At 45.4% G+C, this 72,089-nt stretch overlaps 1 long non-coding RNA gene across 1 annotated transcript; it reads left to right on the top strand.

The window, feature by feature from the left end:
• The first annotated feature begins 42,025 nt into the window (after positions 1-42,025).
• LOC132379988 (uncharacterized) lies at positions 42,026-71,671 on the top strand. The gene is made up of 3 exons (XR_009507592.1): positions 42,026-42,354; positions 66,376-66,479; positions 67,596-71,671. It is a non-coding gene; the product is annotated as an uncharacterized LOC132379988 (long non-coding RNA).
• Positions 71,672-72,089: the final 418 nt, after the last annotated feature.

Raw genomic sequence — 72,089 nt, 5'->3', positions numbered from 1 at the left:
AGAACTTCTTAACTCAGAGGGTGATGTGAGTATGAACGAGCCATCATTGGAAGTTGTGGATGTAGGTTGGGTCGTTTAGATAAGAACATGGATGAGAGGGAGGGCTATGGTCCAGGTGTGGGTTGATGGGACTAGACATTGACTAGGCAGACTGAAGGGCCTGTTTTTGCGCTGCAGTGCTCTACGACAGAGGATCCCAGCCTGGGGTCCACAGGCCCCTCAGTTAATGGTAAGGGTCCATGGAACCCCCACTCTAGGAGAAGGGTATATGGCTCTGAAAGAGACTCTTGCACCACCTTCTCTGGACAGTAAGGACAAGAGGATAGACACCTGGCTTCTAACAATACCTTCTGTTCCCTCTTGTCACCAGCAAATGGAATTAAGTTCAAGTTTAATAATCATTCAACCGTACATGAATACAGCCAAATGAAACAAGCCTGGGAACTCTGGGGCAAACTGTGTGGAGGCAGTGCTTTCTCCACATGCAGTGCTCTTTTCCTTCCACAACCTAAAGATGGGATGGTTGGGGAGTTAATTGGCCACTGTGGTATAGCTGCTAGAATTTGGGAGGGGTCAATAAGAAAGGAGGGTGTGGGGTTAGAATAAAAAACGGGATTGCATTGGAGCAGCCGAGCATCAGACCAGAAGTCCCTACAAAGGACGGTGAGAACAGCTGAGAGGATCATAGGGTTCTCCCGACCATCCAACAGGGACATTTATCAGGAGCAGGGCCCTTAGTATTGTTAAGGATCCCACCCATCCATCCAGCATCCTTTTTGACTTTCTACCATCAGGCAGGAGACTCTGATGCATAAAAACAAAACCAGTCAGGATGGGAAACAGCTTCTTCCCTCAGGCCATTGGGCTTCTCAACTCCCGGCCACATTAAATTCAAAATGTCACCAGTTAATCTGTTCTGTACCTTACAATATGTAGTTTATGCACTTCAGTTTCTTATTTGTGAGTGATTCACCTCTCGGTTTCACCCTTACTTTCATTGGTTATTATGTGCCATGTGTACTTCTGTACTTTACACCGTGGTTCCCAGAAACTTCGTCTTGTTTGACGGTATACATGTATGTAGTTAAATGACAATAAACTTGACTTGATTAGAGCTTGGCAGCTGGTGCAGACTCTTTGGACTGTTTTTACGTTGTATGACTTTACCTATGATTCAAAGCAGAATTAACCCTACTCCAGACACTTCTAGTCCTATAAGGAAAATAACTGAGAGACATCAAACATGTTGGGTCATCCACTGGGACCAGACCCTCCTCCCACACAGGCTTCATCTTGCAAGGAAAGATGTCGCACAAGGTGTTGGCTAATACTCTGATGTCACTAACGTCATCTGCTTCTAGGTGGCGCGGTAGTGGAACGCTGTACAGCACCAGCGATCGGGGTTCAATTCCCGCTGCTACCTGCAAGGCGTTTGTATGCTCCCCCTGTGTGGGTTTCCCTCAGCCACCAGTTTCCTCCCACATTCCAAAGGTGTATAGGATAGGGTTAGGGTTCGTAAACTGTCAGCCGGCCCTGGAAACATAGCAACATTTGCAGGATGTGTTGGCCATTGACACAAACACATCTGCCCTCGGGGTGTGTATCTACAAAGCTATGCAGTGAGTTAAACACCTTCTCAAAAATCACCCGAGCCAGAAGCTTCCTTCAGCATTTTAGTGAGATTGTACTCATGAAAGTGCATAAAGTAAAATATGTATTGGATAAAGAATCACTGGGTATATGAATATACTAATACTGCTGATCATTCTCACAATCACATGCAACAGTACACTACTATGCTGTATAAACAAGAGTGAACTCATGGCGCAGTGATATCTTAGTAACAATAAGCAACAAACATAATACTTATTTTGGAGCGGTGTGCTACACGCAGCGCTGAAATAACGACACGTAGTCGATGAGCTGCGGTTGCAAAAGAGATTTATTCGAACTTCGCGGCCTCGCTTTAAAGCCTTCCTGTTCCCACCCTCCCCGGGCGGGAATGCTGTAGCGGGCACGTATTCACAGTCCCGTCCCTCGCGCCGGCTTTTCCCCTTGCTGGTGAAGCAGACTTGGCCCCCTTTTTGGGACCGGCCTCAATGCCGGCGCATGCCGATTTGTGAGCCGGTTCGAGTGCGCTGAGAAGTGGGTTGCCACATAACCCCCCCATCAGAACCGGCAATACACCCCCCAATGTCCACAGTCTGGGTCCAGCTCTGTTTGGGAGGTCTGCCTCTGTGCCGCGGTGCCGGAATCTCGACCGGCTGCGCCACGTCCAGATGGGCCGGTTTGAGTCGGTCCACGGTGAAAACCTCCTCTCTCCCCCCAATGTCCAGCACGAACGTGGACCCGTTGTTTCTGATCACCATAAACGGCCCCTCGTAGGGCCGCTGTAGCGGTGCCCGATGTCCACCCCGTCGTACAAAAACAAACTTACAGTTCTGCAGCTCTTTGGGTACGCAGGTCGGGTTCTGCCCGTGCTGCGAAGTGGGTATGGGGGTCAGGTTACCGAGCCTCTCACGTAGTCTGCCCAGGACTGCTGCGGGTTCTTCCTCTTGCCCCCTTGGGGCTGGTATGAACTCCCCTGGGACGACCAGGGGTGCACCGTACACCAACTTGGCCGACGAGGTGTGCAGATCTTCTTCGGGCGCCGTGCGGATTCCGAGCAGGACCCAGGGAAGCTCGTCCACCCAGTTAGGACCTCACAGGCGGGCCATGAGAGCTGACTTCAGGTGACGGTGGAAACGCTCGACCAGTCCGTTCGACTGTGGGTGGTAGGCAGTTGTGTGGTGCAGCTGTGTCCCCAAAAGGCTGGCCATAGCTGACCACAGGCTGGAGGTAATGTTACCTCTGTCGGAGGTACACCAAAGCGGGATACCCAGGTGGTGATCAGTGCCCGGGTGCAAGTTTCGGAGGTGATGTCGGTGAGCGGGACCGCCTCTGGCCATCTTGTGAACCGGTCCACGATAGTCAGGAGGTGCCGCGCTCCGCGCGACACTGGCAGGGGGCCCACGATATCCACATGAATGTGGTCAATACGCCAGTGGGTGGGGTGGAACTGCTGCGGTGGGGCTTTGGTGTGCCGCTGCACCTTGGCAGTTTGGCAGTGCATGCACGTTTTGGCCCATTCACTGACCTGGTTGCAGAGTTCGTGCCAAACGAACCTGTTGGAGACCATCCGGACGGTTGTCCTGATGGAGGGGTGTGCTAAGTTATGAATAGAGTTGAAAACGCGCCGCCGCCAGGCTGCCAGGACAACGGGGCGGGGTTGGCCAGTGGTGATGTCACAGAGTAGGGTCCTCTCACCTGGGCCTATGGGGAGGTCCTGGAGCTGCAAACCGGAGGCTGCGGTTCTGTAACTCGGGATCTCCTCATCTGCCTGCTGTGCCTCCACCAATGCTTCACAGTCTACCCCTTGGGACAGGGCATGAACGGTAGGGCAAGAGAGAGCGTCCGCCACGACATTGTCCTTTCCCGAGACCTGCTGGACATCCGTCGTGTATTCAGAGATGTAGGACAGATGTCGCTGCTGGTGGGACGACCAGGGATCGGACACCTTCGTGAATGCAAAGGTAAGCGGTTTGTGGTCCGTGAACGCGGTGAAGGGCCGACCTTCCAAGAAGTACCTGAAATGCCGGATCGCCAGGTATAGCACCAACAGCTCCCGGTCGAAAGCACTGTACTTGAGCTCAGGTGGTCGCAGGTGTTTGCTGAAAAACACCAGGGGTTGCCAGCAACCCTCGATGAGCTGTTCCAGCACCCCACCGACTGCCGTGTTAGATACGTCCACTGTGAGGGCGGTAGGGACGTCCATTCTGGGATGTACTAGCATCGCGGCGTTTGCCAAGGCTTCTTTCGTTTTAATGAAAGCGGCGGCGGACTCCTCGTCCCAGGTAATGTCCTTGCCCTTACCTGACATCAGGGCGAACAGGGGGTGCATGATTCGGGCAGCTGAAGGGAGGAAGCGGTGGTAGAAATTTACCAAACCCACGAATTCCTGAAGGCCTTTGATTGTGTTGAGTCGGGGAAAATGGCGGACTGCGTCTACCTTGGCGGGCAGAGGGGTTGCCCCGTCTTTAGTAATCCTGTGGCCCAGTAAGTCGATGGTGTCGAGCCCAAACTGACATTTGGCCTGGTTGATTGTTAGACCGTATTCACTCAGTCGGGCGTAGAGTTGACGGAGGTGGGATAGATGCTCCTGACGACTGCTGCTGGCTATGAGGATGTCGTCCAAATAGATGAAAGTGAAGTCCAGGTCGCATCCCACCATGTCCATTAACCGCTGAAACATCTGTGCAGCATTCTTTAGGCTGAACGGCATGCAGAGGAACTTGAAAAGGCCGAAAGGGGTGATGAGAGCCGTTTTGTGGACGTCGTCCGGATGCATCGGGATTTGATGGTACCCTCGGACGAGGTCTACCTTGGAGAAGATCCGTGCGTCGTGCAGGTTTGCTGCAAAATCCTGTATGTGCAGGACAGGGTAGCGGTCCGGTGTGGTAGCCTCGTTCAGCCTGCGGTAGTCGCCGCATCATCTCCAGCCCCCTGATGCTTTGGGCACCATGTGCAGGGGGGAGGCCCATGGGCTGTCGGACCGCCGGATGATCCCCAATTCCTCCATCCTCTGGAACTCCTCCTTCGCCAGTCGGAGCTTGTCCAGGGGAAGCCTTCGAGCATGGGCGTGGAGGGGTGGTCCCTGTGTCAGGATGTGGTGCTGTATGCCGTGTCTGGGCATGGCCGTTGTGAACTGCGGTGCCAGAACCGATGGGAAATCCGCCAGGACTCTGGTGAAGTCGTTGTCGGACAGCGTGATGGAGTCTAGGTGTGGGGCTGGCAACTGGGCTTCACCCAGGGAGAACGTTTCAAAGGTCTCGGCATGGACCAGTCTCTTCCTGGGCAGGTCGACCAGTAGGCTGTGAGCCTGCAAAAAATCCGCACCCAGGAGCGGTTGGGCTACGGCAGCCGGTGTGAAGTCCCACGTGAACTGGCTGGAGCTGAACTGTAGCCGCACCGTACGGGTGCTGTAGGTCCTTACTGTGCTGCCGTTCACAGCCCTCAGGGGGGGACCCGGTTCTCTGTTGCGGGTGTTGTAACTCGTCGGAGGTAAGACGCTGATTTCAGCTCCGGTGTCGACCAAAAAGCGGCGTCCCAACCGTTTGTCCCACACATACAGGAGGCTATCCCGATGGCCAGCCGCCATAGCCATCAGCGGTGGCTGGCCCTGGTGTTTCCCGGGAACTTGCAGGGTGGGCTACAACGACGGGCTTCTGCGCCCCATCGCTGGTGGTAGAAGCACCATTGTTCGTTGGTCTCCTCACCCCTGCCCCTGGGGTTAGCTGTCTCTGTGGCCGGGCCTGGTCTGGTCTGCTGCTGGGAGCGTGGCCTGGCGATCTGTGTGACGGACGCCCCACTCTCCTTCGTGGCGTTCCATCCCGGGCTGCCACTTTCTGGGGGTCACTGAAATCTGTGTCGGACAGCAGCAAGCGTATGTTCTCGGGCAGCTGCTCCAGGAATGCCTGCTCAAACATTTGGCAGGGCTTGTGTCCTCCGGCCAGGGACAGCATCTCGTTTATCAAAGCCCATGGCGGTCTGCCTCCCAAACCATCCAGGTGCAGTAAGCGGGCAGCTCGCTCACACCGTGAGAGTCTGAAAGTCCTTATGAGCAGGGCTTTGAATTCTGTGTATTTGCCGTCCTCCGGGGGTGTCTGTATGAACTCCTCAACCTGGGCCGCTGTCTCCTGGTCAAGGGAGCTCACCACTTAGTAGTAACGTGTGTCCTCCGAGGTTATCTGCCGAATGTGGAATTGGGCTTCTGCTTGCTGGAACCACAGGTGAGGTCGCAGCGTCCAGAAGCTTGGCAGTTTCAATGAAACTGCATGAACAGATGCGGCATCGTTCATCTTCGACCCAAATATCGTTTGAGCCGTCGGGGTCACCAATTGTAGCGGTGTGCTACACGCAGCGCTGAAATAACGACATGTAGTCGATGAGCTGCAGTTGCAAAAGAGATTTATTCGAACTTCGTGGCCTAGCTTTAAAGCCTTCCTGATCCCGCCAATACTGTAGGGGGCACGTATTCACAGTCCTGTCCCGCGCACGGGCTTTTCCCCTTGCTGGTGAAGCAGACTTGGCGCCCTTTTTGGGACTGGCCTCAATGCCGGCGTGCGCCGATTTGTGAGCCGGTTCGAGTGCACTGGGAAGTGGGTCGCCACAACTTCAAAATATATCTACGAAAAGTTTACCAATATTAACAGAGCTTAAGATAAACAGATATTGCTGTTTCAAGGGCAAATAAACAGAGGATGGAGATGGATGTCTTTCCACTGTGTGCTTCAAAATTAATCCCAAATTAATTCACGCTGGAAGTGATACAAAACAGCTTATGTACAGGAAGTGATGTTCATACAATACAAACATCCGATAATACAAAATACAAAAATACAATAGAGGCCGAACACAATGCATTGCATGGTATGTTTCAATGTACATGTGACAATTAAAGCCAGCCTAGAAAATCTTTAAAGAAGGACTCCTGTATTTTTTAGGTGAGATTTCTTGCCATTGCATAGAAGGGATTTTATAAGTAAAGCAAATCTATAGGAATAGAGCAAGACCTTGATGTTCTTTTATTCTTTCAGGCAATATTAACTCATACTAGCCTGCGTCCTGTTAGGTAAGAACAGCTAAAAATATCACCCAAAGACTAGCAGTGGCAAAGAAATTGGGGGTGGGGGGGGGGGGGTAGATATAAATAAACAGAGGGACGGCATGGTACGTAGTAGTTCAGATTCGGATTCAGATTCAGTTTATTGTCATTTAGAAACCACAAATGCAATGCAGTTAAAAAATGAGGCAACGTACCTCCAGAATGATATTATAGCGATGTGCTACACACAGCGCTGAAATAACGACACGCAGTTGGTAAGTCGTTTCGAGATTAGTTTATTCAAACTTCGCGGCGCTGGCAGTTAATCCCTAGCGCCCGCCCTCTCCGGGTGGAAATGACGTCAGGGGTGCATTACCAAAGTTTCTCCCCGCATGCTGGCTATTTTTGAGGCGGTTCACCTGCGCAGAAAGTGGGTCGCCACATAACCCCCCCTAGAACCAGCGATACACCCCCCAATGTCCACAGTCTGGATCAGCCTCTGTTTGGGAGGTGCCTCTGCGCTGCGGTGCCTGAACCTCGACCGGCTGTGCCAAGTCCACATGGGCCGGTTTGAGTCAGTCCACCGTGAAAACCTCCTCTCTCCCCCCAATGTCCAGAACGTACGTGGACCCGTTGTTGTTGATCACCTTGAACGGCTCCTCGTACGGCCGCTGCAGTGGTGCCCGGTGTCTGCCCCGTCGTACAAACACAAACTTACAGTTCTGCAGGTCTTTGGGTACATGGGTCGGGGTCCGTCTGTGCTGTGAAGTCGGTACGGGGGCCTGGTTGCCGAGCCTTTTGCGTAGTCTGTCCAGGACTGCTGCGGGTTCTTCCTCTTGGGGCTGTTATGATCTCTCCTGGGACGGCCAGGGGTGCGCCATATACCAACTCGGCCGATGAGGCGTGCAGATCCTCCTTGGGCGCTGTGCGAATTCCAAGCAGGACCCAGGGAAGCTCGTCCACCCAGTTAGGTCCTCTCAGGCAGGCCATGAGAGCTGACTTCAAGTGACGGTGGAAGCGTTCCACTAGTCCGTTCAACTGTGGGTGGTAGGCAGTTGTGTGGTGTAGCTGCGTTCCCAACAGGCTGGCCACAGCCGACCACAGGCTGGAGATGAACTGGGCGCCTCTGTTGGAGGTTATGTGGGCCGGTACCCCGAAGCGTGCTATCCAGGTTGCGATCAGTGCTCGGGCGCAGGAATCGGCAGATGTGTCGGTGAGCGGGACCGCCTCTGGCCACCTTGTGAACCGGTCTACCATAGTTAGAAGGTACCGCGCTCCTCGGGACACTGGTAGGGGGCCCACGATATCCACATGAATGTGGTCGAACCTCCGGTGGGTGGGTTCGAACTGCTGCGGCGGGGCTTTAGTGTGCCGCTGCACCTTGGCTGTTTGGCACTGCGCGCACATTCTGTCCCATTCACTGACCTGCTTGCGAAGTCCGTGCCACGTGAACTTGCTGGAGACCAGCTGGACGGTTGTCCTGACAGAAGGATGCGCCAAACCGTGTATGGAGTCGAAAACTTGCTGCCTCCAGGCTGCCGGGACGATGGGGCGAGGTTGACCGGTAGCCACGTCGCACAGGAGGGTCCTCTCACCTGGGCCTACGAGAAAGTCCTGCAGCTGCAAACCCGAGACTGCGGTCCTGTAGCTGGGCATCTCGTCGTCTGCCTGCTGCGCCTCCGCCAGTGCTGCATAGTCCACCCCCAGGGATAGGGCCTGGATAGCTGGTCTGGAGAGTGCGTCCGCCACGACGTTGTCCTTTCCAGAGACATGTTGGATGTCCGTCGTGTACTCGGAGATGTAGGACAGATGTCGCTGCAGGCGAGCCGACCAGGGATCTGACACCTTCATGAATATGAAGGTCAACGGTTTGTGGTTCGTGAACGCGGTGAACAGCCTGCCTCCTAAGAAGTACCTGAAATGCCGGATTGCCAGATACAGTGCCAACAGCTCCCGGTCGAAAGCACTGTACTTGAGTTCGGGTGGTCGTAGGTGCTTGCTGAAGAACGCCAGGGGTTGCCAGCGCCCCTCGATGAGCTGCTCCAGCACCCCACCGACTGCTGTGTTGGATGCGTCCACCGTGAGTGCGGTCGGAACGTCCGTTCTGGGGTGCATCAGCATCGCGGCATCTGCCAAGGCTTCCTTGGCTTTAATGAAAGCGGCCCCAACCTCCTCGTCCCAAGTAATGTCCTTGCCTTTACCCGACATCAGGGTGTACAAAGGGCGCATGATACAGGCTGCTGAGGGGAGGAAACAGTGGTAGAAGTTCACCATACCAACGAACTCCTGCTGGGCTGGGCAAAGTGGCGGATCACGTCTACCTTGGTGGGCAGAGGTGTTGCCCCGTCTTTGGTAATCCTGTGGCTCAGGAAGTCGATGGTATCGAGACCGAACTGGCATTTGGCCAGGTTGATCATGAGGCCGAAATCACTCAGGCGGGAGTAGAGCTGGCGGAGGTGGGACAGATGCTCCTGGCAAATACTGCTGGCTATAAGGATGTCGTCGAAATAGATGAATGTAAAGTCCAGGTTGCGTCCCACCACATCCATTAGCCACTGAAACGTCTATGTGGCGTTCTTCAGGCCAAACGGCATTCAGAGGAACCAAACAGGCTGAACAGGGTAATGAGTGCTGTTTTGGGGATGTCTTCAGGGTGCTCTGGGATTTGATGGTACTCCCGTACGAGGTCTACTTTGGAAAAGATTCTTGCCCCGTGCAGGTTTGCTGCAAAGTCCTGTATGTGCGGCACGGGGTAGCGGTCTGGAGTTGTAGCCTAGTTCAGTCTGCAGTAGTTGCCGCATGGTCTCCGACCCCCCGGCTGCTTTGGGCACCATGTGCAGAGGAGAGGCCCATGAGCTGTTGGACCGCCGGATGATCCCCAATTCCTCCATCCTCTTGAACTCCTCCTTCGCCAGGCAGAGCTTTTCTGGGGGGAACCTTCGTGTGCGGGCGTGGAGGGGTGGTCCCTGGGTCGGGATGTGGTGCTGTACCCAGTGTCTGGGCATGGCTGCCGTGAACTGCGGTGCCAGAATCAATGGAAAGTCCGCCAGGATTCTGGTGAATTCGTTGTCCAACAGCGTGATGGAGTCCAGGTGTGGGGCCGGCAACTTGGTTTCACCCAGGGAGAACGTCTGGAAAGTCTTGGCATGTACCAGTCTTTTCCCTTGCAAGTTGACCGGCAGGCTGTGAGCTCGCAAGAAGTCCGCCCACAGGAGTGGTTGGGCCACCGTGGCCAGTGTGAAGTCCCACGTGAACCAGCTGGCGCCGAACTGCAGCTGCACTGTGCGGGTGCCATAGGTCCGTATCGTGCTGCCGTTTGCAGCCCTCAGGGTGGGTCCTGGCTTCCTGTTGCGGGTGTCGTACCCCGTCGGAGGCAAGATGCTGATTTCCGCTCCGGTGTCGACCAAGAAGCAGCATCCCGACTGTTTGTCCCAGACGTACAAGAGGCTGTCCTGGCGGCCAGACGCCATAGTCATTAGCGGCAGCTGGCCCTGGCCCTTGCAGTGCGGGTGACAACGGCGGGTTTCTGCACCCCACCACTGGTGGTAGAAACACCACTGTTCACTGTCCTCCTCACTCCTGCCTCTGTGTTGTGTGCGCCCCCTGCCGGGCCTGGTCTGGTCTGCTGTTGGGCGCGTGGCCTGGTAATCTGACCGACGGATGCCATGCTCTCCCTCTTGGCTTTCCACAGCACATCTGCCTGGGCCGCCACCTTCCGGGGGTCGCTGAAATCTGCGTCGGCCAGCAGCAGATGTATGTCCTCAGGCAGTTGCTCTAGGAACGCGTGCTTGAACGTGAGTCAGGGCTTGTGTCCATCAGCCAGGGCCAGCATCTCATTCATACATGCTGATGGCAGTCTGTCTCCCAAACCATCCAGGTGAAGCAGGCGGGCACCCCGCTCACGCCGTGAGAGGCCAAAGGTCCCAATGAGCAGTGCTTTGAATGCTTTATATTTACCTTCTTCTGGGGGCAACTGTATGAAAAAACCTGGGCGGCCGTCTCCTGGTCAAGGGCACTCACCATGTGATAGTAACGCATGGAATCAGAGGATGTCTGCCGAATCTGGAACTGGGCTTCTGCTTGGCTAATCCACATGCGTGGTCGCAGCGTCCAGAAAGTCGGCAGTTTTAGCGAAACTGCGTGAACAGATGAAGAGTTGGTCATCTTTGGTCCAAATCCCGTTTGGACCGTCGGGGTCACCAATGTAGCGATGTGCTACACACAGCGCTGAAATAACAACACACAGTCGGTAAGTCGTTTCGAGATTAGTTTATTCAAACTTCGCGGCACTAGCATTTAATCCCTAGCACCCGCCCTCTCCGGCCGGAAATGATGTCAGAGGTGCATTACCAAAGTCTTTCCCCGCGTGTTGGTGAGCCGGTTCGCCTGCGCAGAAAGTGGGTCACCACAATATCACAAAAGCATATGACAAAACAGACTACACCAGAAAATCCACGTAACGTTTGACAATCCCCAATCCAGAGTCAGGAGAGGCGTCTGCGTATTAATATTGCGCTACTGTCTTAGCGCGTTCCCTGGAAAGGAACTCCAAATCCACCAGACAAACAAGTCCAAAGAACTAAACTAGCCAGGAATATAAAGGAGGATAGTTAAAGCTTCTTTAGGTATGTGAATAGCAAAAAAATAGTTAAGACCAAAATTGGGCCATTGAAGACAGAAAAGGGTGAATTTATTATGGGGAACAAGGAAATGGCAGACGAGTTGAACAGGTACTTTGGATCTGTCTTCACTAGGGAAGACATGGACAATCTCCCAGATGTAATAGTGGCCAAAGGAACTAGGGTAAAGGATGAACTGAAGGAAATTTATATTAGGCAAGAAACGGCGTTGGATAGACTGTTGAGTCTGAAGGCTGATAAGTCCCCGGGACCTGATGGTCTGCATCCCAGGGTACTTAAAGAGGTGGCTCCAGAAATTGTGGATGCATTGGTAATCATTTTCCAATGTTCTATAGATTCAGGAACAGTTCCTGCTGATTGGAGGGTGGCTAATATTGTCCCACTTTTCAAGAAAGGAGGGAGAAAGAAAACAGGGAATTATAGACCGGTTAGCCTGATGTCAGTGGTGGGAAAGATACTGGAGTCAATTATAAAAGAGGAAATTACGACACATTTGGATAGCAGTAGAAGGATCAGTCCGAGTTAGCATGGATTTATGAAGGGAAAATCATGCTTGACTAACCTTCTGGAGTTTTTTGAGGATGTAACTATGAAAATGGACAAGGGAGAGCCAATGGATGCAATGTACCTGGACTTCCAGAAAGGTTTTGATAAAGTCCCACATAGGAGATTAGTGGGCAAAATTAGGGCACAAGGTATTGGGGGCAGAGTACTGACATGGATTGAAAATTGGCTGGCTGACAGGAAACAAAGAGTAGCAATTAACCGGTCCCTTTTGGAATGGCAGGCTGTGACCAGTGAGGTACCGCAAGGTTCGGTGCTGGGACCGCAGCTGTTTATAATATACATTAATGATTTAGATGAAGGGAATAAAAGTAACATTAGCAAATTTGCTGATGACACAAAGCTGGGTGGCAGTGTGAAATGTCAGGAGGATGTTATTAGAATGCAGGGTGCCTTGGACAGGTTGGGTGAGTGGGCAATTGTATGGCAGATGCAGTTTAATGTAGATAAATGGGAGGTTATCCACTTTGGTGGCAAGAACAGGAAGGCAGATTACTATCTAAATGGAGTCAAGTTAGGAAAAGGGGAAGTACAACGAGATCTAGGTGTTCTTGTATATCAGTCAATGAAAGCAAGCATGCAGGTATAGCAGGCAGTGAAGAAAACTAATGGCATGCTGGCCTTTCTAACAAGAGGAATTGAGTATAGGAGTAAAGAGGTCCTTCTGCAGCTGTACAGGGCCCTGGTGAGACCCCACCTGGAGTATTGTGTGCAGTTTTGGTCTCCAAATTTGAGGAAGGACATTCTTGCTATTGAGGGAGTGCAACGTAGGTTCCCAAGGTTATTTCCCGGAATGGCGGGACTGTCATATGTTGAAAGATTGGAGCAACTGGGCTTGTATACACTGGAATTTAGAAGGATGAGAGGGGATCTGATTGAAACATATAAGATTATTAAGGGATTGGACACACTGGAGGCAGGAAGCATGTTCTCGCTGATGGGTGAGCCACAGTTTAAGAATAAGGAACATTATTATTAAGAATAAGAATAAGGCCATTGAGAACAGAGATGCGGAAAAACTTTTTCACCCAGAGAGTGGTGGATATGTGGAATGCTCTGCCCCAGAAGGCAGTGGAGGCCAGGTCTCTGGATGCATTCAAGAGAGAGTTAGATAGAGCTCTTATAGATAGCGGGGTCAAGGGATATGGGGAGAGGGCAGGAAAGGGGTACTGATTGTGTAAGATCAGCCATGATCACAGTGAATGGCGGTGCTGGCTAGAAGGGCCAAATGGCCTACTCCTGCACCTACTGTCTATTGTCTATTGTCTAAAAACTAAAGCTACAAGACCTGCACAAAACCACATAGTTACAACATATAGTTACAACAGCGCAAACAATAGCATAATTGATAAAAAACAGACCATGGGCACAGTAAAAATATTCCAAAGATGTTAAAGGACTATAAGTTCAAAAGAAATCACCACACAGTTTCCACAAGTCCCCAGGGTCCCGACAGACTCGCCATCCCATGCTGGTGGCAGAAGGGAATACTCCCGCTATGGACTTCCACGGCACCGCCCAACTCAGCCTCGCAGACACAGTGCACAACGAAAGCTCCATTGAACCCAGCCTCGCAGACGCAGCACACACCGAAAGCGACCAGACCGCAGCGGACTCCAAGTCCGTCAAACATCCGAGCCGACGACCATCCCCTCCGGCACAGCTTCTCCAAGCACCATCCTCTGCCGAACGTATTAAGACAGCCCCACCAACGACCATTGGCAACGTGACCCCGAGGACTGGGGGCCTGTTCTTCCCAGCAGAGTCCCGGACCTCACAGCAGCAGCAGCGACGAAGAAGGTCTTCCTGGAGATTTCCAGATGTTCCTCCGTGCTCCCACGTCCATTTTCAATCAAATATGATTGCACACGGCACCCCACTTCACAAATAACAGCTAATCAGCTCTGGAGTGGCCGCTGCAAGCTGCGTCGCACCGCCATCTTGGAAATTATTTAGCTATACAGTGCCAACAATTGGGGTTCAATTCCTGCCATTGTCTATAAGGAGCTGGTACGTTCTCCTATGACCACGTGGGGTTTCGACTGTACTCCATTTTGCTCCCACATCCCAAAGTCATAAGGGTTAGGAGGTTAATCGGTCCCATGGACATATTTGGGTGTTTGGGACTCTTTGGACTGGAAGGTCCTGGTACCATGTTGCGTCTCTAAATAATAAACAAATAAATAAACAAATAGATAGATAAATAGATCGCAGGAGCATCAATTAAAATCTATCAAGAAGAACTGAAAGAAACCCAATAGAAAAGACAGTAAAGTAACTCCAGGCCACAATGAACTGGCAATTTGTGCTTCAGAACTAGAAGTCTGGTACTGCAAAAATCCCTGATGATAGTGTCCAAAGAAAGAAACAGAAGATCAGCATTTACGTAATGAGTTCTGATGAAACATTAACTTGGTTTCCTTGCACAGATGTTGCTGGACTAGCTGAGTTTTCTGTTTTTATACTGCACTCTGTCTCAGAGCCTCACAAAGTCAGTCGTGGCCAGTAACCCAATTTAACTCTTTCAAAGCTGTAACTCTGTTTCTCTGTCCATGCATGCAACAAGTATGCATGAATGTCCAAGTATCTGCAACAGTCGTATTTTGTTTCAGATCTCCACCATCTGCAACTTGTTTTTGGCATAAGTCTGTATTAAGACTGTAAAACATAGAAGCAGAGTTGGGCCATTCCGCCCATCAAGTCTGCTCCACCATTCCATCATGGATGATTTACTATCCCTCTCAACCCCATTCTCCTGGCTTCTCCCATAACCTTTGCCGTCCTGACTAATCAAGAACCTATCAACCTCCACTTCAAATACACTCAATGACTTGGCTTCGATAATGATCTGTGGCAATGAATTTGACAGATTTACCATCCTTTGGCTAAAGAAATTCCTAATCAACCCTGTTCTAAATGGATGCTCTTTCATTCTGAGTTTGTGCCCTCTAAACTGCCCCACTGAATTAAACATCCTATCTCGGCCTATCAATATTTGGTAGGTTTCAATGAGATAGCACCCCCACCCCCGACACTCTTCTGAACTCCTGCATGTAGAGGCCCAGAGACATCAAACATGTTCATACTGTACGTTAACCCTTTCATTCCTGGGATCCTTCTCATGAATCTCCTCTGAACTCTCTCCTACACCAGCAGGTCCTTTCTTAGACAGGGGACCCAAAACTGCTCACAGTACTCCAAGTGTGGTCTGACCAATGCCCTAACAGGTTCAGAATTTGAATACGTACCTCAGTCATCATCATTATGTGCCGTGTCGTATGCCATTATTGTTGTGCGTGGTGTCATATGATATAGGCGGTCGCGGTCCCTTGACCATGATTGTTCTTGGCAAATTTTTTGACCGAACTGGTTTGCCATTGCCTTCTTCTGGGCAGTGTCTTTACAAGGCGGGTGACACCCAGCTATTATGAGTTCTCTTCAGAGATTGCCTGGTGTCAGTGGTCGCATAACCAGGACTTTGATACGCACCAGCTGCTCACATGACCATCTATCACCTGCTCCCATGGCTTCAAGTGACCCTGATCAGGGGCTAAGCAGGTGCTACATCTTGCCCAGGGCTAGAGGAGGGAAGGAGATCTCATACCTCCTTTGGTAGAGACATATCTCCACCCTACTTACCTCAGTAGGATCTTCAATAACCAAAAGTGCAGAGATTTAAGGGAAAAGGTGGAAGGTTTAGAGAGTGCTGCAGTCACTGTCTGAATCAGTATTACAGCCAACTCCCCTTCATCATATTTGAAAGAAACTCGGCTAAGCTCTTGGTGTTCTGTAATCTACAAGGACTTAGATTGAAGGTCGAGAAGTGGCATTCGCCTGATTAGTTACTTTATTTTTTTATCATTGAGATACAGCATGGAATAGGCCCTTCGGCCCTTCGAATCATGCCATCCCAGCAATCCCCTGCTTTAATCTGAGCCTAATCACTGGACAATTTACAGTGGCCAATTATCCTACCAACTGGTACGTCTTTAGACTGCAGGAGGAAACCAGGGCCCACGGAGGAAACTTACGCGGTCACAAAGAGAATGTACAACCACCTTACAGGCAGAAACAGAAATTGAACCCAGGGTCACTTGTACTGTGAACCCATTGTGCTAACCACTATACTACCATGCCACCCCTTTTGGACATGACTGACCAAATGGTCCCTTTCACCGTTACAAAATTTCTTTGAGGTCCTCATAAAACGTAGTCATTTTTATACCATTGAATAATTCGAGCATAGAAAGCTCCCATGCAGAAATATATAAAGAGCAATGTGGTATGGGGTGGCATGCTAGCATACTGGTTAGTGTAACTCTTCAAAGGCACCGGCGATTCGGGTTCAGTTACGCCATTGTCCGTAAGGAGTTTATACATTTTCTCTGTGGGCTTCGTCCAGGTGCTCTGGTTTCTTCTCACATTCCAAAGATGTACAAGATAGTAGGTTAATTGGCAACATGGGTGTAATTGGTCTGGGGTGGTACAGGTACCTGTTACTGTAATGTATCTCTAAATTAAAAATAAATACCTAGATCATTTCTTTTGGTGATGATTCTTAAGGGAGAATATCGAGGTAACTCCCTTTGTCCGTGGGGGTTTTTGTACCTTGGGAAGTAGATGGGACCTCAGTTCCACCACAACTCTGGATCGGCAGGATTCTTGTCCCTGGGTTGGAGGGTGAGTGTCATAGATTCCCAGAGCATAGTGAATGGCATAGCACCAAGAGCACTGCAACAGGAAAAAATAGGTCCTTTGGCCCATCTAGTCCAGGCCAGACAGGTCTTCAGCCTAGTCCCACCTACCTAACCAAACTCTCACTTTCTGCAACTCAGCCAACATCAGACCCCAGCAAACCCAGCGATGCAGAAAGACAGACACAAAATGCTAAAGGAACTCATCAGGTTAGGCAGCATCTCTGGAGAGAAGTAAAGAGCTGACACTTCAGACCAGGTGTGGAATGCACTGCCTCGGAAGACGGTGGAGGCCAATTCTCTGGATGCTTTCAAGAAGGAGCTAGATAGATATCTGATGGATAGGGGAATCAAGGGATATGGGGACAAGGCAGGGACTGGGTATTGATAGTGAATGATCAGCCATGATCTCAGAATGGCGGTGCAGACTCGAGGGGCCGAATGGTCTACTTCTGCACCTATTGTCTATTGTCTATAAAACCCTTCATCAGGACTGGAAAGGAAGAGAGAAGAAGCCAGAATAAGAAGTTAGGGAGAGGGGAAGTTCAGGTTGGGAGGTGATAAGTGAATCCATGTGAGGGGGAAGGTGGGTGGCTGGGGGAATGGGGTAAGGTGAGAAACCAGGAGGTGATAGGTGAAGCCAGGTGAGGGTGAGGGATGGGTGGCTGAGGGGGAGAGGGATGAAGTGAAAAGCCTGGAAGTGATAGGTAGAAAAGACAGAGAGCGGAAGAAGGAATCTGGTGGTAGAGGAGCGTGGACCAGGGAAGAAAAGGAAGGAGGAGGGGCAGCAGAGGGATATGACAGACAGGTGAGGAGAGAAGAAGAAAGGGGTGAGTTGGAAGCCAGGTGGGGAATGGAAAGGAGAGAAGAGAAGGAGGTAGAAAAATTGGAGAAATCCCAGGTCCCATATGGTTGGGTGATAGCTTGCTGGGATATGGGATTTGGGATCTGCTTTTGGCTGAAATGCAGAAACTGAGAGTTTGGTTAGTTTTTGGGCTCCTTATCTTAGAAAGAATGTGCTGAACTTGGGGACAGTTGGAAGGGGAATCATGAAAGTGATTCCAGGATTAAACGGCTTGCCATATGAAGAGTGTTTGATGGCTCTGGGCCTGTATACACTGGTATTTAGACGAATAAGGGATGATCTCATTGAAACCTATCAAATGGCAAAAGGCCTTGATAGAATGGATATGGAGATAACGTTTCCTGGGGTGGGACCAGCAGACACAGCCTCAAAATAGAGGGGTGTCCTTTTAGAACTGAAATGAGAAGGAATTTCTTCAGCCAGAACATGATGAATCTGTGAAATTCTTTGCCACGGGCAGCTGCGGAGGCCATGTCTTCAAGTATATTTAAGGTGGAAGTTGATAGATTCTTGATTGGTCAGGGCATGAAGAGATACAGGGAGAAGGCTGAGAAGGAAAATGGATCAGTCATGATGAAATGGCAGAGCAGACTTGATGGCCCAAATGGCCTAACTCTGCTCCTATATCTTATTGCCTAAATCAATGTTCATGCCCTCCGTTTGGTGGCTATTCAGATGAAATTATGAAGTGTTGCTCTCCCAGCCTGAGAGTGGTCTCATCATGCAGCATAGGAAACCCTGGACCAACATATGGGAATGGGAATGGGGAGTGGAATTAAAATGTTTGGCCAGCAGGAAATTCTTCCTGTTGTGGATAGAGTGAAGATGCTCAACAGAAGGTCCCCCAATCTACATAGAGAGACGGACCCCAACTGATTTGAAACATTCTTCTTAAACTTAAGGTTAAATATGCATTCAGTGGCCATTCTATTGACTACCTACTGTACCTACTAAAGCGGCCACTGAGTGCACGTTCGTGCTCCTTTGTTGCTGTAGCCCATTCACTTCAAGGTTCACACGTTGTGCGTTCAGAGATGTCCTGTACACCACTGTTGTAACGTGTGGTTATTTGAGTTACTACCGCCTTAATATCAGCTTGATCCAGTCTGGCCATCCTCCTCGGATCTCTCTCATTAACAAGGCATTTTCACCCACAGATCTACCTGCTTTTTGTTTCTCGCACCATTCCCTGTAAACTCTAGAAGTGCATGAAAATCCCGGGAGATCAGCAGTTTCAGGGATACTCAAACCACCCCACCTGGCACCAACAGTGGAATTCACTTAGATCATACATCTCCACTATAATGATGTTTGGTTTGAACAGCAACTGAACCTCTTGACCGTGCCCGCATGCTTTTCTGCATTGAGCTGCTCCCACGTGATTGGCTGATTAGACGTTTGCATCACCAAGCAGGTGTACGTGTGAACCTAATAAAGTGGCCACTGTGTGTATTTTCTTACAGAGAAATCCTATCAGACTTAATTGGGTAATAAAACTTGACATCATTTCTCAGAAAGCAATGTTCTGGTACAGAACGGTGATGAAGAGAAATAAAGCCACAGGGCATTGCAGTAAATAGAGGCAAAGAAATGGTGAGGGCAGATCAAGTGTAATAGACAATAGATTTACAGTAAGAAGCTCTACTGAGAAAGCACTGTTGGTATGGTTTACAGAGAGATGCCAGGAACAATGCTGGCTTATAAAGATCAGAAACTAGCCATGTGTAATAATTGTTACAAAGAACTTACTCACTGAAACAAGCACTTGGCTGTACCCCAAGAGGCTGCACTAGACGTGAGAGACATGTACCTCCTCACATACTACTAACTGGAGTATCTATCACAGAGAGTAGGAAAGGGCAGGGGAACAGGCCAAACTAAGCCAGGAAAATCAAAAGCAATCCTGCAGAATCTATTAATTTCAGCAATTTTTTTAAACTAAATATGAACAGCAGTGTGCCGAAGGAGGTGGAAGGCGCTCCTTCCCTCTGCTGGCCTGCAGGTCACCCTTGGGCACCTGCTTAGCCCCCTCCCCTCCCCAAGCCCCAGAATCAGGGTCACGTGAAGCCATGGCAGCAGGCGATGGACGGTCATATGAGCAGTTGGTGCATTATCACAAGTCCTGGGTATGCGAACACTGATGAGAGGCAGACCATCTCTGAAGTGTATTGATAATGGCTGGGGTCACCTGTTTTGTAAAGGTGCTGCAAAGAAGAAGGCAATGACAACCCATTTCTGTAGAAAAAATTGCCAAGACCAATCATGATCACGAGACCATGATTGCCCAATATTACGTGACATTTTGATAAGCTAAAGATCAAAGGTAGCAGCAGGATAATTCTATAGTTACAATGCATCTACAATGCTTCCTTTGAATTACATATAGTTTTTACACACCTCCTTCTTTGCACCACACTCCAGACACCCAACAAGAAGGTTAATCAGCATTGTCGGGTTTGCAATCAACTCTAGTCCACAGCTCCAGGAAAACTGTTGTTCAGGGCTGCATCTTAAGTTCAATCTGCAATCCACAGTCAGGTCTGATGATTGACATGGGTGGGTGAAGTAAATATTTTCTATATATCCCAACTCCAGAATACACCCTAACACTTCCCACAATCTCTTTGATCTACTACTGTCAGGAAGGAGGTACAGAAGCATCAGGACTAGGACTGCCAGACTGGGTAACAGCTTCTTTCTTCAGAAAAAAGAATGAATTCTCTGCCACCATTGAGGTCTCGTCACTAGGAACTAGGACAGTGTACTGTTTACCTGTTATAATTTATTAATTTACTTATAATATAATATTTTGGTTTACATGATGTGCATAATATACTGTATGCTGTGTGGGTGCACTGTAGTCCAGAGGAACGTTGTTTCATTTGATGTACTGTATATACATACAGTCAGATAGCAGTAAACCCGAACTTGAGCCATTATAGAATGTGGATCTGCTTTGATGGGCTGAATGGCCAAATTCTTCTCATATGTCTTATGGTCACATGTCTTATTGTAAGCCTCCCACACGTTAGTCTGGCAAGATCTGGCCTAAGGACAAGCATTTATAATTCTTTAACAAAATAAACTATATTCATAATAAAAAAATACTAACAAAAATTCAGCAAGACCAAAGGACTGATTGTAGACTTCAGGAGAGGGAAATCAAAAGTCCAAGAGCCAGTACTCATCAGAGGATTAGAAGCAGGGAGGGTCAGTCACTTTTCATTCCTGGGTGTCACTATCTCAGAGGACCTGTCCAGGACCCATCATATAAATGTAATTGCAAAGAAAGCACTACAGTGCCTCTACTTCCTTAGGAGTCTGTGGAGAATTGCTATGTCATCAAAAGCCTTGGCAAACTTCTATAGATGTGTGGTGGAAACTGTGCTGACTGGCTGCATTATGGCCTGGTACGGGAACACCAATTCCTTTGAGCAGAAAATCCTACAAACAGTCCAGTATATCACGGGTGAAGCCCTCCCAACTGTAGACCACATCTACATGGAACATTGTTGTAGAAAAGCATCAAAGATCCTCACCACCCAGGCCATGATCTTTTCTCTCTGCTGTCATCAGGTAGCAGGTACAAGTGCTTCATGACTTGCACCACCAGGTTCAAGAACAGTTACTACCCCTCAATTGTCAGGCTCTTGAACAAAAGGGAATAACTAAACTCATATATTTCTGGTGATCCCCACAACCAATGATCTCACTCTAAAGACTCTTTATCTTGTTATTTCATATTCTCATAACTTATTACTATTTATTTATATTTTCATTTGCACAGTTTGTTGTCTCTTATGCTCTTGCTCTTTTATTGATCCTGTTTACAGTTACTTTCGGTAGATTTGTTGAGTATGCCAGCAGGAAAAAGAATCAGAGTTTCATATGGTGATATGTGTGTATTCGATAATAAATTTTACTTTGAACATCATTTAGTGCCTTTTCATTCTTTACGTACGTAGTCAATGTTTTCCATATTCTACAATTACATTCCAGAGTCCTGAGAGAGGTTGCTGAAACCATAACAGATGTAATAGTCATGATCTCTCAAGAATCACTTCATTCTAGCATGGTTCCAGAGGACTGGAAGATTGCAAATGTCACTCCACTCTTTAAGAGGGGAGGAAAGCAAAAGAAAGGAAATTATAGGCCAGTTAGCCTAAACACAGTGGTTGGGAGTGTGTTGGAGTCTACTATTAAGGATGAGGTTTCAAGGTTTCGAGGAGACTAATGATAAAAATAAGTCAAAGTCAGCATGGTTTCTGTGAAGGGAAATCTTGTCTAACAAATCTATTAGAGTTCTTCGAGGAAGTAACAAGCAGGACAGACAAAGAAGAAGCAGTGGATGTCATTTCCTTGGATTTTCAGAAGGCGTTCGATAAGATGCCACACTGATAGAACCCTGTGGCGTTACAGGAAAGATACTGGCATGAGTAGCGGAATGGCTGGCAGGCAGGAGGCAGCGAGTGGGAACAAAGGTAGCCTTTTCTGCTTGGCTGCCAGTGACTAGTGGTGTTCCTCAGGGATCAGTATTGAGACTGCTACTTTTCACCATTGTTTTGGCAATGATTTTGATAATGGAATGGGTGGCTTTGTGGCAAACTTTGCAGATGATATGAAGATAGGTGGAGGGGTAGGTAGTGCTGAGGAAGTAATGCGATTACAGCAGGACTTAGACAAATTGGAATATTGGGGAAATAAATGGCAGATTGAATACAATGTTGGAGAATGCATGATAATGCATTTTGGTAATAGGAACAATAGTACGGACTATTATCTAAATAGCGAGAAAGTTCAAATATCAGAGGTGCAGAGGGACGTAGAAGTCCTTGCGTAAGACTCCCAGAAAGTTAATTTACAGGTTGAATCTGTGGTATAGAAGGAGAATGCAATGTTGGTACTTATTTCAAAGGGAATAGAATATAAAAGCAAGGAGATAATGCTGAGGCTTTGTAGGACACTAGTCAGGCCATACTTGGGGTATTGTCAACAGTTTTGAGCCCCATATGTCGGAAAGGATGTGTTGTCATTGGAGAGAATCCAGAGGAGGTTCATGAGGATGATTCCAGGAATTAAGGGGTTAACATATGAGGAGCAATTTGGCAGCTTTGGGCCTATACTCACTGGAATTTAGAAGAATTCAAGGGGATCGCATTGAGACCTATGGAATGTTGAAAGGATTAGATAAGGTGCATGTGGAGAGAACGTTTCCTATGGTTGGGTTCTCCAGAACTAGAGGGCACTGCCTCAAAATTGAGGGGCAACTTTTTAGAACAGAGGGAAGGAGGAAATTTTTAGCCAGAGGGTAGTGATCTCTGGAATGTTCTGCCTCAGAATGAAGTGGAGGTCAAGTCTGTGGGCATATTTAAGGCAGAAGCTGATTGTTTACTGAATGGTCAGGACATCAAAGGATATGGCGAGAAGGCAGTTGTATGGGGTTGAGTGGGATCTGAGATCAGCCACGGTGGAATTGTAGAGTAGACTCGATGGGCTGAATGGCCTAATTCTGCTCCTACGTCTTATGGTTTTATGGTCTTATTCATACACGTTAATAGCTCTGCTGCCACTCATGTAGCTCTCTGTGCTGGTAAAAGCCTTTGACAAAGTTCCACATGGAAGGTTAGTTAAGAAGGTTCAGTCGTTAGGTATTAATGCTGGAGTAATAAAATGGGTTCAACAGTGGCTAGATGGGAGATGCCAGAGAGTAGTGGTGGATAATTGTTTATCGGGATGGAGGCCGGTGACTAGCGGGGTGCCTCAGGGATCTGTTTTGGGCCCAATGTTGTTTGTAATATACATAAATGATCTGGATGATGGGGTGGTAAATTGGATTAGTAAGTATGCCGATGATACTAAGGTAGGAGGTGTTGTGGATAATGAGGTGGATTTTCAAAGCTTGCAGGGAGATTTATGCCAGTTAGAAGAATGGGCTGAACGTTGGCAGATGGAGTTTAATGCTGAGAAGTGTGAGGTTCTACATTTTGGCAGGAATAATCCAAATAGAACATACAGAGTAAATGGTAGGGCATTGAGGAATGCAGAGGAACAGAGAGATCTAGGAATAACTGTGCATAGTTCCCTGAAAGTGGAGTCTCATGTAGATAGGGTGGTGAAGAGGGCTTTTGGAACGCTGGCCTTTATAAATCAAAGCATTGAGTACAGAAGTTGGGATGTAATGCTAAAGTTGTACAAGGCATTGGTAAGGCCAAATTTGGAATATTGTGTGCAGTTCTGGTCACCGAATTATAGGAAAGATATCAATAAATTAGAGAGAGTGCAGAGACGATTTACTAGGATGTTACCTGGGTTTCAGCAATTAAGTTACAGAGAAAGGTTGAACAAGTTAGGTCTCTATTCATTGGAGCGTAGAAGGTTGAGGGGGGATTTGATCGAGGTATTTAAAATTTTGAGAGGGATAGATAGAGTTGACGTAAACAGGCTGTTTCCATTGAGAGTAGGGGAGATTTAAACTAGAGGACATGATTTGAGAGTTAGGGGGCAGAAGTTTAAGGGAAACACGAGGGGGTATTTCTTTACTCAAAGAGTGATAGCTGTGTGGAATGAGCTTCCTGTAGAAGTAGTAGAGGCCAGTTCAGTTGTGTCATTTAAGGTAAAATTGGACAGGTATATGGACAGGAAAGGAGTGGAGGGTTATGGGCTGAGTGCGGGTAGGTGGGACTAGGTGAGATTAAGGGTTCGGCACGGACTAGGAGGGCCAAGATGGCCTGTTTCCGTGCTGTGATTGTTATATGGTTAAAATATTTTTTTGCGTGTGCCATACTCTACCAGAGCCTCGGCAACCACTTATTTTTTCAAGTGTTTGTCTTAGAGGGAAGATTCTGTGAGTGGTCCACAACGTCCTTCTCACACGGCGCCGTTTTTTTTTACGAGGCCGAGTTGCGAGCTCAACACTCAACCCAGCAACCCGGCATGGATGGAAAGCATGTCTGGGAGCGGCCCGACTGGATTCGAACTCGGGAACCTTCACTCCAGAGTCCGCTGCTGATCTCACTACGCTGCCAGCCGGCCAACGACTGGTAAAAAAACTAGTACAATAATTGAAGGGCTTCTTTCCTCCCCTCCCCACCCTTTCTTCTGCATTCAGAGAATAACCCTACACCATGGGCCTTCCCCACTGAACTTTTCCGATGTCTCTCAGCACGTAATCCTGTAAACAGGAATATGCCAGCTGGCAGTGTTCCTACACGAACATCTCTTCAATTGCTGGCAGAGCAACAGGTTTCAGGCATCTTTCACTGAGCTGACGATCTGGCAGCAGCACTTTGATGTTCGACTCCTCGTGAGCCCCTGGGAATTGCCCCTAGATCAATAAGTTCCCTGCCACGCAGCTGCGCTGGGTGCAACACAGGCCCCTTTCATCTTTCTCCACGTACTCTTTGCAAACCCGCAGTCTGCAAAGAGGTGAGCTGCTGTCTCTTCGCCACTCCAGTAATCTTGTGGGCAGAGAGATGTGGGGATGATTCTCTGGGCATACAGGAAGGGTCTGACTGGGAGGGCCCTTCTTACCGCCAGGCAGGTCTCGGCGCCTGATGGCAGAACATAGTATTAACGGTAAGATTCTTGGCAGTGTGGATCGGAGGGATCTTGGGGTCCGAGTCCATTGGACACTCAAAGACGCTGCGCAAGTTGACTGTGTGGTTAAGAAGACGTACGTTGTATTGGCCCTCATCAAATCATGGAATTGAATTTCGGAGCCGAGTGGTAATATTGCAGCTACATAGGACCCTGGCCAGACCCCATTTAGAGTACTGAGCTCAGTTCTGGTCGCCTCACTACAAGAAAGATGTGGAAGCCATAGAAAGGGTACAAAGGAGATTTTCAAGGATGTTGCCAGGATTGGGGAGCATGCATTATGAGAATAGGTTGAGTGAACTTGCCTTTTCTCGTTGGAGCGAAGGAGGATGAAAGGTGACCTAATAGAGGTGTATAAGATGTTGAGAGGACTTGATCATGTGGATAGTCGGAGGCTTTTACCCAGGGCTGAAATGGTTGCCACAGGAGGACACAGCTTTAAGGTGCTGGGGAGTAGGTACAGAGAAGATGTCAGAGGTAAGTTTTTTACTCAGAGAGTGGTGAGTGCATGGACTGGGCTGTTGGCAACGGTGGTGAAGGCGGATATGATGAGGTCTTTTAAGAGACTTTTAAATAGGTACATGGAGCTTATAAAAATAGAGTGCTATGGGTAAGCCTAGTAATTTCAAAGGTAAGGATATGTTCAGCACAACTTTGTGGGCCGAAGGGCCTGTATTGTGCTGTAGGTTGTCTATGTTTCTATGAGAGCGTATTCTTTGGCGGGTAGTCCAGTTCCAGTCCAGCATTCAAAGCTGGTTCCCACATGGCTGTCACTTTTCAGATATTGTGAGTGATCTGATGATTGCTTCCTGCATTTTCTGTTTCTGATTCAATAGCTAGATCCCCCATCTGTTAGACAATGCAGCCTCTTTCAAAACTGGTTGATCTAAGCAGCTCCAGACAGGACCAGTTTGAAGCAGATCACGGAACAAAATGATTGGATTCAAATACTTACAAATTCAGTGCTCAGTGAGAAGGGTACACTATACACTTTCAGTTCAAACACTCACTTTTGCAATGTGTTTATTTTCTTTAGAGATTCCTTAGTTCAGAATTGACATTTCCAGTAAGAGAAATACAACGACTGAATTACGGGAAGACTTCTACTCATTTAAAAGTCCTATTGTTAAACAGTGCAACAATATCTAGGGCAATGATATTCTTCAACAATCATTTTCAGACTTACAATTAATGAACAAGCACTACTACTGCGTACAGAATAGAGCTGATTGAACAAGATCTATATTTTAACGTTCCCTTTATTATAACTGAAACTTTAAGTGGAAGAAAGTTCATCACCGTGGCCAGAAGCGAGTCAGGAGGCGGGGTGGGGAGGTTGGTAGGGGAGACGACAAGCCCAGGATGAAACACAGAGAGATGAGGCCCCCTCTCCCTAGCACCTTGTTACAAATGTGCAGTCGCTGGAGAACAAAAATGAGGACCTGAGGGCAGGATTGCAGTATCAGAGGGAAATGAGAGATTGCTGTGTTTTATGTTTGAGTGAAATGTGGCTTTCTTCCAGCAGCCGGATACAGAAATCAAACCTGAAGTCTTTTGCTTCAGAAAAGACAAAAATTGGGGTGTACATTTCATGATAAACTCTTAGTGGTGCTGCGATATGGTGGTTTTGTCGAACTTGTGTTCCCCCAACCTTGAACACCTCACGGTAAAATGCCGACTCCTCTATTTACCTAGGGACTTCTCCCCCATAATCCTGACCGCTGGTTACATACCACCAGCAGCTGACTGTAATCAAGTGCTTGAGATGCTGCATGTTGTCATCTCCAAACAACAAACAATCCATCCCAGCTCATTTCAAGTCATAGTCAAGAACTTCAAGCAAGTTTACTTGAAGAAAACTCTGCACAATTACCATCAGCATATATCCTGCAGCACCAGAGTCCCCACCCACTGTTATACAAAATAAGGACTGCCTATCGTTCCATGCCCAGACCACACTTCGGTAAATCTTATCCCGTGGCTGTCCTTCTCCTACCTGTACACAGGCAGAGGCTAAAGAGCAAAGCTGTAGCGATCAGTACAGCAAAGAGCTCATCGTGGGAGGCAGAGGAGCATTATAGGATGGCTTCAAGTCGGTGGATGGGCTCATCTGTAGATAAGGATGAGTACACCACCGTTGTCACAGACTTTATCAAAACAGTTGTAAGCATTAGTATCCCCACAAAATCATTCGGCGTCTTCCCAACCAGAAACCTTGAGATCCACAATCTGCTGATGGCCAGATCAGAGGCATTCATCTTTGGTGACCAAGAGAGTTACAAAAGATCCAGGTACGATCTTTGGAAAACCATCTCACCGACGAATAGAGCCTTGGTCAACAGGATGGCACTTCTGAAGGATCTGTGCAGGAGTTTCAACCTAGATTCTTAGTAAGGGTGTCAGAGGTTATGGGGAGAAGACAGGAGAATGGGAATGGCGCAGCAGACTCGATGGGCCAAATGGCCCAATTCTACCCTGCTACGGTCCTATGGTCTGAGCCTCTGGAGTTGTGCTTGAACACAAGGGTGCTGCCCAATCACCACAAAAATGTTCTACTAACTGAGAGAGATGAAAGATGAGTATTTATGAGTGCAACGTTACATACAGTACTCTCACCAGGTACGTTCAGCATTACATCCCCACAATGAAGCAAGCGTGGTTCAGCTGTATGAAACAGACAATATGCTGGTTCGCATCTGAAGTGTCTTTATCATGGAGTGTAGTTTTTACAACTCACTTTCAATTACTCTACAGCTCAAAATCTCAGTATTGATGTACGTCTGTATGCATTTGTTTATTTATTCAGTCATGAACGAATGAATAAACATGGTAGCATTGTGATTAGTGTAAAGCTTTACAGTTCAGATCCCGCCGCTGCCTGTAAGGAGTTTGTACATTCTCCCCATGACCATGTGGGTCTCCTCCAGGTGCTGTGGTTTCCTCCCACAGTCCAAAGGCATGCCGGTGGGTAGGTTAGTTGGTCATTGTAAATTTCCCTGTGATTAGGCTAGGGTTAAATAGGGGGACTGCTGGGTGGCACAGATCAAATTCCCAGAAGGGCCTATTCCGTGCTCTATCTCAATAAATAAATACACTTGGTTGTTTATCTATCTATCTATCTATCTATCTATCTATCTATCTATCTATCTATCTATCTATCTATCTATCTATTCATTTATCTGCACAGCTTTTCTTCTGCACATGGGTTGTTTGTCAGACTCTGTGTGTAGTTCTTCACTGATTTCTTTGTCCTACTGTGAATGCCTGCAAGAAAATGAAGCTCAGAAAATGAAAATGGAAAGAAAATGAAAATGAAGATGTTGCATATGGTGAAATTCATGTATTTTGATAATAAATTTACCTTGAACTTTTAAGCCTTACAGCCAACAGCTTGATCAGCGGCTGAATGTTGCCTAAAGACACAGATTTTACAAGGCAGCTAAGTTAATGTTCTAAGAAATACAGCTGCACTTGGGTACCTATGATTCTGAAAAGTCACGTGATTTACAATCTAAAGCACATTAAATCTGCACTCATATTTAGAGCTCTCACCAGGAACTTTGCAATAAACTGGAACTAATGCTTAGTAAGCTACAGCAAGCAGCCTAAGCCATCTGTGTGACTGTTCAGCCAATCAGGTCCTTCTCTTTGAAAATGTTTTTTTTCAAAGTATTTCTTCAGATTGTTATTTTTTTTTAAAATCATATAACCACAGGCTGCAGCAAGCACAGTGAAGGTAAGGGGGGTAAGCTAATACTGGGACAGTCCGGACAGTGATGTTGGGAACATAAGCTCCCCAAAGCAAAGGCTTAGTTGAAGAGTGGGGGTCAATTGAAAAGAGTTTCCAGCAATTGTATCAATGTTACTGAACTAGACTGAGTTAATTTAGAACTGTACAGCCCACAGCTTTCTGCCAGACTCATTAAATTAGTAATTAAGTGCCTAACTAAATTAATGTCCACATCTCTCCTTTCTCCGCACATTCATGTGCCTGTCTTATGTGTATTTGTCTCCACTGTCACCACAGGGCAGCACACTGCACCACTGTGTAAAAAACTATCCACCCCCTCTCCTACCCGCCCAACCGAATCCTAAATGAATGCTCTCTACTATTAGACTGAGCCAGGGAAAAAGACGCCGCTATCTATCTATGCCTCTCACAATCTTATAAACTTATCATGTGTCCCTTCAGCATCTGTTGCTCCAGAGAAAACAGTCCAGGTCTGTCCTTAGAGCACATGTCTTCCAATGCAGATAGCATCCCGGTCAACCTCCCCTACAACTTATAACATTCTAACATCACAATTATGATGTTTAAGGGGCATTAAGATGGCCAGTTAAATAGGCAACATATGGAAGGACATGGTCCTATTGTTGTCAAGTGGGATTAATACTCATGGATTAAAAGGTCAACATGGGTGTGATGGGCTGAAAGGCCTGTTTCTGTGCTATGTAATCCTATGACTCTAAAATGGACAGGGATAGCTTAGGACATTCTCTCAGATGGAGAAATAACTAACTGCAGCTGTGTGTGATTTTTCACAGGAACAATCTGGCCAAGAACATGTAGCTCATAAACGCAAGTGATTCTGCTAATGCCGGAAATCTTGAACAAAAACACACAAAATGCTGGAGGAACTCAGCAAATCAGGCAGCATTTCCAGAAAGTTCTGTTTACTCTCTCGCCTCTTCTCACCTGCCTACAAGCTCACTCCGGGTCCCCTCTTTCTTCCCTTTCTCCCATGGTCCATACTCCTCTCCTATCAGATTCCTTCTTCTTCAGCCCTTTCCACCTATCACCTTCACCTTCCAACTTCACACTTTCTTCCACCTTTCCCCTCAGTTGTTTCACCTATCATCTGCCAGGTTGTACTCTTCCCCACCCACCCATCTTTTTATTCCGTCTTCTACCCCCTTCCCTTCCAGTCCTGATGAAAAGTCTTGGCCTGAAACGTCAATTATTTATTCCACTCCATGAATGCTGCCTGACCTGCTGAGTTCCTCCAGAATTTTGTGTGTGTGTTCATTAAGAACCTGCAGTGGGCCAGATCTGCACTTGAACCAAACATCTGGCACTGACTGTGCTAACCAGCAAAGTTCACAAGAATATTTTTCCTAGTCAGGTTAGCATGCCTGAAAGGGTTGGAAAGGGTAGAAAGGATTTGCATTCTTTTAGTAGTTGAGAACAATACGTTCTCCTCTTTCCTGTTAGATCACAGAGGACAAAGCCAAGTGTCACAGGATGGACCAGGCTCATTGGAGAAGGCATGTTCATTCACATAAGGACTGTTGTTCTTCACACCAGTCCATTGACAGGCTGAATCAAAATCCACCGAGAACCTTGAGGAGAAAGTGCTGTTGTGGACTTGCTCTTTTGTTGGGGAGCCACCTTAAAACACTAATTTTGGTCCTGTAAGAAAGAAAATATAAATAAAGAGAAGGATTCTGAGTGACACAATGTTGGCACTAAATAGGATCATAACACTGTCAACCCATTAATTTAATTTAGGTTTTTGGTTAATTCAATTTTATTTTAGATTTTAGATTAAACTATGAAACTCTGCCATAAATTCACATTTCATTTGTTATCTGTAGTTAAATCAGTTCATAAGTAACGCTGGTAGGGAAGCATTGACAGGAATAACATCAAATGGTTGCAATCTAGCATAACAGAAATCTTTGCAATCAAAAACAAAACCTTTAACCATTTCAAATAAATTGGGCATTCCTAATTAAATAAAGTACACTCAGTGGCCACTTTATTAGGTACACCTGCTCGTTAATGCAAATCTCTAATCAGCCAATCATGTGGCAGCAACTCCACGCATAAAAGCTTGCAGACATGGTCAAGCGGTTCAGTTGTTGTTCAGACTAAACATCAAAATGTGGAAGAAATGTGACCTAAGAGACTTTGACCATGGAATGTTTGTTTTTGCCAGACAGAATGGTTTGAATATTAGCACAGCTGCTGACCTCCTGGGATTTTCACAACTATCTCTGGAGTTTACAGAGAATTATGCAAAAAAAAACAGGCAGATCTGTGGGTGAAAATGAAAGAGGTCAGAGGAAAATGGCCAGACTGGATCAAGCTGATAGGAAGGTGACAGTAACTCAAATAACCACATGTCACAGCAGTGGTGTGCAGAAGAGCATCTCTGAATGCAGAACACATCGACCCTTGAAGGGGATGGGCTACAGTAGCAAAATCCTTGGCTCAGCACATTCAAGTGTGGTACCTAATTAGGTACAGAAGGTACATGATAAAATAATCACTGAGTGTATAAACCTTACACCCAAAAGTCACTTTCCTTCCAGAATATAAGAAATGAGAACAGGTTGGCCCTTTGAGCCTATTCCAAAATTTACCAAAGGTCACGGCTGTTCATACATCACCCTTCATTTTTTGTGCTATTCTCTTCTGCCCAGAAATTTATTATTCTGTATTCTGAATTTACAAAATAACCAAGCTTCAACTGCTGTCTAGGCATAGAATTTTAATGTTTTGTCATCTTCTGAATAAAGAAGTTTCTCCTGATCTCAGTCCTGAACAACCTGTCCCTTTCTCCATCCGACTGCCTAAGACGAGAGAGGGTAGAATACTACAATTATTTGGTATCTCAAGCATCTGATATCCTTGCAGAAATGAGCAAAGCAAACACAGGTGATGATACGTTCATTTTCAAAAAGAAAAAAGACCTCTCTCAGGTGGACATCCAAGTTCACGTGGCCATTTCTCCAGCCCTCCTCCTTCTTCTTCTCCAGTCTTTTGCTTTTCTACCAATCACCTTCCAGCTTCTTACCTCATACCCCCTTCCTCACCCACCTGGCTTCACCAATCACTTTCTAGCTTGCACTTCTTCCCCTCTTTCCTCTTCCTTATTCTGGCTTCTTCCCCCTTCCTTTCCAATCCTGATGAAACGTCTAAGCCCGAAATGTTGACTATTTATTCCTTTTCATAGATGCTGCCTGACCTGCTGAGTTATGTCAGCATTGTGTGCGTGTTGCTCAAGTTCATATGAAAGCATTTTGAACAGATGGTGAGCATCAAAATGTTTCCTTGACCAGGTGATACCGAGCTGCGGTCTCCATCAAGATTGTGGCTCAGATTTAAGTTCGTAGGGATGGTTTTGGGGATAAAGGGGGGTATCTAGAGGTTAAGCTGGGTTTACGGAGAGGGATGCGGTGGAGTTGGAGGTCAGATTAGAGCTTAGGGACTGGAATTAGAAGTCAAGTCTCCACTCTGCACTTGAAGACCAGTGACGTAGATGGATGACGAAGATAATCCAGAGCCCAGGCCTCTGCTCTGCACTCCAAGGCCAGCGATGTGAACAGGTGACAAAGGACATGCAAGGATGTTGGATTGTTCCAGGTCAGTGGGTCCTGGGATCGGGAGTTTTTGCAAGCAGGAGGTACTAGGACCTGGGAGTCAGTGAGCCTGGAGTTTGAGGCTGGAGTTCAAGGTCCTGTCATTGACTGGTACAGGATACCAAAGGACGTAAACCCAAAGGTCGATCAAAAGACAGGAGGTCGAAGTCTGACTACTGAACCCTGGAGATAGGAGATTGGAGGCCTGTTTTGGGGTTAGAGAATTGTCTGTGTGTAAGGGTGGCTGGGAGGGAGGAAAGAGGCTTGTTTTGCTATTGTTGTTTTGTTTCTTGTTGTGTTCTGTGTTATTCTGCTGAACGTTGTAGGCAGGCTATGTTGGCGCCGGGATGTGGCAATACCCAACAGATCCCTAGGTTGTGTTGGTTGTTAATGTAAATAACATCTTTCACAGCATGTTTTCATGTAAGTGTGATAAATAAATTAATCTGACTCTTATCCCTAGTACCTTGCTGAGTATTTATCCACGACAATAAGAAAAAAATTGTTTGGTCAAAATATTCTTTCTGTATACAAAATGGCTGCTCATTCTTATTACCATGGAGACTAATCTTCAGATGTCTTTCACTGGTTGTAAAGCATCTTTGGGATGTTGAGAAAGCAATATGCTAAGTGATTTCTTTTTGGGGTTTTCAGTGTCCTAAGCACTGAGTGGTAGGAGCACGTGATAACTTCTGGTAAACTTAGGCATGTGAAGAATGTGCTTGCTTTGAGGGCCTTTAAGGCATGGGTACTTCTGTGGATAAGGAGGATGACTGGACATGTTAAACCACTCAGTGGCGTCTGAGATGCTTTGGAAAATGTCAGCCCAAGTCTCATTTGTGCTTAAGGGAAAAAGTGATGTTCAAGAGGGCATTGTAGCCTTGGTAACAAGATGACTAATTGAGATTAGGAAGGCCTACTTGTATTCTGCTGGTTCTGTGTTTGTTATTTTGTCTTTTCTTCTTGCATCAGTTCCTCTGTCAGTGGTATGAATGGAATGCAGCAGCCCAAGGTAAAATGATAAATAAAGGGTGAGCAAATCGAGGTTTAGCAATTCATTTTATTCTGAAAGTAGCCATTTACTTTGAGTGCAGGTCTTGAGAGCAATAACTAAATATGATCAAATTATATTTATATTTTGCCTTAATGCTGAAATTTACCTCCAGATGGATTTCAGCCTTCTGCAAAGGATCAAAATAAGCTGCAGACAGTTGTAAACTTAGCCAGCTCCATCATGGGCACCGGCCACCATAGTATCCAGGACATCTTCAAGGAGCGATGCCTCAAAAAGGCGGCATGTACATACTGACTATAGTTCAGTTGTTTTACTGTTGCTGTGTATTGTGTTGTACTGTTGCCTCAAAGTCATGACATGTACCGGTGATGTTAAAACTGATTCTGATACTCCACGGAATAGTGGTGAAATGGATGGCAAACCAAACTGAGTGATATTGGATGGAGGGATGGGGTGACAGATAGTTTGGTCAAAGAGGCTAGTTTTTAGAGTGAGATAGTGATTGTAGAGTCACTGGGTAATAGACAGATAAAGCACAGAAACAAGCCCCTCGGTTACTGTGTTCGCACTAACCAACAGCCATCCATTTTTACACTAACTCTTCCCTAATTCTCCGCCTACATTCCCATCAATTCCCCATGGGTTACCTGGGCAATTAACCTATAAAATGGATGCGGAAGGAAACCAGAGCGTTCAGAAGAAACCCAGTGAATTGAATTGACTTTACTTCTTACATCCTTCACATTCGTGAGGAGTAAAAATCTTTACGTTACATCTCCGACTGAATGTGCAATGTATGATTTATGGTGATTTATAATAATAGTATGTAGAAAAGGACAGTCAATATAATATAAAATACAGTTCTGTCAGCATGAATTAATCAGTCTGATGGCCTGGTGGAAGAAGCTGTCCCAGAGCCTGTCGGTCCTGGCTTTTATGCTGTGGTACCATTTCCCAGATGGTAGCAGCTGGAACAGTTTGTGGTTGGAGTGACTCAGGTCCCCAGTGATACTTTGGGCCCTTTTTACACACCTGTCTCTGTAAGCGTCCTGAATAGTGGGAAGTTCATCTACAGATGTGCTGGGCTGCCTGCACCACTCTCTGCAGAGTCCTGCAACTGAGGGAATACAGTTCTCATACCAGGTAGTGATGCAGCCGGTCAGGTTGCTCTCAATTGTGCCCCTGTGGAAAGTTCTTGGGATTTGGGGGCCCATACCAAACTTCCTCAGCTGTCTGAGGTGAAAGAGGCACTGTTGTGCCTTTTTCACCACACAGCTGGTGTGTACAGATCACGTGAGATCCTCGGTGATGTGGATGCCCAGGAACTTGAAGCTGTTCACCCTCTCACTCCCAGATCCACTGATGTCAACAGGGGTTAGCCCCTCTCCATTCCTCCTGTAATCCACAATCAGCTCCTTTGTTTTTGTGATATTGGGGGAGAGGTTGTTTTCTTGACACCACTGTGTCAGGGTGATGACTTCTTCTCTGTAGGGTGCCTCATTATTATTTGAGATGAGGCCAATAAGTGGAGTGTCATCAGGAAATTTAATTAACAGATTGGAGCTGTGGGTGGTGATGCAGTCATGGGTATACAGGGAGTAAAGGAGGGGGCTTAGGACACAGCTTGGAGGGCACCTGTGTTGAGGGTCAGAGGTGAGGGAGCCGCTCTTACCACCTGCCGGTGATCTGACAGGAAGTTCAGGATCCAGCAACACAAGGCAGGGTGAAGGCCAAGGTCTCTGAGCTTCTTAACAAGCCTAGAGGTTAATTATGATGTTGAATGCTGAACTGTAGTCCAAGAACAGCATTCTCAAATAAGCATCCCTCTTCTCTAGGCGTGTAATGTGCAGAAGAACATACAAATTCCACACATTCAGTCACGAATGTCAGGTTTGAATCAGAATCAGAATCAGGTTTAATATGTCAAAAGATTCAAAGTGTATTTATTATCAAGGTTCATGTATAAATTATATTACGTTGATATTCATCTGCTTATATGCAGCCATAAAGCAGGAAGCCCATTGTGAAATCTGTTAACTTTGCAGCAACAGTACAATGCAATACATGAATAAAAAAAAGAAAAAGAAAACTGTGAAAAACAGTAAGTATATGTATAGCAGTTAAATTAATTCTAGGACAAGAGGGCACAGCCTCAGGATAGAGGGGCATCCATTTAAAACAAGAGATGCAGAAAAATTTCTTTAGCTAGAGGGTGGTGAATTTGTGGAATTTATCACCACATGCAGGTCATTGTGTGTATTTAAGACAGAGATTGATAAGTTCTTGATTGAACATGGCATCAAAGGTTACGGGGAGAAGGCCAGGGAATGCGGTTGAGGAGGGAAAAAAGGATAAGCCATGATTGAATGGTAGACTCAATGGGCCAAATGGCCTAATTCTATTCCTATGTCTTATGGTCTAAATAAGTAGTGCAAAAAATAGGAAATAAAAGAAGTGATGAGGTAGTGTTCATGGGTTCAATGACAATTCTGAAATCTGATGGCAGAGGGAAAGAAGCTGTCCCTGTATCGTTGAATGTGTACCTATCAGACAGCAGCTCTATGAGTTGAACTATTGAGAGGCCCTTATTGGAGACACAGATGTAGAAAGATAGAGATGGCTTAAGCAGAAGTTTCCAAAGCATGAGATTTAGATGGAGTTAATGGAGCCATAAAGCATGGAAATGGGTCCTTTGAACCAGTTAGTCCATGGCAACCCAAACTCCCAACTAAACTAGTCCTATTTGTCTACATTTGGCCCATATCCCTCTAAGCCTCTCCTATCTATGTTCTTGTCCAAGGACCTTTTAAAGTTTGTTCATGTACCTGCTTTAATTACTTCCACTGGTAGCTCATTTCATATACTGATCACCCACTGGGTGAAAAAGTTGTCCCTCGCATTCCTATTAAATCTCTCCATTCTCACCTTAAACCTATGCCTTCTTGTTCTTCATTCCCCTACATTTCAAACTTGTTCAATCTCTCTCCATAACTCAGTCCTACAGGTCCCAGCAACATCCTTGTCAATCTCCTCTGCACTCTTTCCAGCTTAATGACACTTTCCGAAGGCAAGGTGACCAAAACTGAATGCAAAATTTCAGTCCTGACAAAGGGTCTCGGCCCAAAACGTCGACAGCGCTTCTCCCTATAGATGCTGCCTGGCCTGCTGTGTTGCACCGGCATTTTGTGTGTGTTGTCTGTCCTGACGAAGGGTCTCGGCCCAAAACGTCGACAGCGCTTCTCCCTATAGATGCTGCCTGGCCTGCTGTGTTCCACCAGCATTTTGTGTGTGTTGTTTGCAATATTCCAAATGTGGCCTTATCAACATCTTGTACAACTGCAATGTAACCTTCCAACTTCTGACCACAGGAGGAGGAAGAGATACCTTGTGACTGCAAAAAAATAACCATCGACCACTATGCTCTGCCTCCTGCCACCAAGCTGATTTCAGATGCAAATTAACCAAGTTACCACGCACTTTTATCTTTAGAACCAGCATTTTTATACCAGAACTGGTATATTTTTAGAACCAGTGTATGAGACTATTATCAGAAGCCTTGCTGAAATCCATCATACTTCCCAGTTAAACACAGATGGCCACATCCTTAAAAAAAAACACTCAAATTAGTCAAACAGAATCTTCTCCGAATGAAACTTTGCTAGTTCTCACCTACCCCTGCTTCACCGTGCAGATTAATCCTTTCTTTCAAAGATTTTTCTAATAATTTCCATATAAATTTCAAATAGTTACCAGATCAACAGATCAGAAGCAAATTAATTTTGATATAGAAAATTACAGCACAGTACAGGCCCTTCAGCCCATCTTGTGCCAATCTTTAACATACTCTGCCTTCCCCTTCCCTCACACATAACCCTCCTCTTTTCTGTCATCCACGTGCCTAACAAAGAGTCTTTTAAAAGTCATTTTACAACCCTTCCTTTCTGATGCAATCATAAATACAAGAGATTCTGCAGATGTTGGAAATCCAGAGAACACACACAAAATGCTGGAAGAACTCAGCAGGTCAGGCAGCACCTATGGAGAGGAATAAAGAGTCGATGTTTTGGGCCGAGACCCTTCATCAGGCGTTGACATTGCAGGCTGAGCCCCTTCATAAGGCCATCAACACTTCGGCAAGAGACCGTTCATCAGGCTGTCAACATTTTGAGCCAATACACTCCAACAGGCCTTTGGCATTTTGGGCTAAGACCACTCATCAGATTATTGACATTTCCGGCCGAAACCCTTCATCAGGATGTCAACATTTCGAGCTAAGACCCTTAATCAGGACTGATGAAGAGCCTTGGCCCAAAATGTTGACCCTTTCATCCTTTCCATCAATGCTGCCTGACCTGCTGAGCTCCTCCAACAGTTTGTGCGTGTGTTGCTCTCTGATGGAAACACAGCTTGGATCAAGATCCAACTAACTAACTCATCCCTACTAACTTTTTTTTAAATCACAAAACATGCCAATATATCTATAATCAAAAAGAAGTTTCTTGAAAAGGAAACAATTTGATTCAGAACCAGGGATAAAGAGATGAGTCACACAGCCCTCTTTTTATTGCTACCATTAAGGAGGAGGTCCAGGAGCCTGAAGACAAGCATTCAATGATTTAGGAATACCTTCTTACCCTCCAAATGGACAATGAAACCACGTACACTACCTCACAACTTTTTTTTCTTTTTTCGCTCTCATTTGCACTACTTAGTTAATTTTTCTTATTGTTATTTATAGATTACTGCTGCTGCAAAACAACAAATTTCACAACCTATGCCAGTGATATTAAATGTGATTCTGATTCTGATAATGTAGGGCATTGACTGGAAATATTGATTGCCCATTTCCTCCACAGAAACTGCCTGACGTGTTGAGTTTATTCCTCCAGTATCTGAGCCTTGCTCCAGGTTCCAGCGGTCACAGTATCTAGCAGCGATGGGTCAAACCTGTTGCCATTCTTTGTTCTGGAGAAGCTGCGCAGTGTGGGCTGTGACTGTTGGATTATCAGCGAACAGCACGTCTCTGAATACAGCCTCACACACTTTGGATTTGGCCCCTGGGCTACAAATCCTGGCAGAACCATTTCTACTGACAGGAGAAAGCGGGGTACCGGTGCCTTAAAGCCAGTCGCTTCAGGCAGGTGGGGTACGTCAGCCACGGTTGGCAGCTCATCTAGGAGAAGGAAAACTCTGATCCTCCGCTGCCTTGCGACTGTACCCACTCAGGAGTAAACCCGGTCATAAATCAAGACAAAAATGGAAAACTGATTTGAATATTAAAATTGATGAAAAAAATTGGTCAAGACTATGTCTTGATAGTATGATAAATACAATAAATGTCTGACTTAGATTAGTACAATATAATTTTTTACATCAATTATATATAACACCACAGAAAATAAATAGATTAAATTCAAATTTATCTGACCAATGTTTTCGATGTAATCAAGAAATTGGTACCTTTTTATATTCTACTTGGTCTTGTTCTAAAATTCAACCTTTTTGGATAAATTTAAAACTTTTACTGGAACAAATTATTGGAATACAACTCCCACATAGCCCAATGTTCTTTTTATTAGGGGATATTGAAGGGATAATACCAAAACCTAAATTGAATAAATATCAGAAAAAATTTATAAAAATTGCATTGGCAGTAGCCAAAAAAGCTATTGCAGTTACTTGGAAATCAGATTCATATTTAACTATGGATCGTTGGAATAACGAAATATATAGCTGCATTCCACTTGAAAAAATTACTTATAATTTAAGAAATGAATCTGATATATTTTTGAAGATTTGGCACCCCTATGTACAAAAGATAGGATTAAATATATAGGTCCTTTGAAGATAAAATTATAAGTTACTTGGGGAAAATAAAAACTAAAGTTATTTTGAACTCCATGGAGCATGTGGGGATCCTCCGATATCCAGGCAATCTTTCTCTTTTCTTTTTTTTTCAGATAGGGATCTAAGGGGGGGGGAGGGTTAAGGGGAGGGGGAGGGCCAATATTAATTTTTTCACTATTCTAATATTCTATTCATTTTATGTAATTATCTTTAAAAATTAATAAATAAATAAAAGTTTTTAAAAAGGAGTAAACCCGGAAGGAAGTTCTGGAGCTGGAGTCCTGTCGTGGTTTCTCGTGCCCCACAAATGACCAGGAGACGCAGGACATTCTTCCAGAAAGGTTAAACTTTAATTTGCAAATCAAAGCTGAGACAGTCATTGAGCTAGTTGCTGATTGCCCACTGATCCTTGTACATAGCATTTTTTATAGCAATCTCCTGGTTCAGTTGTATTAGCATATCCAATCGGTCTATAGTTGCATATCACAAGTACATCCGCCACTACTGTTTCTACTCATTGACTTAATCTACATCTCTTAGCTACCTCTCATTAACACACCATCATCTTCTACAGTCTCCTACTAAATTGGATACATACATAGCAAATAACAAACACAAAGCTGACTACATAATCTACATCTCCTAGCTAGCCTCTCATTAACACACCTTTATCTTCTTATTTGGCACTGATGTGTTCAATAGTACAGAGACAATACAGAGATTTCATTCTCCTACTAAATTGGATACATACATAACAAATTGCAAACACGAAGCTGACTACGTAGTTGTTACACAGCAAACAACTCCAATAGTCCCTAAGGCAGTCCTACATTGAGTTCAGTGCTGACTAGCTATTGCTTCTGTGTCACAAGCCCTTAACCCAGCAAAAGGAAACTATGCACAGTTGGACAAGGATGGATTGACAGTTGTTTTTCGGGTCATGCGTTTTCACCATTACCTGAATGGCCAACATTTTGAGATTCATACAGACCACAAGCCATTGGTGGGATTGCTTAGTGAGAGCAAGACCTTGCTTCAGATGGCATCACGAAAGATGCAACGGTGGGCCCAATGCCTGTCCACCCATCAGTACATGATATGTTATGTTCCCCGTAGAAACAATTACACTGCAGGCGCCTTATCCCTTTTATCCTCGCAAGTCAGAACCACCAGGAGAACTGGTACTACTGATGGACTAGGTCAACGCATCTCTGATCACTGCTTCTCGGCTAAAAGAAGAAATGAGACGTGGCATTGGCACCAATAAAAAAGGTACATAGAAGATGGATGGCCAGCTAGTGTGCCTGAAACTGAGCTACCCTATGCCAGACATCAAAACGAACTTAGTATCTATGATGGTTGTCTACTGTGGGGAAGAAGTATTGTAATTCCTACACAGTTACAATCCCCTATCCTGGAAGAGTTACGTTACATGAATCCTGGAATATCCCGTATGAAGGTGCTATCCCAGAAATATGGTTGGTGGCTGAATATTGATGAAGTCAGTGAGCACATTGTTTGTGTTTGTGACCCATGCCAGCAGTCCCAACCTTTAAACACTCCCCTACCTACAATTTCATGACAATGGCTCACAAAACCCTGGAGACATTTACATGTAGACTATGCAGGTCCATTGGACCGTCACATGCTATTGGTAATCGTCAATGTGTATTCTAAATGGATCGAGGCGAAAATGGTAAAGACTTTGACCAATGATAACATTTTACACACACTATCTTGTACACATGGAATCCCTGAAACTGTGGACTGTGAGAATGGTCCTGCATTTAGAAGTAAAGAATTCAAGCTATATTTTATGAGACAACGGAGTTTGGTTGCAACACACGCCCCCTTATCACCCATCAACAAACATTATGGTTGAAATAGTTGTTCAGACTGTCAAGCAGGGGGTACAAAAGTTGAAGGGTGACAGACACAACAGGATCGACTGGTTTTTGTTCAGTTACCAAATAGCCCCATGAACTACCACTGGTTTCTGTCCATCTGAGTTATTGATGGGCCGCAGGTTGCGTTCCCAATTGTATTTAAGGCACCCAGAGCTGAAAGACAAGTAAGAGACAGACAAAAGACGACAAGGGTGATGTACAATTCAAATATGGAACTTTGGAACGTTGAGGGAGGGAGATCAAGGTACGTTCGCCCTGAACCCTGAAGCCGAAGGTGGATGAAAGAAGTTGTGGTGAGAGAGGGCCAACAAGCTACTTCAGCCAACATCTGGACCACACTCGGAGATGGCCAAATGAATCCCTCATTCCAGAATGAGCTGGTGAGCGAGACGGGGTAGCACCGCAAGCTACTGAAGCAGAAACCCCGGATGAAAACCCCGACTCTGGACCAACACTCGACTCCGGGGCTTCTGGATTGCACCGATCAGAATGGGATGGAAAACTGGCGAAATATTATCAAGCTGGATTCGCCAAAAAGCTTACAGATGGTGAGAATGTGACTGTTATCGGTCTGTCACGTGACATCACTTGATTGGTCAATTTGACCTCCTAATCCCGCACATGTGAACGTATCCATTGTTTCTGGGTGACTACGAGTCAGGCAGACCAAATTGGCTGCACTGGACACAATAAAGGTTCTGTTTCACCTCCAGACCAAGCTTCAATGCAAGGTTTCCTGGCGACACCCTCATTCCAGCAGGACCTGATCCTGACCAGGTGCTCCTCGCTGTGATTAGGCCAGTGTCAAATTGATGGGTTGCTGTGATGGGCTGTTGCTCGTTGGGACAGAAAGGCCTTTTCCACACTATAATTAAAAGAAATAACAGTAAATTAAATTAAATGTTTGGTATCCTAGTTATAGTAACAAGCTGAGAGAAGGCTTGGTCACTAAAAGAGACAGATTGTAACTGGAGGTTATGGATAGTAATTGGTTAAATTCTTTAATTCAAAACAGAGAAAAATATACAGCGCCCTCCAGGGAATAGACAGTGAAAACTGGTCCGGGTGTTGCCAGCTAACTACAGTTCAAAGAGCGCTTTATCCCCAGAGCCTCTCTTGTAACACATTTGGTCTCAAAGCATCCTGTATGATTGATGGGAAATATCCAAGGAGAATGAGAGAGGTGGGAAGAGGAAACAGACTCACTCTGAGAGAGACGTAAGCCTCCTTCCAAAATCTGTGCAGTCACTCTCAAAACTTCTGTCACAATTTGTTCTGATCAATTTGTGTTAAGATTATAAAATGTCATTTTGAAGTTTTCTGTAAAAGCTGGAGACAAATGGAGCAGTGAATGTGCTGAAACTGGAGCGGGTTCAAAGGAGGTTCATGAAAATGATTCCAGGATTGAATGGCTTGTCATATGAAAAGTGTTAGATGGCTCTTGGCTTGCACTCACTGGAATTCTGAAGAATGAGGGGTGATCTCATTGAAACCTAGTGAATGATGAAAGGATTTGATAGAATGGATGTGGAGAGGATGTTTCCTATGGTGAGAGAGTCTAAAACCAGAGGACACAGCCTCAGAATAGAGGAGCGTTCCTTTAGAACAGAGATGAGGAGGAATTTCTTTAGCCAGAGGATGGAGAATCTGTGGAATTCGTTGCCACAGGCAGCTGTGGAGGACAAATCTTCATGTATATTTCAGGCAGAGGCTGATAGATTCTTGATTGGTCAGGGCATGAAGGGATGCAGGGAGAGGGCAGGAGATTGGGACTGAGAGGAAAAACTGGATCAGCCATAATGAAATGGCAGAACATACTTGATGGACCAAATAGCCTAATTCTGCCGCTACAGCTTATAGTAAAGATAGAAAATGTTGACAATATTATTAGCAGATACACTATTGGCAATATTGCAAAAAATAGAGAAGACAAAGAAGCAATGATCAGTTTTCTGTGAGGACCAAATCCCAAACCATGATCAATCAGATTGAAATATTTCTGTGCATTAAGTTATCAGAAAGGAATGATTTAAATCCTAGGTCAAACCTTTTTTAAAACCCAGCTTTTTTCTCCCTCTGTGAACCTCCACTAAAGAGTTAATTATGCAACTGAAAGCATTGCCAGTTTCAAATGAATATTTATCTCCAAGGTGTTCACAGAGTGAACTTAACAGTGTCAAGTTTCGGAACAAACATTCTTTTAAGAGAAGTCACATGGCCTTTGGAACTGATTGCTTTTGCTTCCCACTATTTCTTTCAAAGCGACACACACAAAATGCTGGAGGAGCTCGGCACCCATGGAAAAGAGTAAACAGTCGACATTGCGGGTGGGCCGAGACCCTACATCAGGACTGGAAAGGAAAAGGGTGGGGTAATTAGAAGGAATAAAAGGGTGGGGTGAAGAAAAACCTGCATTTTATTTGTGATTTCTGTCAAAGTGCTGGAATCCTTTACTCATTTAACCTTAACGTCAAAGGACAAAGCTGTGTGAATTAACTGCTGAAGTAAATGTGTCCAATTCCTGAACTGGTACCACCTGGGAGGAGGTACAGGAGCCTGAGGGCCCATACTCAATAATTCAGGAGCAGCTTCTTTCCATCCACCATCATATTTCTCTGTGATCTATAAACTCATGAATGCTAACTTCTTATTCCTTTTTCTCTGCACTATTTTTCTAATTTATAGCAATTTTATGTCTTTGCTACCTAACAACCAATTTTATGTCATCCAATCCAGTGGTAATAATTCTGATTCTGATCCTGTAAGGACAATCGTCTAGAAATTGGTCCCCTTTGCACATTCTTTATACATCTCAAGCACGCATAGAAACGGAGCTAACAATTGTTTCTGGAAATGCTCCCAGACGCTTCCAGAATCAGAATCAGGTTAACCAGGCATAATCTCAGCGGGAGGCAGGCACATGTAGTAAAATCATTTGGCCCTCAGCAACCATTCCTATGTGTAAAATCAGAAACTAGATGGGAAAGGTGTGACCTATGACCTGGCCTTTGCACTCACAGTGCAGCTAATTAGCAAAGGAGTGCCATTTAGAGGTATTTTTCTTACAGCTTACTTTTCCATTGTCCAGAAGTATCTCACTGGAATTGAGAACGTGGGGGATCTCATTGAAGCCTACCAAAAGTTGAAAGAACTAGACAGTGTGGATGTGGACACGATGTTTCCTTTGATGCGGGTGTCCAGAACAAAAGGGCACAGCCTTAATATTGGGGGCGACCCTTTAGAACAGAGGTAAGGAGGAATTTTTTTAGCCAGAGAGAAATGAATCTGTGGAATGTTCTGCCACAGACAGCTGTGGAGACCACGATCATAGGTATAGTTAAAGCAAACATTGTTAGTTTCCTGATTGGTCAGGACATTAAAGGTTACGGCGAGAAGGCAGGCATATGGGGTTGAGTGCAATTGGGAATCAGCCATGATGGAATGGCAGAGCAGACTTGATGGGCTGAATGGCCTAATTCTGCTTCTATGCCCTATGGCCTTAGGATCCTATAATTTAGTTCAATATTTTGCGTTGACAATGTTCCCTTGAATTGCTTATCTACAGTGGGAGACACCTCCGAACGTTTGAATTGTTCTTTTGTCATGTGCTGTGTCGTACGACGTAGGCCATTATTGGCGTGGACAGTTCTTGGCAAAATTCTCTGCAGAAGTGGTTTGCCATTGCCTTCTTTTGGGCTGTGTCTTTACAAAACAGGTGACCCCAGCCATTGTCAATACTCTTCAGAGATTGTCTCCCTGGCATCAGTGGTTGCATAGCCCGGTCTTGTGATATGGACCAGCTGCTCATTCGACCATCCACCACCTGCTCCCATGGCTTCATGTGACCCTGATCGTATTGGAGTATAAAAGTTGCATTGTTTGCTGTGTAACCAAAACTATGCAGTCAGCTTCGTGTTTGCTATTTGCTATGCATGTATCCAATTTAGTAGGAGAATGAAATCTTAAGAATGTAGAAGACAATGTTGTGTTGATGAGAGGTAGCTAAGATTAGAACAGGATTAAGTCAATGGGTAGAAACAATAGTGGCGGATGTACATGTGATACGCAACTGTAAACCAATTGGATATGCTAATGCAACTAAACCAGGAGATTGCTATAAAAAATGCTATGTCCAAGGATCGGTGGGCAATCAGCGACTAGCTCAATGACTGTCTCAGCTTTGATTTGCAAATTAAAGTTTAATACTTCTTGAAGAACATCTCCTGGTCGTTTGTGGGGCACGAGAAACCACGACAATTGTGGGGGGGGGGTGGTTTAAGCAGGTGACCTGGGGCTAGCGGTAGGAAAAAGCATGCTACACCTCCTTAGGGAGAGTCCTATCTCCATCCACCCTGCCACCTGAGAATGTTCAAATACCTTTGCTAATTACAGGCTGCTTTGAATTTATTTACAATGGTACACACAGTTCCCTGGATTACTGCAGGGAAATTAATTGTCTGATGTACACGCAGAATTCTCATGGTCAACACTTTGAAAACTACATATCTCTGTGGGTTTTGCAGTTTAATGCTTGCAATTTACAGTAAAATCTGAAGACCACTTCTTGCTTGAATTAAATCCGTTATATTCTCATAGACCCAGAATATATCCTAAAAGACTCGAAAATTCATGTCCTCAGTATTATTTATTTATTTATTTGCTTGGTATTACTATTATTAGTATTTATTTGCACAGTTTGTCTTCTTCTGTACATTGGTTACTTGTTAGCCCATTTCTTTGTTCTACTGTGAATGCCCACAAGAAAATGAATCTTAAGGTTGATAATGGTGACATATAGGTACCTTGATAACAAATTTACTTTGAACCACTTTGAATGTTGATCTAAAAGTAAATAAAGGCAAAATAATATTGCAACTAATTAACATGTCAGGGAACATCTATGAAGAAAGAATCTTCATAGCATACTCCTGGCTAACGTTCAGTCTCTGCTGTGTGAACTGAGGGCCAGAATCTCCTACCAGCGGGAAAAATGGAATGCAACGTTTTGTGCTTCTTGGTGAGCTGGCTGACAGAGAAGATACCAGACCGTGCCATCGAATCCTCTGGGTTCTCCCTGTTCTGGGCAGACAGGTCGAAAAACCTCGCTGGGAAGAGTAAAGGAGGTGGGGTATGCTTCATGGTCAACAGTGTGAGCCCCAGAATGTGCATGCACTCAAATCCTTTTGTTCCCCAGACCTGGAACTCCTGGTGCTGCTGTGCACCAGGGAGTTCACGGCTGTTATCATCACAGTGGTGGGCATTCCGCCGCAGGCTGATACTGACCTGGCTCTCAAGGAATTGTACGAGACCATCAACACGCTGGAGACTGCCTTCATCATCGCCGGTGACTTTAATCGAGCGTCGCTGACAAAAGCCTCTCTCAAGTTTTGTCAGCACATCCAGATGAGCACTTGTGGAGATAACGCACTTGACCGCTGCTATGTGCCCTTACAAAGCTCACCTTCCACCAGCTTTTGGAAAATCAGATCAGTCTTCGATCCTGCTTCTGCGACGTACAATCCAAAGCTGAAACAAGAGGCGGCCATAGTTAAAACCGTCCACTGTTGGTCCGACCGATCGGCCTCCATGCGGCAGGACTGCTTTGGTGACGTCGTCTGGAATGTCTTCCATGATGAGGATGTCTCTGAGTTCCTGAGGGAGTCACGTGCTTCATCCAGAAACGCATCGACAACGTTGTCCCCCAGAAGTCGGTCAGGGATATCCCGAACCTGGATCAGTAGTTCCGTGCGAGCAGCACTTACTGCGCGACATCGAGCTTACATCGCTGGAGATCAATGAGAGCTCAAGAAAAGCAGCTACAATCTGTGCAAAGCTATCAAGGCTGCAAAACAACAATACAGGGACAAGATTGAGTCAAAATTCACAACAAATAGCACATGCGACTTGTGGCGAGGGTTGCATACTGTCACAGACTTCAAAGCCAAACATTGTGGTGCCGCCAACATCGCGGCCTCTCTCCCAGACGAGTTCAATCGCTTTTACGCCCAGTTCGATGTCGCTAGCTCTGAGCCTCCGAGGAAAGCCACCGCTACAACCTGCAACCTGGTCACCTCTGAGGCTGAACTACGCAGATGTTTCTGATGAGTAGACAGTCGCAAGGCTGCGGGGCTGGACGGCATCCCAGGGCAAGTATTTGGGATGTGCACGGCACAACTGGCAGATGTGTTTACAGCCATTTTTAATCTTTCCCTCTCCCAGTGTAGAGTACCCTCCTGCTTCAAATTATCCACCATTGCCCCTGTGAGGTTATCCACTTTGGTGGCAAGAACAGGAAGGCAGATTACTATCTAAGTGGAGTCAAGTTAGAAAAAGGGGAAGTACAACAAGATCTAGGTGTTCTTGTACATCAGTCAATGAAAGCAAGCAGGCAGTGAAGAAAGCTAATGGCATGCTGGCCTTTCTAACAAGAGGAATTGAGTATAGGAGTAAAGAGGTCCTTCTGCAGCTGTACAGGGCCCTGGTGAGACCCCACCTGGAGTATTGTGTGCAGTTTTGGTCTCCAAATTTGAGGAAGGACATTCTTGCTATTGAGGGAGTGCAGCGTACGTTCACAAGGTTAATTCCCGGAATGGTGGGACTGTCATATGTTGAAAGATTGGAGTGACTGGGCTTGTATATACTGGAATTTAGAAGGATGAAAGGGGATCTGATTGAAACATATAAGATTATTAAGGGATTGGACACACTGGAGGCAGGAAACATGTTCCCACTGATGGGTGAGTCCAGAACTAGAGACCCCAGTTTAAGAATAAGGGGTAGGTCATTTAGAACAGAGATGCGGAAAAACTTTTTCACCCAGAGAGTGGTGGATATGTGGAATGCTCTGCCCCAGAAGGCAGTGAAGGCCAAGTCTCTGAATGCATTCACGAGAGAGTTAGATAGAGCTCTTATAGATAGCGGGGTCAAGGGATATGGGGAGAGGGCAGGAAAGGGGTACTGATTGTGTATGATCAGCCATGATCACAGTGAATGGCGGTGCTGGCTAGAAGAGCCAAATGGCCTACTCCTGCACCTACTGTCTATTGTCTATTGTCTGTTGTCTATTGTACCAAAAAAGGCCAAGGTAACATGCCTGAACGACTGGCGTCCTGTCGCACTCACCTCAATAGAAAGCAAATGCTTTGAGAGGCTGGTCAAAGATTACATCTGCAGCGTACTACCACCCAAAATGTATCCCCTACAACTCGCCTACCGAGTCAACTGATTGACAGATGACACAAAAGCCACTGCTCTACATGCTGTCCTTGCACATCTGGAGAAAAAGGTTGCTTATGTAAGAATGCTGTTGAGCATTCAACACCATTGTTCCATCCAGGCTCGACAAGAAGCTCAGAGGCCTGGGCCTGCACCCTGCCTCATGCAACTGGATCCTGGACTTCCTGTCAGATTGCCAACAGGCTCCCACACCTCCACCCCTCTGACTCTCAATACAGGAGCCCCTCAGGGCTGTGTACTGAGTCCCCTCCTTTAGTCCCTGTATACTCATGACTGTATCGCCACCCACTGCTCCAATCTGCTAATTAAATTTGCCAACTACACTACATTGATTGGCCCTGCCTCAAACAAGAACGAGTTGGCCCATAGAAAGAAGTCATCTCTCTGACACAATGGTGTCAAGAAAACAACCTCTCCCTCGATGTCGCAAAAACAAAGGAGCTGGTTGTGGATTACAGGAGGAATGGAGACTGGCTAACCCCTATTGACTTCAATGGATCTGGGTTTGAGAGGGTAAACAGCTTCCTCGGCATCCACATTACCAAGGACCTCACGTGGTCTGTGTACACCAGCTGTGAAGTGAAAAAGGCACAACAGCGCCTCTTTCACCTCAGACAGTTGAGAAAGTTTGGTACGGACCCTCAAATCTTAATGAACTTCTACAGGGGCAGAATTGAGAGCATCCGGACTGGCTGCATCACTGCCTGGTATGGGATCTGTACTCCCCTCAATCGCAGGACTCTGCAGAGAGAGGCGCGGACAGCCCAGCGCATCTGTAGATGTGAACTTCCCATGATTCAAGACATTTACAAAGACAGATGTGTAAAAAGGGCCCGAAGGATCATTGGGGACCCGAGTCACCCCAAACACAAACTGATCCAACTGCTGCCATCCGGGAAATGGTACTGCAGCATAAAAGCCAGAACCAACAGGCTCCGGGACAGCTTCTTCCACCAGGCCATCAGACTGATGAACTCACGCTGATTTGAGTGTACTCTATATTACATTGACTGTTCTATTTATTACAAATTACTATGATTGCACATTGTACATTTAGATGGAGATGCAACGTAAAGATTTTTACTCCTCATGTATGTGAAGGATGTAAGAAATAAAGTCAATTCAGTTCAAGGTTAAATTCTGAGGTCAAGGACCTTACATCAGAAATGGGACAGAGGGAAAATAAAATATTAGTTTTACACTGCAGAGGGGGTGGGGAAGTGGTAGACAGGACAAAGGAATATATCTGATTGGATGAGGTCAGTGTTGCTGAGGTGATTACATTGTTTACAGAGACGTCTGGTTAATGTACTAATAAAAGCAGCAAGTCAGAGAGACAGTTGAGCAGAAGAGTCTGTAAAAGCTGAGAAATGTGGATTGAGAGTTTTCCTGAGAACAGAAAACAGGAGGAGAATGCTGTAAATGTGTGAAAGGTCAGGAAATGTTTATAGAGAGAGAAAAAGAAAAATGGAGTTAATATTATCGAAAAACGATCTTTCTTTTGAATTGGGTTTTTCAGTTACAACAGGAAAAGCAGGTTATCTGAAATCGCTCGCCTCAGGATTCAGGCTGCAGCATGAGCCGTTGATCCTTAAGCTGACATTGGAATTGTTGGAACAGTGTAAAAGGGTTCAAGGTGTGCGTGAGATGGAGAATTTAAGGAACAACTGGAAGTTCTGAGTCCCTCTTGTGGAATGAATGCAGGTGCTTCACCAGGATCAATGGCAGCTTCTATCCTGCTTTTACTCGAGACTTGAACAAAGCTTTTATGAGATTAACTTCATTTGTCACACGTACATTGAAACATATGGTGAAATGCATCACTTGCATCAAATTAAATCGGCGATGTTTGTGCTGGGCAGCCACACTTCCGGTGCAAACATGGCATGCCCAAAACTCACTACCCCTAACCCATACATCATTGGAGTGTGAGGGGAAATGGGAGCCCTCAGCGGAAATCCAAGGTCTTGGAGAGAACATGCAAACTCTTACAGGCAGCGACGGGAATAGAGCCCAGCTGTTGATCGCTGGCTGTCACTGTGAGGCAAAGTGCTAATCGCTTCCTTAACATGCCACCTGATGAATTCTCGATCTCCCAATCTACCTTGTAGTGGCCTTAGCACTTTATTTGTTTATCTATACAGTTCGTTCTCTGTAGATAGAACCACAGAACATTACAGCACAGAAACAGGCCTTTTGGCCCTTCTTGGCTGTGCCGAACCATTTTTCTGCCTGATCCCACTGACCTGCACCTGGACCATATCCCTCCATACACCTCTCATCCATGTACCTGTCCAAGTTTTCTTAAATGTTAAAAGTGAGCCCGCATTTACCACTTCATCTGGCAGCTCATTCCACACTCCCACCACTCTCTTTGTGAAGAAGCCCCCCCCCCCAATGTTTCCTTTCACCCTTAACCCATGTCCTCTGGTTTTTTTCTCCCCTAGCCTCAGTGGAAAAAGCCTGCTTGCATTCACTCTATCTATACCCATCATAATTTTATATACCTCTATCAAATCACTGTTTCAAGATTCAAGATACAAAGCACATTTATTACTTATTTTATTTATTGAGATACAGCACAGAATAGGCAGTTCCGGCCCTTCAAGCCTCACCGCCCAGCAACCCACATTTAATTCTGGTCTGATATTGGGACAATTTACACTGACCAATTAACCTAGCAGTCAGCACGTCTTTGGATGGTGGGAGGAACTGGATCACTCTGAGGAAACCCATGCATTCACAGGGAGAACATGCAAACTCCTTACAGGCAGCAGCAGGAACCATTTATCAAAGTATGTTTGCAGCATACAGTCCTGAGATTTGTCATCCCTACAGACAGCCATGAAACAAAGAAAGAAAAACCATGGAGCCCGTTCAGAGAAAAACATCCAAGATTCAATGGTTCAAAGGTTTAATTTAATTTCAGTGAATGTATATCGAATACAACCTGAAATTCTTACTCTTCACAGACATCCATGAAACTGGAAAAAACCCAAAGAACGAATGACAGAAAACATTAGAAACCTAAGCCCCCTCCCCTCTCATGCACAAGCAACATCAAAGCATGAGACCTCTCCCCCTCCTTTCCAGCAAACGCATCATCCCCACCATCCACCACGCAAGCAATAGCAAAGCCCCCAGAGACAATGATCTACAGTCCATCTGAAACTATTGTCCATCCCAACACTTTGTCAGCTCAATCAGGATACCTCTCTCACTAGGGAGAGAGAGAGATTGCTCCTATTGCAAGAAGAGAGACCAATAGCTCGCTGAATAAACTCTTCAAAGGCTCCCAGCTGTGTACTGGTATTGATTTTAAGTGGCTCTTTGAAACAAACTCTGCCATCTTCATCAAGGATGAGGCCTGGGCTCATCTAGTCCGGTGGTATTTATAACCCCGTCGTCCATCCCTCCTGATTGGTTAGTGCTCATCCAATCAGGTTTCCGCTGTCCCACCTTGTTTACAGTTGAATTCCAGTTCTTGCTTAGAGCGAGACCTTTCCCTTTGTTGAAATTCTTTTCCTCTAGTTTTATTGCAATGGCTTCCTTCACCAGCTGGTCCCAAAAGCCATTGGCGCAGCGCAGTTGTTTTGTGCCATCGAAGTCAGTCCTATGGCCATTGAGATTGCAATGTTCTGCTACCACTATTTCTCTCAAACGGATACACCTCTCTCACTCCTTGATGGGGGTTTCCACCCTGCGTTTTGTCTGGCTGATATACACTCCTCCACATTCACAGGGAATCCTGTAAACCCTAGCTGTCCTGAGTCCCAGGTCATCTTTGACCTGTATAAGCTGTGATTTGAGCTTTCTTATGGGTTTGTGGATGGTACTAATCCAGTATTTCTTCAGGACCCTGGTGATCTTTCCAGAAACTGTGGAAGTTTAGGGAAAACAGGCAGCAGCGATGGGTTCCTTCTTGTTCAGATTCAGTTTATTGTCATTTAGAAACCACAAATGCAATGCAGTTAATAAATGAGACAACATTCCTCCAGAATGATATCACAAAAACACATGACAAAACAGACGACACCAGAAAATCCACATAACATTTGGCAATCCCCAATCCAGAGTCCGGAGAGGTTGCTGCGTATTAATATCGCGCTACCATCTTAGCGCATTCCCCGGAAAGGAGCTCCAAATCCACCAGACAAACAAGATCAAAAACTAAAGCTACAAGACCTGCACAAAACCACATAGTTACAACAATAGCATAATTGATAAAAAACAGACCATGGGCACAGTAAAAATATTCCAAAGATGTTAAAGGACTATAAGTTCAAAAGAAATCACCACACAATTTCCACAAGTCCCCAGGGTCCTGACAGACTCACCATCCCACGCCGGCAGCAGAAGGGAGTACCCCCGCTATGGACTTCCACGGCGCCGCCCGACTCAGCCTCGCAGACGCAGCACACACTGAAATCAACCTGGCCGCAGCGGACTCCGAGTCCATCGAACCTCCGAGTCGACAACCATCCCCTCCGGCACAGCTTCTCCGAGCACCATCCTCTGCCAAGCGTATTAAGACGGCCCCGCCAACGGTCATCGGCAACGCGACCCCGAGGACTGGGGGCCTGTTCTTCCCAGCAGAGTCCCGGACCTCACAGCAGCAGCAGCAATGAAGAAGGTCTTCCTGGAGATCTCCCAATGTTCCTCTGTGCTCCCAAGTCCATTTTCAATCGATTATGATTGCGCACGGCACCCCACTTCACAAATAACAGATAATCAGCTCCGGAGCGGCCGCTGCAAACTGCGTCGCACCACCGTCTTGCTGGGAAGGAGGGGGAGAGGTTTCATGCTTTGATGTTGCTTGTGCATGGGAAGGGGAGGGGGCTTAGGTTTCTAATGTTTTCTGTGGATGTTGTTAGGTTTCCTGGTTTTTCCCGATTGATTTTCTTCACCTTGTAGCTATTCTGTAGGAACACTGTGCATAATTGTCTTATTTCCTCGTGGAGATTCTCCAGGTCCAAAATAGTTTTTGCACAATTAATCAAAGTAGAAAGAACTGCTCTACATCAGAAGGTGTGATGGTGGCTCTCTGTATTGATGTTACAATCTGCTGCGTCATTTCAGTCAGCGACATTGGTGAGGAATTAAGTCGTCCACAGGGCTGCACTCGAAAGACGCACGTCTTCCAGGCCTGGAGATGTCAAAACACCAGGCCGCTCAGCGCATCTGAGAGCAAGAACCCACCGCCTGTGAAGAACCATAGTTTAGGCTGCAGCTGTAGATCATGGACTCCGACAGGACTCCAGCCATCTTGAAAAGAAGAAGGGAGACATGAGAAGAGAAGAATAAACTGTTAAGTGGACAATCTGGAAGAAGTCGCCTGGGTCTGCAAAAATCTCTGGTGTTGTCAAACCCCCAACAGAATAAGGGCTTGATAGAGTAGATGTGGAGAGGGTGTTACCTATGTTGGGGGAGTCTAAGACCAGAGGACACAGCCTCAAAATAGAGGAGTGCCATTTAGAACAGAGTGAAGGAGGAATTCCTTTAGCCAGACAGAGGTGGTGTAAATCTGTAGAATTAGTTGCCACAGGCAGCTGCGGAGGCCAAGTCATTGGGTATATTTAAGGCAGAAGTTGATTAGTCAAAGCATGAAGGGATATAAGGAGAAGGCAGGAGATTGGGGCTGAGAGGGAATTGGATCAGCCATGATGAAATGGTGGAGCAGTCTCGATGGGCCAAGTGACTTAATTCTGCTTCTATATCTTATGGTCTATAAGAACATAAAGAAGCAGTAAAACTACAGTGCAGCAAAATCAGTTTTCTTGCAGCTGAGGGATAAACGTTCCTTCAGGGACCAATAAACAATAGAAAAACTCATGCAGATCACTCTCCTGAGGCAGGAACAATGGCCTTCTGTGCAACATAAACTGGTTTCCACAGCTATTACCCTCCAGTATTGCAGAACCTTTTACAGGAACTGTATTTAACACTGAACTTACCCAATACTAAAACTGATCCATAAATATTTCTACAATATGAGTGTGATGGCAAGGATAAACACACAGTCAGTGCTGCCTTCATCTGTCCTAAACTTCATTACTGAGTGTCACGAATTAATTTGGACAACAGTGCAGACAAATTGATTGCACTTTCTGCATCAGGGACAGCAGCATTCAAATCCTCTCTGTAATATTTAAATGGTCATTGGTACAATCTTCTACCAAAGCATTCATTCCCCTTATCTCAGCCTTGTTCATCAGTTCTACACCAGTCACAGAGATAAAAGGTAGTTATAGCTCCTTGTCAATACAAATTGTGTAGCAACACACACAAAATGCTGCAGGAACTCAGCAGGCCAGGCAGCATCTGTGAAAGAGAGTAAAGAGTTGATGTTTCGGGTCGAGACCCTTCATCAGGACTGGGAAGAAAAAATGAGAAGTCAGAGTAAGAAGGTGGGGGAAGGGAAGGATGAAGTACAGGGTGGTAGGTGACAGGTGAAACCTGTAGAGGGGGAGGAGAAAAGCAAAGAGCTGGGAAGTTGAGTGGTGAGAGAGATGAAGGGCTGGAGAAGGGGGAATCTGATAGGAGAGGGTAGAAGACCATGGAATAAGGGAAGGGGGAGGAGCACCAGAGGGAGGTGATGGGCAGGTAAGGAGATGAGGTGAGAGAGGGAAACAAGAATGAGAGAATGGTGAGGGAGAGGGGGAACAATTACCAGATGATTGAGAAATTGATGTTCATGCCTTCAGGTTGGAGGCGACCCAAACGGAATATAAGGTGTTGCTCCTCCAACCTGAGTGTGGCCTCATCGTGGCAGTACAGGAGGCCGTTGACCGACATGTCAGAATGAGGATGGGAAGTAGAATTGAAATGGTTGGTCACTGGGAGATCCTGCTTTTAAATTATATAGTGTTGCGCAGTGCAAGATCCCTCTATCATCTTCTGAATAGACAACCATAAGCTGGGGTCAGATGTCCATAAGATGTAGGAGCAGAATTAGGCCATTCTGCCCATCAAGTCTGCTCTGCCATTCTCTCATGGGCAGATTTATTTTCCCTCTCAACCTCATTCCCCCATCTTCTCCCTGTAGTCTTTGATGCCCTTAAAGACTATTATGACTAATAAGACAGATATGTCTGGAGAATCCATATTAAATGGAGGTACACACACAAAACACTGGAAGAACTCAGCAGGTAAGGAGGCATTTATGAAGGGAAATGAACAGTCAATGTTTCAGGCCAAACACTCAAGACTGGAAACGAAGTGGAGTGGGAAAAGGCAGAAGCCCCCTTCTTTTCCAGTCCCGATGAAGGGTATCAGCCCGAAAGGCTGAGTGTTCATTTCCCTCACAGATGCTGCCTGACCTGCTGAGATCCTCCAGTACCTTGTGTATGTTACTGAAGTTTTTGTGGCGGACTTGGAGAAGATGTTTCCTATACTGTGGGAGTCTAGGACCAGAGGGCACAGCCTCAGAATATAAGGCTATTCCTTCAGAACAGAGATGAGGAGGAAATTCTTTAGCCAGTCAGTGGTGGATCTGTCAAATTCATTGCTACAGATAGCTGTGGAGGCCAAGTCATTAGGTATATTTAAAGTGGAAGTTGGTAGGTTCTCTGCTCGTATGTCTTATGGTCTTATTTCTAGCATTTGCAGAATCTCTTGTGCCTCTGTTTGAAGATGAGTTTTACTTGGCTCCCAAATATGAAGGGACATAGGTACTGAAAACATGAAAAAAAAACTGAAAATGCTGGCAATGCTCAGCTGGTCAAGTAGCACCTGTGGAGGAAGAAACAGATAATAATTTGCTCAGTGAATCTTGTTGGAAGTTGGGAATCATTGCAGCAGAGGAAGCATGGGATGAGTAAAGAAAGAAATAGGAAAGTATCTCATGGGGCAGAAAATAAGGTGAATTATCAAAAGGGTTAATGGTGCAAGGCTAAAGGGGGTAGTGATGGGATATAAAGAGGAAGTGTAAATAGCAATAGAGGAACCATTACTGTAAAAACATGCTCATTATTCCAATAAAATGGGGGAGTGGCTATAACTGGAACTTGCTGAACTCATTAAGTAATTCTGTAAAGAGTCAAATTGTAAGATAAGATGCTGTTCAACAAGATTCCACTGCGGTTCACTGGTACAATGCAGAGACGGAGTGGGAGAGGAATGGAAAATTAAAATGACTCTCGAAAGGTCAGGCATGAAGGCTGTGTGGATGTGTTCCAAAGACCAAAGAGCCAATCTGCATCTGTTCTCCTCGGAGTACTGGAGAAAGTATTGAGCGGTCGCTGCAGAGTCCTGCTCTATGGAGGAAAAAGCTAAGCGACTGAGAAGCAGGCCTCTCATCCCCACCTGCAACTAAAACATCCTCCCCACTACTGAGCACATGCAGCGCTTCCACAAGAAAGCAGCACCCGTCATCAAGAACCCCCACCATCCAGGCCAAGCCCTACGTAAAGACATGTTACTAGTGCCATTGCAAAGGAGTTATAGGAGACCTACGTCCCCCACCGCCAGGTTCAGGAACAGTTATTACCCCTCAATCATCAAGCTCTGGAACCAGTGCGAGTAACGTCAATCACCACATCACCAAACCGAACATTCAACAGAATCTATGGGCTCACTTTCAAAGACTCGTCAATTCATGTTCCCAGCCTTATTTATTTATTCATTTATTTGTCTGTCTGCCTACTTATTTATTTGTTTGTCTGCTTGTTTATTTACTATTTGCTCAGTTTCCCTTCTTTGGCACACTGGTTGTTTGTCAGTCTTCTTTAGTGTGCAGCTTTTCATTAATTCCAATGTCTTTTAACTGGTTCCTTAAGGCTGCGTAGCCGGGCTGGGAATGGGGATAAACGCTCTCTAATTAGTAAATGCTCCCAATGGTGTGTGTCTCAAGTACTCTCTGATAACCAAGTGCAGCTCCTGGCCTTCACGTATGGCTTAGCTACTACCATTTCTACTGGCAGGAGAAAGGGTAAAGACGTATTACTAGTGCCTTAAATCCAGTCGCTTCAGGCTGTGGGAGTTGTGATTGGCAGCTCATCCAGGAGAAGGAAAGCTCTGATCTCAAATCTCCCACCCTCAGGGAAGGTTCAGGAGTAAACCCCAAGGACAAAATCCGGAGCTGGAGTCCCTAGGGCAGTTTGACGCTGACTGGCAATTCCTGCGATGCCACTGGTGCCAGACTTTGGACTCATCAGCTGCGTGGAGAGGGGAAGCCTGCTCTTCATACTGTACTGCCCTGGCTTGCATATCATGTAGACAGCTGGGACGCTGCCTCCATCATCGACCTCAGCCAACAGAGGGGCCTCGATGTGTTCCATAGTGAGTGCCTGCAAGAAAATGAATCCCAAGATGGTGCATGGTGCATTTATGTACAGTACTTTGATAATAAATTTACTTTGACTTTGATATTGTCATTACGCCAGTGATAAGAAATGGAGCAGTGTTAAAATAACAAAAGGAAATGTTCTCAATGAGTAGTTAGATCAACAGATTAAATACTTAACACTAGATAACGATAATAGAAATGCAGACTTGTTACAACAAAGAAGGAGGCTACTTAGCGTGTTGAGTGTATGACAGCTCTCTGTAGGGAAATCTGATCAGTCCTATTCACCAGCTCTATCCCTATAGCCCTATTAGCTTGTTTCTCTCATGTGCCTGTCAAATTTTCTTTTGAACTTAATGAATACGTCTCTTTCCTCTACCCTCACAGGTAGTAAGTTCAAGTTAATTGCTTCATAACAAAGTTCTTCTTTATATCTCCCCTATAAATCTTAAATCTCTCTTCCTTTGTCATTGCGTCTTGTTCTGTTTATCTAATCCCAGTGTGTGCACGGTTAGCAAATGTCTCCTTAACCTCCTTTGCTTCAAGGAGAGCACTGACATCTTCAATGTATTCATGTAGTTAAAGCCCTTCAATGCAGGACCATGGTGCAAAATCTCTTCTGTGCCTCAAAAATCTTTGTTAAAAGATAATGAGAACTGGATGCAATATCTTCTCTTTGGCAGAACCAGAGTTTTATGAAGGTTTAGCAAAATTTCCAGCATTTGTAGAATCACTTGAGAGCATAATTTTTCTGCTCCTGTATCTGAGGCCCAACATGACAATTGTTTTTCTAAATTTTTTCTAGATACACCCTACCTATCACCTTCAGAAGTCCTTATACATAAACCTGACAGTTCTTTTACTTCTCATTACCTCAATTACTTCACTTTTCTTTCCCATACTAATCAATTGGAGTCTTCTAAATGGACTAGCAGTCTTCCCATGCCTCTGTACTCCCCCCTCAACCCTCGGCTTCTGGCCCTGATTGCCTTCCTCACCCACGATTTGATTCTCCAGTGGAGCAGCATGGTATCATAGTTGTGTCTATGTACAACTACATAACAATTAACTAAAAGCACACATGTGGGAGATGGCTTTAACTGGTGTATTCACATTGCAGTGACAGAGAGAGAGAGAGAACAATGCGCATGCATAGCCAACAGATCAATACGTAGCGCTAAGTGGGGGGGGGGGGGGTCATCGCTCTAAAAGAAATAGATTCATACATTACACTTCCTCCCCCTTTAGATTCATGCAACATAAACCGTATTTGTACAAAACATTCAATTTCACAACCTACATTCGAAGTACACATGTTTTCATAATAACAGTCCAAAACTAACTTCACAGTTCTAAAGGTTCAGTCTTTTGGGTGGTGCTCTGTTTCTTTCAGGATAGTATCTCTGGACCTGTGGAGTGGCATCAGGTTTGGCAGGTGTCTTGTCTCAGACGACATTTTCGGTTTTCAGTGTTACATTGCTGTTGATGAAACAATCATCAGTGAGAGGTAAGTCCGGTGACTACAATGCGTCCGCCTTGTTGGATGTAGTTGACTCAGGTGTATCATTCGGTTGAGCATCCAATATCTGGTCCTAATGATGTCTCCATGTCTGATCTCCAACACCCACAGAGTACACCAGTGGTCCTGTTCTTGTAGCTATCCTACTAGGTCTCCACTTGTCTTCTCGGTAACCATGCGCTAGGACCTTCTGTCCAATCACACATCTTGTTGCTACTTCACTTGGCAACTGGCTGAACTGTTTATCCTGCACTTCCCTCTGTAGCTCTGGTTTCAGGAGGTCTATGCGAAGTCTCAGATTCCTGCTCTTGAACAGCATTGCAGGTGTTTGATCTGTCATCACATGAACAGAGCTCTGATGATGCAAAAAGGAAGTTGTCCACCTTGTGCTGTAGAGAAATGTCCTCCTTGTCCATTGCTTTAATGGACTTCCTGAAGGTTTGGGTAAACCTTTCAGCTAAGCCATTCATTGCTGCGTGGCGAGGAGCTGACTTAAAATATCTGATGCCAATTTTCTTCATGAACAGTCTGAATTCTTCTGATGTGTATTGTGGCCCGTTGACACTCCCAAGTTGTTCTGATTGGCTGCTTCTGGTAAATATAGTTCTCAGAGTGAAGACAGTCTTTGCTGAGGTGGTTAACTTATCTACCAGAAACATAGGGCCCACGAACAGCCCGGTGAAGTCAATATGTGCTCTTTGCCAGGGTGAAAATGGCCACTCCCATGGATTAACGGTGCCTGTGAGGGTACACTTTGAAATTTTGGCATCCTGAACAGCTTTTGGCCAAGTCTTTGTTCTGTTTGTCTATTCCCTTCTCAAATACCTCCTGATCAGCATAAACCAACTGTGACAGCCTTTGGTTGGTGCTACCATCTGGGCTGTAGTTGCCTGCTGATGCCACACTGAGAACTTTGATTGAGTGCCAGTCTAGTAGGATTTTTCTCAACCATTCACATCTGAAAAGTGCTGGCCCTCTACTTCTCAATATATAAAGCTCTAACTGTTGTGTTTGGCCTCCAAACATCGCATTTACTTTTAGTTTGCCTTTGGGAGACACTTTTTCACCTGTGTAAGTCTTTAGCATCACTGAGGTCTTCTCCAATGGTATCTCAGAAAACGGTCTGTTGTAGTCAGCCTCTAGAATTACAGACAAAGCTAACCCTGTATCTAGCTCCATTTTCAGTTTTACACCAGATATATCTATTGTCATCCAGATGATTTTGTGATCTGATTCAGTTATACTATGCAGTTCTAGGCATGACAGTTCATCTTTGTCAGACTCTACGTTGTCTGATTCTGTTTTACATTTGGTAACTTTATGCATTTGCTTAGTTTTGGGTCTGAGATTTTTCATTCGGTTGTGCCGTTTGTCTGCCTTGTCTATGTCTATGAGACCTTGTCTGTTACGCTTTCTGCACACTTTTCCCATCATTTGCATCATGGGAGTATTTGCCACATCGATAATATTTTTGGTTTTTGCACCATTCAGGAACATTTTGTGCATTTCATATTCTAATTTCCTTTTCTGTAGTTCGGCTGCAGTCTCTAATGATATTGGAATGGTCAATCCCCATTCTAAGGTTAGATCTCTTTCTGCCAGTAGCTTTGTTTGAGTGCTTTGACTACACATGTCATATACAATCCTGTCCCTTAATGCACCAGAAAGTCCATTTCTAAATTCTGGCAGAGTTACTGTGCTGGGAAAGTTTGAGCAGAAAGGCTTTCATCTTTTGACTGGTTCCTTCTGTAAAATGTAAACCTCTCAGCTATTACCAGCAGTTTAAGGCTCAATTGGTTTTATAAAATTGTAACAATTTTGTCAAATATCTTGCCTGCTGCCTTTCAAGGGTGACTAGGTTGTGTAAGGCTTACTTGTCGTAATTTCTGTTGAAGGAAGCTTTCTTTATTTTTGCAGTCTCGGCCTCAGCTGTCTCTACATTATCATCATCGTTAGGCCTTTTATGTCCCCTACCACCTGTTCCAAAGAAACTCTCATGTGACATTTGTTTTTCACTCATCGAGTAGTTCTAGATTAATGCCTGCCTGGTGACCTTGCATGGGTAATGACTTCACAGGAGTAATGACCTCGCTTGCTTTCAAGTTCAACAGTGGGTGTGACAGGGAATGAGGAAAGGTGCAGCTGACTCATATCATTTAATATCGCCAAATCATATCGTTTCCTCGCAGCCTGGTAGTACATGTTTTGCAGCCCGGTACCGGTCCACAGCCGGTGGTTGGGGACCACTTGGGCCCAGTAAGCTAAGAAGTCTAGGGGCTTTCTTTTGCTCCTCCATGTTGTTTGCATTACTATACAGTTTAACCCTCTCAATATATGACTCCCAGCCTTCATTAGCACTATCAAATTCATCCACTTTCCCAACTGTTATTTTCACTTTAAATTCAGCGTGTCTTTCACTGTTACTTACAGGTCCTTCGGCTTTCTCACGCTGTTTAACTCTCGCTGTTTTGTCCTGTAAACCATCGGTGCAGATCGTGATATTTTCCAGCATTCGGGTCCTTGCTCTCTGCCCCACTACACATCAATTAAATAAAAGCACACAGCCGGGAGATGGCTTTAATTGGTGTATTCACATAGCAGCAAGAAAGAGAACAAGGAATACGTACACAACGGTGGAAGAACTCAGCAGGTCAGGCAGCATCCATGAGAAAAGAGTAGCCAACGTTTCGGGCTGAGACCCTTCATCAGGAAAGAGAACAATGTGCATACATAGACAGCAGATCAATACGTAGCGCTAAAGACGGGGAGGTCATTGCTCTAAAATAAATACAAACATACACTATGGTAATGGTTAGCCCAATGCTTTACAGTATCAGCAACATGGGTTCAATTCCCACCACTGCCTGGTGAAGGAGATTGTACATTCTCCCTGTGACCGTGTGAATTTCCTCTGGGTTCCCTGTTTCCTCCCACAGTCCAAAGACATACCAGTTGGTAGGCTAATTGGTCATTGTAAATTGTCCTGTGATTAGGCCAGGGTTAAATTTGGGGTTGTGTGGCTTGAAGGTCCTATTCTGCACTGCATCTCAAGAAATCAAAAAAGAATGAAATAAAATGATTCATTTCACTGTATGTTTCGAAACAGTGACAAAAAAAGCTGATCTTTAAAAATATGATCTGACAGAACGGTGACGCAGACTGAGTGGTCTACCACTGCTTTTCTTATGCTCTTGCTTATTTTCGCCTCTTCTTTGATCAAACCTTTGACCACCACATCTGAACATTCCTTGCACATATCAGAGTCAATGATCAACTGAGCTGCTGCAAAGCACCTTGGGGTAATTTCAGATTTCAGACTGATTTATTTATTACAAGTACATGGAAACATACAGTGAAGTGTGTCATTTGCGTTAACAGCCAAAACGCACAAGGATGGGTTGGTGTTACCATACATTTCAGTGCCATCATAGTATGCCCCCATGTTTGCAGAACAACACAGAATACAGTAACAAAACACAGCATGGCATGCAACAAAGCAATAACAGCAAAACAAGCCCGATTTCTCTCTCCCCCAGTCTTCATATCCTCCAAGACAGCCCATCTTCTTCATCAACACACACAAAATGCTGGAGGAGCTCAGCATGTCAGGTAGCATTTATGGAAAAGAGTAAATCATTGACGTTTCAGGCAGAGATTGACTGAATACTGTTCAACTGTACTTATTTCCATAGATGGTGCCTGGCCTGTTGAATGTGTTGCTTGGATTTCCAGCATCTTCAGATTTCCTTACGTTCATATTTTTCATCACAGTGGACTTGTGGATTCACAGATGCCAAGCCTCAGCTTCCTCAGTGGACTCACGTAGATTTCACAACCCACGGTCCTCAATTTTTGGACTTTGCTGGCTTCAATTCGGAGTTCCATCGATCTCCGGCTTCGATCTGGAGCTCCATCAAACTTCAGGCTCCAATCCAGACCTCCAATCAATGACTAATGAGATGTTCTGCAATTTTGGAGGTGCTAAGTTTTTGTTAGAAAGTTAGTTGGGAGTTCAGGCAGCAGATTGCAAAAGAACATGGTGAATGGTCGGGCAAAGGATTTCTCTGTAGGCCTAGTCCCAAGCTGGCATTGAACTGTCATATTATCTCATTACCACCAGACAATGTGCTGGGGGAGTTCAGTGGGTCAGCCGAAGGCATTGACAAGTTCTTCCCTCCCACAGATGCTGCAAGACCTGTTGAGTTCTCCCAGCCTTTATTGCACCGGGTCCCAGCATCTGTAGTCTATTGTGTCTTCATCTCGTCGTCACATTTGGTGAACGCTGCGGGCACTAGATGCCGGGGTGACGCAGTAGCCAATGATTCACACTGAAAAGTCAATTCACGCCCATGTCAGAGGCAAACCAATTAGGAAGAAATTCAGCAATTCCCAGTGATTTTCAGCCTCTTATTGCATATCTGTGAACTTTGTAAGAATAAGAAAAATCATTTAAAACGTGGGAATTGGCTAATTATCTCAATCCTGGAGATTCAACTGTTCCTGTTGGGATACACCGAAAGGTTTTCATTAAAAGAGATTCAAGTTCTATCGTAAAAGTCTGGAGTTCCCTTGGGTACATTAAAGATCATTAGTTCCATTTTATGAACTGGAAACACTGTTAATCACTGATTTCCAAGAATGCAGCTGGTGTTGTCAGGTCAGTTTTCCAAACTAATTTAACACAATAATCTTTTTCTGGGAGATATGTCCACCCTGAAACCTTCTTGTGGGGCTTTGTGAAGTGGCTGAGGGTAAAGCTTGCTCTAGGGTCTGCCTAATTGTTAAAGACCTTGAACAAACTTCAGTCACTAAATTGTCTAAATGTTGGCTCTGGCACGAGGTATACAGAGGGGAAAACAGAACTGTGGTGCAATAGCTTCAACAAGTCGGAACGATGTTTCCTGGTGCCCATCCTGAACTTTACACCATTGGAATCTATTGAACAGCTTAGCACTTATTTCACTGAATAGAATCTTGTCATGACAGCATGCTCGAGTTCATGCGATTGGGCAACAGATGGAACCACCTCATCTGCATCTATGTCCAGGGGGAAAACAAAGTCAAACAACTTTTGGAATCTGAACTGTGAAAGGGCCACTTTGGAAGTTATTGTGCACAAGTACAGTGAGGTACCAGGGTACAATTAAAAACTGGATTGAAGCAACACCGCAGGCGCCTAGGTAGAGACAATTGACAGAATGTAGATTATATATAAATTATCCATGACAGCTAAGAGAGAGAGAGAGATATATAGACAGGATGGTAGCATGGTGGTTAGCACAACGCGTTATAGTACAGTCGATCCAGGTTCAATTTCCACCACTGCCTTTAAGGAGTTTGTACGTTCTCACCATGACCATGTAGCTTTCCTCCAGGTCCTCTGGTTTCCTCCCACAGTCTAAAGGTGTACTGGTCGGTAGGTTAATTGGTCATTGTAAATTGTCCCCTGATTAGGCTCGAATGAACTTGGGGGATTCTGGGCGGTGAGGCGGTGAGGCTCAAAGGGCCAGAAGCAAAGTTCCCTCTAATTTGTAACGACCAGTGTGCGCAAAGATCTTGTACTGTGCAATTTTTACCCAGTGGCAACACGTGTGCACTGGCTAATTTCTTCAATAAAAACAGCATAAGCAAGCCAGTTTTAAAATCTGTCAACACCGTCTGCAAAAGAAACCGGAAAATGAAATGTGGTTGTGTATGATCATGAAATATTCTTAGCGTGCCAACAAAGTAGAGGGTGACGACCTTTTGTGTGCTAGTTGCAAAAGATGTGTTTGTGCTTAAAGGGAACACTGGCTGGAAAGGCTTATTCCACTCTGTATCTCAATAAATAAATAAATGGATGCATGGATGGACAGATGAATGGATAGATAGATGGACAATACATAAATGCAAGACCTGCACAAAACAAAAAGACACGATTTGAGTCCAATCCATGTCAGGATTGAAGGTCTATAGTGTTCTGTTACTGAAGTAGGATTAGGTATGTGATTAAGAACATGATTACCTCAATCCCCTTGTCTTCTTTTCAATACTAAACAACTGGAGCCACCCTGAATGGATGGCCAACCATTCCCAGGCATCTCGGTGATTGCTCCCTCAACCCCCAGCTCCTGGTACTGAGTACACCCCTCACGAATGGTGCACCATTCAATCTTAACGTGACATTGCCTCTCTACTGACATGGCACTGACTTCCCTCTCTCAGGCACTTCACTCCAACCCTCCTCACTGCATCACACCCACCCCTGCAGGCACTACCTTGTACATTTAAAGAGTTTAGCTATATTTGTCACAAGTACTTCAAAACATACAATGAAATATGTTGTTTGCATTAAATCAAATCAGGCAGCTAGCAAGTGTCACCATGCTTCGAGCACCAATATAGCATGCCCACAACTCACCAACCCTAAGCAAATGTCTTTGGAATGTGAGAGGAAACCAGGGCACCCAGAGGAAATCCAAGAAGTCGACTTTAATTTTAGTCAATACTCTCCCTTTTTTTTATCTGCATTAATTCAACCCCTACGGAATTCCAAAGATTTGCCCACTTTGAGGGAAGAAATTCCTCTTCACCACTGAGGCGTACTCTGAAATTACCTCCTGATTCTAGGTTTCCCCAGAAAGGAAACATGGTCTCAGCAACTACCCTGTCAAGGCCTCTCAGAATCTTACGCTTCAAAAAGAAAAAACAACACACACAAAATGCTGGAGGACCTCAGCAGGTCAGGCAGCATCCATGGAAATGAACGAATAATCAACATTTCAGGCTGAGACCCTTCTTCAGAAAGTCTTCAGTAAGGTTAACTCCATGAATGTAGGTCCAATTTGCTGAAGCTTTCCTTGTAAAACAACCTTTTCATTCCAGGAATCAACGTAGGAGCCTTCCCAGAACTGCCTCAGCAGTAACCACATCCTTCCTTAAATATAGAGACCATGAGAGTGAGAGTACTCCAGGTGTGGTCTCACCAACAGTCAGTCCATTTAGAACAAAATCTATTTCATCCATTTTTCAATATTTCCTTTTACACTTTGCAGTTGCCTTTTTATTTACTGTACTTGATGCTAACAGTATGTTTATTTCAAAGAATCTCAGACTCCTCTCTTACATTATTCTGCCTTCTCTTTCAAATTCAAATCATCGCATTTCCCCAGCGTATGTTCCATCTGCTAACTTTTTTGCTGGCTTGTTTCTTCCACAGGTTATGGGCCTGCATTCGCTGGAGCTTACAAGAATGAGGAGGGACTTAATGAAACTTTATTGAGTATTGAAAGACCAAGATGGAAAGGATGTTTCCTATAGTGGGTAAGTCTAGGACAAGAGGGCACAGCTTCAGAATAGAGGAATGTTCCTTTAGAACAGAGACGAGATGGAATCTCTTTAGACAGGGATATTTAACCTGTGGAATTCATTGACACAGAGGGCTGTGGAGGACAAAACTTTATATTTAACGTGGAAGTTAATAGGTTCTTGATTAGTAAGGGGATCATAGGTTATGGGGAGAAGGCAGGAGAATGGGGCTGAGAGAAATACTAAATCATTGATGATCAAATGGCAGAGCAGACTCAATGGGCCAAATGGCCTGATTTTACTCTTATGTCTAATTTGTGCAAATAGAGAAAACATTGCAGATGGGAATGCAAAGCAATTGATAAAAACATGGTTGTAGAGCACCTTGTGTGATGGGACATTCTATAACAGTTACAGGTAATCAATGATTTTTGCAGTGTAATCACTGGGAACTGTGGCAACAAATTGTCATGCTGTGCCAACAACCCCTGACACACGAGAATGTGACAAAGACAGGTCAATTGTGTTGCTGTTTGTTGTGTAAATACTAACCAGAAACTTCTCTCCATGAGATCTTTCTCACCCTCTTCGGTGGAATGAGATTCTGCAGATTTTCCAGTCCTGATGAAGGGTCTCGGCCTGAAATATCGACTGTACTCTTTTCCATAGAGGCTTCCTGGGCTGCTGAGTTCCTCCAGCATTTAGTGTGTGTTGCTCGGATTTCCAGCATCCGCAGATTTTCTCGTTTGTGATCCTGCAGTCGCTGGAAAACTTGAACAACACACACAAAATGCTGTAGGATCTCAACAGGTCAGACAGCATCTATGGAAATGAATAAACAGCCAAGACCCTTCATCAGGACTAGTGGTTAGTCAAGAGTGGGAGGTGAATTCACTCTGGTAACCTGTCTCCAGTAGCTAAATGAGGGATTGATGAGAATGTGGGGACAATGAAGCAAAGTGCAGGATTAGTGGATATGGGTGCTAAATGGCCACCATGGCATTCGTGGGCCGAATGGCCTGTTTCCATACTGTATGACCACATCTCTATGAACAACATTTCCACAGGCAACGTTCCCAAGTCGGGCCATGAAGCAATTCCTTTCATGTCTTTTATATTTTTTTATTTCAGATATGGTTCTGCTATGGTTAGAGCCTGCAATCTGCATTCTGGCAGCATGACTTTGGGCCGATCGGGCGCTCTGGTGCTTTGCTGTCTCCAAGAGTTTTCCACGAGGCTGCAACCAAAGTGGGGACACGGAGGTCAAGAAGGCAGGAGATGGGGTGCAAGCACATGGACGACTCCCTCTCTCACCGATCTCGCTGACTAAAGCGCCAAGGGAGACTGAAATCATCGAGGCGAGTGTGGAAGGCCAGTGAGTGTTCAGTGTCACCTACCGGCCTCTCGTTTGCTGCTGCTGGAGAAGGTGTCAGTGTATGGCGGTCCCTTACACTCTTTCACTCACTACTCCCAAGGGAAGGTCCTTACATTTGAATCTCTCTCTCTCTCTTCCGCTGGAGCAATGTTTAATTGATGCAGATTGTAGACTTGGACTCTAATTCAGATTTATAATGTGTTCTAGTTTCTCGTTCTAGTCCAGGTTGCCCTTTTTGGTTACTACTTTTGGGTGATATTTGACTTAGGGTGGCCAGCAGATAATGAGCATTGAGCTGAACTGAACTGAAGAATCCCTTTAGATTTTGTGTTTTTTATTCTGTGTTTTCATTCTTTTTTTGTTGCCATTTGTGTGGTTTTTTTTTGCATCTTGGGGGAGGAGGGGTTTGTTGCTTGATGGCTTCCTTTGAACAGGTTGATTCCATGGTTCTGCTTTGCTTCATTGACTGTCTATGGTGAAGATGAATCTCAGGGATGCATACAGCATATATACCTTGATAATGTACATTGAGTCTGCTTGGGTATCCTACAACCCAATAGCATGAACATTGAATTTTCCACTTTCAGGTCACCCACACACCCTGCGATCTTCTACCGCTCCTAATGATCCAATTAGTTTTCTCTGTTCAACCTGTCCATTCCAGTCCCATCTCCTACCCACACTCCACTCCTTAGATTCATCACCCTTCCCCTGCAAGTCCCATCAGCCCAATACCTACACAATATCCACCTACTTTTCCCTTCCTATCTCCTGGAACATCTGGTTTCATCTGCCCATCATCCTTCCCATATACTGTATGGCTCCACTTGCCATCTTCCAGCCTCTCTCTCCTTCCCCCCACCATTCTCCCCACTTGGCTCCCTCTGCCATTTCCCTATTCTCCCCCCCCCCATCATGTTCCCCCTTACCAACCACCCGCCAGCCTCTGTCTTTAAACTCCAGGCCCACACCCCATTCTGGATCCACCTGCCCATCATCTAAAACCTCACTAGTTTCCATCTTTCCCTATCTCACCCCTCCTTCTCACCTCTTTATCCCAGCTATCCTCTATCCACAGTCCGTCCTGAGGCAGGGTCCTGACTCCAAGTGTCGACCACTCCTCAGCCTCACAGATGCTGCTTGACCTCTTAAGTTCCTCCAGCAGTTTGTTCTGTGTCCCAGATTCCAGCATCTGCAAACTCTGCAGTCTTTTTCTCGAGGGCAGTGCCTTAATGTAACCTTTTGCTTGAAAAGACAGAGTTAATTGGCGGAATGCTGAGAAAATGCTGATCTTCGGTGCAGGGAAGTTTTCAGGGCTGGAGAGAAAGCAAACGCAATGCAAACAACATAGAAGTGATGCTCCTGAGATATTTACCTTGGACAGGCGGAATACCGTCTATCTGACATCAGCTTTATCTTAGGAAAAGAATGCGGATGATGGGTGAATTGAACTAGGTGAATGAAGGCTTCGCTGCAAATCAGTCAGAAGTTAATCATAACATTAAAACAATTCATATGACCTAAGTTACTCATGATTACTTCCCTGTTGAAAAGCAATAATTTATGCCAATGATCATGTGGTTGGTAATATTCTGGAGACTGTTTATAAATTCACTATTCTGGTTCTCTGGCTACTTCTGGTGATACTATCTAGTAAGATAGTGTGGGGAGCTTAGTCACAGTGGCCTCTCATTTCAACAAGTGGTTGAAATGTTTGTCTTGTCTTTTACATTTTTCTTACGATTGCAAGACCCTGTTGGACATTAATAGTACAAAATAGTGGCAGGCACATCTATAAGGGCCTCCTTACATGGTCTTCTCTACTGTCAAGATGAAGCCACACTCAGGTTGGAGGAACAACACCTTATTTACCGGCTGGGTAGCCTCCAACCTGATGGCGTGAACATTGACTTCTCTAACTTCCGTTAATGCCCCTCCTCCCCTTCTTAACCCATCCCTGATATATTTTGTTTTTCTCCCCTCCTCTTTTTTCTCTCTTTCTGCCCTTCACTCTGCCTGTTCTCCATCTGCCTCTGGTGCTTCCATCCCCCTTTCTTTCTCCCTAGGCCTCCCCTCCCATGATCCTTTCTCTTCTCCACCTCTCTATCCCTTTTGCCAATCACCTTTCCAGCTCTTAGCTTCACCCCACCCCCTCCGGTCTTCTCCTATCATTTGGCATTTCCCCCTCCCCCTCCTGCTTTCAAATCTCTTACTATCTTTCCTTTCAGTTAGTCCTGATGAAGGGTCTCGACCCATCTTCTCCCTATAGATGCTGCCTGGCCTGCTGTGTTCCACCAGTATTTTGTGTGTGTTGCTTGAATTTCCAGCATCTGCAGATTTCTTCGTGTTGACATCTATAAGGACCACTGTCGCCAGAAAGCAGCATCTGTAATCAAGGACCCCACCATCCAGCTCATACTCTCTTCTTGCTGCTGCCATCAGGAAGGAGGTACAGGAGCCTCAAGACTCACACCACCAAGTTCAGGAACAGTTATTACCCCTCAACATCAGTTTCCTGAACTAGCATGGATAACATCGCTCACACCAACACTGAACTGATTCCACAACCTATGGACTCACTCTCAATGACTCTATATCTCATGTTCTCGATATTTATTGCTTATTTACTTATCATTATTATTTTGATGTTTTTCTTTCTTTTTATATTTGCACAGTTTGTGGTCTTTTACACATTGGTTGCTTGTTTGTCTTTGTTGTGTGTGGTTTCTCATTGATTCTCTTGTGTTTCTTTGTATCTACTGTGATTGTCCACAAAAGAAAATGAATCTCAGGGTAGTATATGGTGACATATACGTACTTTGATAATAAAATTTACTTTGAACTTTGAACTCAGTGACTTGCGGTAATATTATTTTGTGCCAGCATGTGTTGGATTGTAACCATACAGCACTGTGCAAAGGTCTTGGGCACGTCTAGATAGCTAGGGTGGCTGAGATCTTTGTGCAGTATCGTATACGTCAAGGTGGAGCGGAGAGAAAAGTTGTAAATCTGGCGGGAGCAAAGGAGGTTGGGAATGGTGAGGGTAGAGCACCACAGGACGGTTGTGGGACAGGTGGTTGATGAGTGGCGGGGGTGGGGGGTGGTGTGGGTGCAGACACCCCGTTTTGAGACGTAAGGCTAGGTCATTTGATTCCAAGCAACTGGTTTATTGATCGTTACGGAATATCTCTGTGGTGCTCCCCACTCCCTCCCCCTTTTCACCACCGTGATTCCACTCTCCCTGCCCCCTTCCCACTCTCAGTCCACAATAGAGACCCATAATCAGAATCAGGTTTATCATCACTCACATATGTCATGAAATTTGTACAGAGCAGTACATAAAATTACTACAGCACTGCACAAAAATGTTAGTCACCCCAGCTATATATGTGTGCCTCAGGCTTTTGCGCAATACTGCAAGTACTGTTTTGCACCTTGGCCCCAGAGGAACGATGCATTGTTCAACTGTTTGCTTCTGTATGATTGAGTGGCAATAAACTTGAACTGATCTGATTTTATCTGATGTCGAAAAATTTCCCAAATCAAATGGTGGTAAAATTGAAGTGTTTCAGTTCCTGCCACAGACACAGCTATTATTTCCACCCCTGTCCCAGGCCACAAACCTCGGGTCGTACTTTACTGCAAGGTAAGCTGTGGACCATACATCTCGATCGTCACTAAGAGCATTTGCTTCTATCGTGCACAGCTCTCCTCTGGCCTCAGTTCATCTGCTGTTGAAGCTACAGCTGTGCCTGCTTTCCATTACGTCAGCTTCCCTCAATTAAACATAATGACATCTAAAACTCTGCTGGCTACATCCAAACCCACACAAAGTCCCATTCACTTATTGTCTCCGAACCAACCAATTGATTTGAAGTTCTTTTGTGTGTTTACAAGTCCGGCTGTAATCAAATCCCTCTGTATCTCTGCAATCTACTGCAGCTCCTCCAAGCCTCTTCTATCAGGTTCCATCTTGCTCAGAATCTTTGTCTCTTCCACCTACCACATTACAGCTTCTCACATTATTCCCACTTACCCCTCTCCCTCACCTGCTTACTCCCCTCCCCACCTCAATTCATGTATCACTTGCCAGCTGTTCTCCATAACCTTGCTCTTTTCGTTTCCAGCCCTGAAGGAAGGATCTTGGATGAAGCGTTGACCGTTCAGTTCCCTCCACAGGTGGTGCCTGACCCATTGAGTTCCTCCAGCACTTTGTGTGTGTTGCTCCAGATTTGTAGGAACTGCAGTCT

This window comes from Hypanus sabinus, chromosome 23 (genome assembly GCF_030144855.1).
Source record: "Hypanus sabinus isolate sHypSab1 chromosome 23, sHypSab1.hap1, whole genome shotgun sequence".
Classification (NCBI taxonomy): Eukaryota; Metazoa; Chordata; class Chondrichthyes; order Myliobatiformes; family Dasyatidae; genus Hypanus; species Hypanus sabinus.
Note: the sequence above shows the minus strand (reverse complement) of the source record. Positions and strands in the feature narration are given on the sequence as shown.